This window comes from Triticum dicoccoides, chromosome 3A (genome assembly GCF_002162155.2).
Source record: "Triticum dicoccoides isolate Atlit2015 ecotype Zavitan chromosome 3A, WEW_v2.0, whole genome shotgun sequence".
Classification (NCBI taxonomy): domain Eukaryota; kingdom Viridiplantae; phylum Streptophyta; class Magnoliopsida; order Poales; family Poaceae; genus Triticum; species Triticum dicoccoides.
The window spans coordinates 569,746,989-569,819,077 of NC_041384.1; positions in this window are offsets into that span (position 1 = coordinate 569,746,989).

The following is a 72,089-nucleotide window of genomic DNA, read 5'->3' on the forward strand; positions in this document are numbered from 1 at the left end:
AGATGGTCTCTCTCAAGCAACCCTGCAACCAAATAATAAAGAGTCTCTTGTGTCCCCAACACACCCAATACAATGGTAAATTGTATAGGTGCACTAGTTCAGCGAAGAGATGGTGATACAAGTGCAATATGGATAGTAGATAATAGTTTTTGTAATCTGAAAATATAAAAACAGCAAGGTAACTAATGATAAAAGTGAGCGTAAACGGTATTGCAATGCTAAGAAACAAGGCCTAGGGTTCATACTTTCGCTAGTGCAAGTTCCCTCAACAATACTAACATAATTGGATCACATAACTATCCATCAACATGCAAATAGTCACTCCAAAGTCACTAATAGCGGAGAAAGAACGAAGAGATTATGGTAGGGTACGAAACCACCTCAAAGTTATTCTTTCCAATCAATCCGTTGGGCTATTCCTATAAGTGTCACAAACAGCCCTAGAGTTCGTACTAGAATAACACCTTAAGATACAAATCAACCAAAACCCTAATGTCACCTAGATACTCCAATGTCACCTCAAGTATCCATGGGTATGATTATACGATATGCATCACACAATCTCAGATTCATCTATTCAACCAAAACATAGAACCTAAAAGAGTGCCCCAAAGTTTCTACCGGAGAATCACGATGAAAACGTGTGCCAACCCCTATGCATAGGTTCATGGGCGGAACCCGCAAGTTGATCACCAAAACATACATCAACTGAATCACGCGATATCCCATTGTCACCACAGATATCCACGGCAAGACATACATCAAGCGTTCTCAAATCTTTAAAGACTCAATCCGATAAGATTACTTCAAAGGGGAAAGTCAATTCATTACAAAAGAGAAGAGGGGGAGGAGAAACATATGATCCAACTATAATAGCAAAGCTCGCGATACATCAAGATCGTATCATCTCAAGAACACGAGAGGGAGAGAGAGAGAGAGAGATCAAACACATAGCTACTGGTACATACCCTCAGCCCCGAGGGAGAACTACTCCCTCCTCGTCATGGAGAGCACCGGGATGATGAAGATGGCCACCGGAGAAGGATTGCCCCCTCCGGCAGGGTGCTGGAACGGGTCTAGATTGGTTTTTGGTGGCTACGGAGGCTTCTGGCGGCGGAACTCCCGATCTAATCTCCGTTCTGGAAGTTTTAGGGTACGTAGGTATATATGGATGCAAGGGGTACGTCGGTGGAGCTTCGGGGGCCCCACGAGGCAGGGGGTGCGCCCCCCACCCTCGTGGCGAGCTCCTGTATCTTCTGACGTAGAGTCCAAGTCTATCTGGTGGCTTTCCTTCCAAAAATAACTTCTCCAGTTGATTTCGTTCCGTTTCGACTCCATTTGATATTCCTTTTCTTCGAAACACTGAAATAGGCATAAAACAACAAATCTGGGCTGGGCCTCTGATTAATAGGTTAGTCCCAAAAATAATATAAAAGTGGATAATAAAGCCCAATATTGCCCAAAACAGTAGATAATATAGCATGGAGCAATCAAAAATTATAGATACGTTGGAGACGTATCTAGCATCCCCAAGCTTAATTCCCGCTCGTCCTCGAGTAGGTAAATGATAAAAAAGAATTTTTCATGCAGAGTGCTACTTGGTATAATTTCAATGTAATTCTTCTTAATTGTGGTATGAATATTCAGATCCATAAGATTCAATACAAAAGTTCATATTGACATAAAAATAATAATACTTCAAGCATACTAACTAAGCAATTATGTCTTCTCAAAATAACATGGCCAAAGAAAGTTCATCCCTACAAAATCATATAGTTTAGTCATGCTCCATTTTCGTCACACAAGAATGCTCTCATCATGCACAACCCTGACGACAAGCCAAGCAATTGTTTCATACCTTAATAACTTCAAACTCATAAACTTTCATGCAATACATGAGCGTGAGCCATGGATATAGCACTATGGGTGGAATAGAATATAATGATGGGGGTTATGTGGAGAAGACAAAAAAGGAGAAAGTCTCACATCAATGAGGCTAATCAATGGGCTATGGAGATGCCCACCGATTGATGTTAATGCAAGGAGTAGGGATTTCCATGCAACGGATACACTAGAGCTATAAATGTATGAAAGCTCAACAAAAGAAACTAGTGGGTGTGCATCCAACTTGCTTGCTCACGAAGACCTAGGGCACTTGAGGAGGCCCCTTGTTGGAATATACAAGCCAAGTTCTATAATGAAAAATTCCCACTAGTATGTGAAAGTGACAAAACAAGAGACTCTCTATCATGAAGATCATGGTGCTACTTTGAAGCACAAGCGTGGAAAAAGGATAGTAGCATTGTCCCTCTTTTTTTTATTTTTTTATTTTTATTTGGCCTTTCTCTTTTTTTGGCCTTTCTTTTTTTATTTGGCCTTCCCTTTTTTTATTTGGCCTTTCTCTCTCTCTTTTTTTTGGGACAATGCTCTATTAATGATGATCATCACACTTCTATTTATTTACAACTCAATGATTACAACTCGATACTAGAACAAAATATGACTCTATATGAATGCCTCCAGCGGTGTACCGAGATATGCAATGAATCAAGAGTGACATGTAAGAAAGAATTATGAACGGTGGCTTTGCCACAAATACGATGTCAACTACATGATCATGCAAAGCAATATGACAATGATGATGCGTGTCATAATAAACGGAACGGTGGAAAGTTGCATGGCAATATATCTCGGAATGGCTATGGAAATGTCATAGTAGGTAGGTATGGTGGCTGTTTTGAGGAAGATATAAGTAGGCTTATGTGTGACAGAGCGTATTATATCACGGGGTTTGGATGCACCGGCGAAGTTTGCGCCAACTCTCAATGTGAGAAAGGGCAATGCACGGTACCGAAGAGGCTAGCAAGGATGGAAGGGTGAGAGTGCGTATAATCCATGGACTCAACATTAGTCATAAAGAACTCACATACTTATTGCAAAAATCTACAAGTCATCAAAAACCTCGGCACTATGCGCATGCTCCTAAGGGGATAGGTTGGTAGGAAAAGACCATCGCTCGTCCCCGACCGCCACTCATAAGGAGGACAATCAAATAACACCTCATGTTTCAAATTTAATACACAACGTTTACCATACATGCATGCTACGTGACTTGCAAACTTCAACACAAGAATTTCTCAATTTCACAACTACTCAACTAGCACGACTTTGATATTATTACCTCCATATCTCAAAACAATCATCAAGCATCAAACTTCCCTTAGTATTCAACACACTCATAAGAGAATTTTGTTATTCTTGAATACCTAGCATATTAGGATTTTAAGCAAATTAGCTTGCTATTTAAGACTCTCAATATAATATAAGTGAAGCATGAGAGTTCATCTATTTCTTCAAAATAAAACTACCACCATGCTCTAAAAGGTATAAGTGAAGTACTAGAGCAAACAACAAACTACTCCGAAAGATATAAGTGAAGATCAATGAGTAGTCGAATAATTATGCAACTATGTGAAGACTCTCTAACATTTAATAATTTCAGATCTTGGTATTTTATTCAAACATCAAGCAAAACTAAATAAAATAAAATGACACTCCAAGAAAAACACATATCATGTGGCAAATAAAAATATAGCTCCAAGTAAAGTTACCGATGAACGAGGACGAAAGAGGGGATGCCTTCCGGGGCATCCCCAAGCTTATGCTCTTGGCTATCCTTGAATATTACCTTGGGGTGCCTTGGGAATCCCCAAGCTTAGGCTCTTGCCACTCCTTATTCCATAGTCCATCGAATCCTTACCCAAAACATGAAAACTTCACAACACAAAACTTAACAGAAAACTCCTAAGCTCCGTTAGTATAAGAAAATAAATCACCACTTCAAGGTACTGTAATTAACTCATTATTTATTTATATTGGTGTTAAACCTACTGTATTCCAACTTCTCTATGGTTTATAAACTATTTTACTAGCCAGAGATTCATCAAAATAAGTAAACAACACATGAAAAACAGAATCTGTCAAAAACAGAACAGTCTGTAGTAATCTGGATCAAACGTATACTTATGGAACTCATAAAATTCTCAAATAAATTGCTGGACCTGAGGAAATTATCTATTAATCATCTGAAAAAATAATTAACTAAATAGAACTCTCCAATAAAAAATGGCAGCAATTCTCGTGAGCGCTAAAGTTTCTGTTTTTTTTCAGCATGATAAACAAGACTTTCCCAAAGTCTTCCCAAAGGTTCTACTTGGCACAAACACTAATTAAAATCATAAAACCACATCTAAACAGAGGCTAGATGAATTATTCATTACTAAACAGGAACAAAAAGCAAGGAATAAAAATAAAGTTGGGTTGCCTCCCAACAAGCGCTATCGTTTAACGCCCCTAGCTAGGCATGATGATTTCAACGATGCTCACATAAATTATAAGAATTGAAACATAAAGAGAGCATCATGAAGAATATGACTAGCACATTTAAGTCTAACCCACTTCCTATGCATAGGAATTTTGTGAACAAACAACTTATGGGAGCAATAATCAACTTGCATAGGAAGGTAAAACAAGCATAACTTCAAAACTTTAAGCACATAGAGAGGAAACTTGATATTATTGCAATTCCTACAAGCATATGTTCCTCCCTCATAATAATTTTCAGTAGCATCATGAATGAATTCAACAATATAACCAGCACCTAAAGCATTCTTTTCATGATCTACAATCATAGAAATTTTATTACTCTCCACATAAGAAAAATTCTTCTCATTCGGGATAGTGGGAGTATCATAAGAGACTTGGATACTATAAATATAATCCTCACTACTTTTTATAGCATATGTATCATCACAATAATTATCATAAGTAGGAGGCATGTTATTATCATTATAAATTTGCATATCAAAACTTAGGATACTAAAAATATCATCTTCATTAAACGTAGCATCCCCAAGCTTGGGACAAACATTAATTGCAGCAAATATATTCTCAAATATGTCATCCTCATCAAACATAGCTTCCCAAGCTTAGGCCTTTTCATATCATAAGCATAATCACTCTCATCATTAATAGTATGGATAGAACCAATAGTATAGCAATTATTATATCCTTCCAAGAAAGTGCCAAAGAGATTTTCAAGATCATAAGAAGTATCATTATCTTCCACAGTTATATTTTCATGAGGCACAATAGTAATAGGAGCAGCATTATTTGGGAGAGATATCTTTTTACCTCTCTTCCTTTTTCTTTTCTTCTTCTTCACCACACCATGTGTGGGTTCAATCCTCTTTTTGGAGCTCCTTATTAATGAGATTGGTTGAATAGGAGGCTCCTCCTCGTTACCTGATTCATCATAAGAAATAATAGGAGGATATTGGGAAGTCTCTTCCCTTTCGTTAGTATTCTCTTCATCTTCTATTTGTTTTATTTTCTTTATGTAGTTGGCAATATAAGGATTTTCAATACAATTCACCGCACAATACATATAAATATTCTCTAAATCAAAATGAAGAACTTTATCAAGATTAAACTTTGGAATACCCTCAGTTATACGTTTCATTTCCTCATACCCCAAAAGAAGACTAAGCTCTTTATGATGCTCAAGGGAATCAAATTATCACAATTTTTTGATACGATTCGGTCATGAAACAATTTGCATTGGAGATTTAAATGACCATGTTCATTGCAAAGTTCACAAGGAGCGCGAAAAATATTGAATTTTTCAGCACATTCATCTAGATCTTCTTGCAACAATTTGGTTACTAAGTACTTATGCCTCTTGCAATATCTATCTTCCCTATTTGGTGTGTACTTGCAAACATGTACTCCACATAAATTGACATGTTTATAGGAGGCATTTTCATCATAACTAGTGCAGTCATCATTAGCATCATGGGTATTCAAAGAATTCATACTAACAACATTGCAATCATGCTCATCATTCAAATATTTAGTGCCAAACATTTTATAGATTTCTTCTTATAGCACTTGAGCACAATTTTCCTTTCCATCATACTTACGAAAGATAATAAAAAGGTGAAGCACAGGAGTTTCACTCAATTTAATTTTTTTATAGTTTTCTTTTATAGACTAAACTAGTGATAAAACAAGAAACTAAAAGACTCAATTGCAAGATCTAAAGATATACCTTCAAGCGCTAACCTCTCCGGCAACGACGCCAGAAAAGAGCTTGAAGTCTACTACACAACCTTCTTCTTGTAGACGTTGTTGGGCCTCCAAGTGCAGAGGTTTGTAGGAGAGTAGCAAATTTCCCTCAAGTGGATGACCTAAGGTTTATCAATCCGTAGGAGGCGTAGGATGAAGATGGTCTCTCTCAAGCAACCCTGCAACCAAATAACAAAGAGTCTCTTGTGTCCCCAACACGCCCAATACAATGGTAAATTGTATAGGTGCACTAGTTCAGCGAAGAGATGGTGATACAAGTACAATATGGATAGTAGATAATAGTTTTTTTAATCTGAAAATATAAAAAACAGCAAGGTAACTAATGATAAAAGTGAGCGTAAACGGTATTGCAATGCTAAGAAACAAGGCCTAGGGTTCATACTTTCGCTAGTGTAAGTTCCCTCAACAATACTAACATAATTGGATCACATAACTATCCCTCAACATGCAACAAAGAGTCACTCCAAAGTCACTAATAGCGGAGAACGAACGAAGAGACTATGGTAGGGTATGAAACCACCTCAAAGTTATTCTTTCCAATCAATCCGTTGGGCTATTCCTATAAGTGTCACAAATAGCCCTAGAGTTCGTACTAGAATAACACCTTAAGATACAAATCAACCAAAACCCTAATGTCACCTAGATACTCCAATGTCACCTCAAGTATCCATGGGTATGATTATACGATATGCATCACACAATCTCAGATTCATCTATTCAACCAAACATAGAACCTCAAAGAGTGCCCCAAAGTTTCTACCGGAGAATCACGATGAAAACGTGTGCCAACCCCTATGCATAGGTTCATGGGAGGAACCCGCAAGTTGATCACCAAAACATACATCAACTGAATCACGTGATATCCCATTGTCACCACAGATATCCACGGCAAGACATACATCAAGTGTTCTCAAATCTTTAAAGACTCAATCCGATAAGATTACTTCAAAGGGGAAACTCAATTCATTACAAGAGAGAAGAGGGGGAGGAGAAACATAGGATCCAACTATAATATCAAAGCTCGCGATACATCCAGATCGTACCATCTCAAGAACATGAGAGAGAGATCAAACACATAGCTACTGGTACATACCCTCAGCCCCGAGGGAGAACTACTCCCTCCTCGTCATGGAGAGCACCGGGATGATGAAGATGGCCACCGGAGAAGGATTGCCCCCTCCGGCAGGGTGCCGGAACGGGTCTAGATTGGTTTTTGGTGGCTACGGAGGCTTCTGGCGGCGGAACTCCCGATCTAATCTCTGTTTTGGAAGTTTGAGGGTACGTAGGTATATATGGGTGCAAGGGGTACGTCGGTGGAGCTTCGGGGGCCCCACAAGGCAGGGGGCGCGCCCTAGGGGGGTGGGCGCGCCCCCACCCTCATGGCCAGCTCTCGTATCTTCTGACGTAGAGTCCAAGTCTATCTGGTGGCTTTCCTTCCAAAAATAACTTCTCCAGTTGATTTCATTCCATTTTGACTCCGTTTGATATTCCTTTTCTTCAAAACACTGAAATAGGCATAAAACAGCAAATCTGGGCTGGGCCTTCGGTTAATAGGTTAGTCCCAAAAATAATATAAAAGTGGATAATAAAGCCCAATATTGCCCAAAACAGTAGATAATATAGCATGGAGCAATAAAAAATTATAGATACATTGGAGACGTATCAATGTGCCACAACAGTTTCAGATTCATAGCCATAAAAAGGATCAGATTCAACTAAAGTAATTAACTCAGGATTGACAGAGAAATCATAATCCTTATCAGTAATAAAGATAGGTGAAGTAGTGAAAGCAGGGTCATATTTCATTCTAGCATTCAAAGACTTTTCTTTAAGCTTAGCTAATAATTTCTTAAGATCAGATCTATCATTGCAAGCTAAGAAGTCTCTAGCAGTTTCTTCATCCATAACATAACCCTCAGGAACAACAGGCAATTCATATCTAGGGGGAGAATCTTCATCATCACTTTCATCAATATTATCAGTTTCAATGACTTCATTCTCTCTAGCCGTAGCAAGTTGTTCATCAAGAAATTCACCTAGTGGCACGGTAGTATCAAGCATAGAAGTAGTTTCATCATAAGTATCATGCAAAGCAGAAGTGGCATCATCAATAACATGCGACCTATCAGAATCAATAGCATGTGTAGGTGTCGCAAGTTTACTCAAAACAGAAGGTGAATCAAGTGCCGAGCTAGATGGCAGTTCCTTACCTCCCCTCGTAGTTGAGGGAAAAATCTTGGTTCTTTTATCTTTCAAGTTCTTAATAATGATAAGCAGATATAAATCCCAAGTGAATCAAAGAATAGAGCTATGCTCCCCTTCAACGGCGCCAGCAAATAGTCTTGATAACCCACAAGTATAGGGGATTGCAACAATTTTCGAGGGTAGAGTATCCAACCCAAATTTATTGATTCGACACAAGGGGAGCCAAAGAATATTCTCAAGTATTAGCAGCTGAGTTGTCAATTCAACCACACTTGGAAACTTAATATCTGCCGCAAAGTGTTTAGTAGCAAAGTAATATGATAGTAGTGGTAACGGTAGCAAAAGTATTTTTTTGGTTTTATAGTGATTGTAATAGTAGCAACGGAAAAGTAAATAAGCAAAGAACAATATATGAAAAGCTCGTAGGCATTGGATCGGTGATGGAGATATATGTCGGATGCGATCAATCATGCTACAATTATAACATAGGGTGACACAGAAGTAGCTCCAGTTCATCAATGTAATGTAGGCATGTATTACGAATATAGCCATACGTGCTTATGGAAAAGAACTTGCATGACATATTTTGTCCTACCCTCCCATGATAGCGGGGCCCTATTGGAAACTAAGGGATATTAAGGCCTCCTTTGAATTGAGTACCAGACCAAAGCATTAACACATAGTGAATACATGAACTCCTCAAACTGCGGTCATCACCGGTAATGGTCCCGATTATTGTCACTTCGGGGTTAACGGATCATAACACATAATAGGTGACTATAGACTTGCAAGATAGGATCAAGAACTCACATATATTCATGAAAACATAATAAATTCAGATCTGAAATCATGGCACTCGGTCCCTAGTGACAAGCATTAAGCATAGCAAAGTCATAGCAACATCAATCTCAGAACATAGTGGATACTAGGGAACAAACCCTAACAAAACTAACTCGATTACATGATAAATCTTATCCAAGCCATCACCGTCCAGCAAGCCTATGAAGGAATTACTCATGCACGGCGGTGAGCATCATGAAATTGGTGATGGAGGAAGGTTGATGATGACGATGGTGCCGGATTCCCCTCTCCGGAGCCCCGAACGGACTCCAGATCAGCCCTCCCGAGAGAGTTTAGGGCTTGGTGGCGGCTCCGTATCGTAAAACACGATGAATCCTTCTCCTTGATTTTTTTTCTCCCCGAAAGTGAATATATGGAGTCAAGGTGGACGTGGTGGAGCGTCAGGGGGCCCACGAGGCAGGGGGCACGCCCAGGGGGGTAGGCGCGCCCCCACCCTCATGGACAGGGTGTGGCCCCCGTGACGTGGATTCTTCTTCTAGTATTTTTTATATATTCCAAAAATAATCTCCGTTGATTTTCAGGTCATTCCGAGAACTTTTATTTTTGCACAAAAATAACACCATGGCAATTCTGCTGAAAACATCGTCAGTCCGGGTTAGTTCCATTCAAATCATGCAAGTTAGAGTCCAAAACAAGGGAAAAGGTGTTTGGAAAAGTATATACGACGGAGACGTATCAGTCGTCGCCTCCTCCGCGGCCGCTGTCCCTGCTGCTCCCCTTCCCAGGGTCGCCGATGCGGGGCGGGTTGGACGATCCGAGGGCTTCCTCGTCCTCATTGCTGTCGAGGATCACCACACCGTGCTCGTCCTCGCGCCCATGTTGGCGGGCGGCTATCTCCTGCAGGGCTCTGCGCTGCCGGACCATCTCGTCGCGGAGGTAGTCGTCCCGTGCCCACTTTAGGGGGGCCTCGTCGGAGAATCCGGACCGGGCGATGGCCTCATACAACATGGGGAGGTTGGGCTCCACCTTTGGCCCATCGAGGCAGGTGGAGGTGGGGGAGGACTCGGCGATGCGGACGCCACAACAGCGGGTGCGCCGGCTGATCGGCGCGTCCTGGGGCTCCGGCTTGACGGGGAGGAGGGAAGATGAGCCGGACAAGCGGCCAGATGAGGAGGAGGACGCCAGGTCCATGCGCCTCGGCATCCAGGAGCTCCCGCGTGTGCGGGAGATGGTGGGGGGAGCGGGATATTCCAGCCTCGGCGTGTTGCCGCCCTCGATGTACTCGAGGACGGCCTCCAACATGCGGCCGGGCATGCCCCACCATCGGTGACGCCTGTCGGTGTTGAGCCTCCCGGAGGGGACGATGCCGTTGGTGGCCTCGAGCTGCTCGCGTGGCGGTGATGGAAGTACGACTACCACAGCGATCTGTCGGGGGTGTACCTCGGCCCTTCTCTTGCCGCCTGCGGTAGAGAGGCACGGATACGGGTGATCTCCGCACGACGCGCCACCCCGATGGGCGACGGCGGCACCGGGACCCTGTCGGCGCTTATCCTCCACGCCCCGGGCAGCCACATGTCCGGCAGGACCAGGTACTCGGCCTCATAGAGAAGCCGGGCTTCGTTCTCGTGAAGGTGGCGGCGGCCGAAGCCGTTCACCTTCGCGCCATCGCCTCGGTAGCGCTCGGCCATTGGATGAACCGGAAATGGCGAGAAGAGAGGGAGTAACGGGGGCGTCGGCAGTGGAGAGCGAGGTCTGTGTGTGGCGGCGTGGGAGGGGGCGACTTATATAGGCGGCACCCGCATGGACGTCGTGTGTACGCGTTGTGGGCGAGGGACGTGCGGCGCCACCACCTTCATTGTGCCGCCCATGAGGGATCAATGGAGGCGGACCGGCTCAGCAGCGCGCGACAGCTTTGGCATTGCTCCCCCCGCGGGACTGAGGCGATGAGGACGACAAAGCGACGAGAATAGTTGAGTCGCTGCCAAGGAGGGCCCGCTATTTTTGCGGCAAAAACGATTCAGCCGGCGTCCCCAAGCGCCCCCCAGCGCGCCAGCTTTGGCCTAGGTCCGTCGGCACCAATTTTGGCCCGAGCCGGCGAAAAAGGGGCCTTTGAGGGCGCGACTAGGCCGATTTTTCGGCGCCAGCGGCCAAAAAATCGCCTGGGGGGCCTTGTTGGGGGCGCGGCTGGAGATGCTCTCAGAAGATTCCAGACTACTAGTCATCACACGCGGTTCATAACCTTGCGAATCCCGGTTAATTCTGAACCACATGCATAAACCGCCAAACCATCAATGCGCGTCGAGGGGTCATACACAATCGGAGAAGATATGTATGATGGTGTGGTCTGCCGCGCGCACAGTCTCTTTGAAAAGAAGGGTTGGCAAAGGGATACCACACAATTGGCGCCGATTAAACATGTGTGACAGGGGATCCATCCCACATGATTAGTGACAACGAAACAAAATGGGTCATACACCATCGGAGAAGACATGTACGATGGTGTGGTCCGCCGCACAGTCTCTTTGAAAAGAAGGGTATGCAAAGGGATGCCATCGCACACAATTGACGCCGATTAAACGCGTGTGATGGGAAATCTATCTCACACGATTAGTAACAATGAAACAATGGAGCCGGAGGACACATTTCATACTTTTTGCAGGTGTCCGCGGCTGGTCCTGAGAATTTGAGGGCCGGGACGAAATTGGAACATATATAGGGGCCCTTAAGCGTAGACTATAATACACACACACACAAACACATATATATATAAAGGTAGTATATTGAATTATGAAATATCTACACGGATGGAGTCGAGTTCATATTGGTTATTTTCCTAAAAAAACTCGAGTCTGCTCGTAAAAGGTTAAATGCGCTTTTCTCGACTAATAATTATTGTGCTATTCTAGAGAGGAAGAAGATTTTCAAAGAGATGGATGAATTACTGTTAAAGGAAGAGATTATGTGGAAGCAAAAGATCGTGCCTTGATAAAATGAGATGGGGGGGATCTGAATACAATTTTTTCATCGGAAGGCTTCTTGGAGAGCCAAAAACAATAATATTTCTGCTATCAGGAAGGATGATGGTTCTCTTACTGAAAATGTGGAAGAAATTCAAGGTATTGCTAATTCCTTCTTTAAGCAATTGTATACTTGTGATGCCATGGTTGACCTGACTATTATTATACCGCTTGTGAGACCTCTTGTTGATGATGATATAAATGATGATTTATGCAAAGCTTTCACTGAGCAAGAAATTAGTGACAACCTTTTCCAAATTGGGCCTTTAAAAGCTCCAGGCCCGAATGGCTTTCCCGCTAGGTTCTTCCAACGAAATTGGGGATTGATCAAGAATGATATTGTCCGAGCAGTGCAACAATTTTTTATTTCTAGAAGCATGCCAGATGGGGTTAATGACACATCTATTATTCTTATTCCTAAAGTGATGAATCCCCGGTCAATGAAATATTTTCGCTAATCAGTCTATGCAGTGATATTTACAAGATTATTTCCAAATGTCTTGTTAACAGACTAAGACCCCTATTGGATGGTATGATCTCCCCCGCTTAAAGTGTGTTTATTCCAGGCAGGTTAATTTCTGATAATGCTCTTATAGCTTTTGAATGTGTGCATTATTTGAGTACGTTAAAAGATCAAAGGGTGGAGTTTTGTACTTACAAGCTTGATCTTGCTAAGGGATATGGTCGGGTGGATTGGCACTTTTTCAGGAGTATCACTACTAGGGAAAAGCTTATAGACAGACGCTTACTAGTAGCGCTCTATATTGCCGTGTGCTACTGCTACTTAGTAGTAGCGTGCTATATTGAACCGCGCTACTAGTAATATTTACTGGTAGCGCGTGGTCCAAAAACACGTTACTAGTAAATATCTCCAACCATGCCCCATGAACAGATCATAGTAGTAGCGCGGGTTCTAAAACTTGCACTACTACTATGTGGATAGCTGTAGCGCAGGTGAGGCAGCCGCGCTACTAGTATACTCTCACCCCACCAACCGTCCCACTCCACCATCAACCCACCCCCGTTTATCTCAAAAAAAAATCCAACAAGGCCCCGATCCAAATCCCCTCCACCGTGGCCTCCTTCCACCTCCTCTCCTCTCCAAACGCCATGGCCGGCTTCCCGGGGGCCGGCGGCTACGACGCCATGGCCGGATTCGGCGATGACGAGGACGAGGAGGCCATGAAGAGCCTCTACACCGGCGCGGCCCCACCCCCGCGGAGGAGGAGGAGGTCGACGAGGGGTACGTCATCGCGGCGATGAAGGCGGCGGAGGAGAGGGGGATCAGGAAGGAGGGGCTGTGGAAGAGGCTGGCCAGGGAGGGGGACGGGCCGTAGCTCCCCGGCTCCGGCAACGAGGTCGAAGGTAACGCGCCCTCCTCGCTCGCTGCTTCTCCGCAATGGATGGGTTTGATTGGGTTGACTTGGGCGTTGACTTGGTTCTTCATTTGTCCTGTAGTGCACTACACGGGGACGCTGGCGGACGGCACCAAGTTCGACTCGAACCGGGATCGCGACGCCCCGTTCAAGTTCACCCTCGACCGAGGTACCACCGCACTCTGAGTCTGACTAACAGTCAACTCCTCCTCTGCTTCTTTTGAACTGATTCTTTTTCAGCTAGTTAGGATCAGAACTTTGTAGATTAGGCGTACACGTTTACGACTAGCAACCAGGAAGATTGGCAACAAATCTGGCATTTACAACGCTCACGCTTACAAGGTCTCATTAGGATCCAGTTTAGTGTGATTCTGCTCTAATGGGTACTAATTTGAATTTTGTTTCCTGGGTCAACCACCTTCATGCTCCAACGTGCCTACTGAACCACCAGAACTGTTGAATTTTAAATCAAATGTGCTCGTTTGCATTTCAATGGATCAAGCCATTATAGCTTCTATAGTTGCGTTTATAATGACAATCGATCGGTGCCTTTTTCTTTTATATCTGCATTGCTGTTTGTAGCTAACTGTTAATCTTGTGCATTGGTCACTCAAGTGAGGATGAGAATTTGTTGCTCATGCATGACTCTTTCAAGTGACACAGCTAAACTCAACCCTTGTCTTGTTACATGGGCTCAAACTAGTGACTAGTGAGTGTTTCTTGTACTGAACTTGGATTTTCGGTGTTTTTGTAACATCCATGTAAGGTGCATAGCAGCCCTATTTTATGCTAGATTCTTTGTTTAACCTAATTAGTTAGGGATTATAGCCCATTCATGAGAAATATTGCGAGATGTTGGTTGCCTTTTAGAGACAATCTGGATCGTGGGGTGACTCTGGCTGTAAACTGAACTTGGTTCGGTTAAAAACTGCACTACCAAATCTGGATAGCAAGCTTATATCTGAAAAATGAGTTAGCTAGGCTCAGAATTTTGAGTTGCCCCCTTTACATAAGTTTTATATAAAGTTCCAAGGTTTCTTTAGAGTATTTATTTGTGTCGTTTGGATGTACGGTTTGAGAGCAACCATCAGTTTAGTTTGCTGTCCTGAAATGTATGTTCCTGGGTACAGTATTTTGATATGGGAGATTAAGCCCTGTTAGAGGTGGTATTAAAATAAAGTTACAACATGGAAATTTTAGAGGCTGTTCTGTAGATACTTAAACACATATCACTTGTCAGGTTTCGTTCGGTATATTAAATCCTATGAAATTATCAAAGTGGGTTGTACTATGTTGGACAGAATTTTATGTTTGGACTTGGGTGAATGTAACCAGACTTATACTCTCAGATTTCTTCATAGTTGATGGTGTGAGGAGTTATAATGTGATAAAGTATATACGTTGTTGCAACACCAAAATCAGTGAAATATATTTCCTTTTTTTTGCTGCCGATGACATCTCCTGGAATCTTGACTCCATAAAGTAAGGATTTAGATAACATCATATGTTCAGAGTTCAGTTCCTTTCTTATCTGAAACTAACATATTTTACAATGGGCATGATGGATGTTGTGGGTTCACTGATGACAGCCAAGTGTTCATGTTCGGAAATGACTACATCTTGCTCCATGTTGTCGGCTCAGCTAAAGTCCTTAATCGTGAGGAGATGGGACACGTCGATTGTTAGAGTACACTTGACAGGTGCATTTTGTGAAATTCTAGCCAAAAGATTGATAGCATGCTTGCCTAGTTGTTCTTTTTAGTTCAAATAAATGTTCATTTTCTTATTGAATCCAAAGTAGCTAGCGGAGATCAAGTGAAAGGATGTTGATTGTCCCAAAGTTATTTCCTCTACAAAAGAGTGTAATCTTAACCAATGATTGTTTCCAACATGCAAGGATGTTACCACACAAATTTATATATCTTAATCTCATATGATATCAAGCTTTTCAAGTGCAGTTACCAAGCACCGCTTTTATTTAAGGAAGAAGTTGCTGATTTTTTTATTTAAATAGTTGATACCTAACTAGGTGAGCGAGAAAATTTCTTTTCCCTATTCGTGCATGTTTGCTAGTACCATTTGGTTGAACTGATGCAATTTGCGTACTAACAAGTTTTCACTTTCCCGACGTGGGCGCAAAGGTGATCGACGCTGACTAGCACGGCCGGTGGCGCTGTGCTTTTCAACCACTCGGAGATGGACTTCGTCGTGAAGCCTGGTTGCCACGTCGCATCGATGATCGTCCAGGTGATTTCGACACTGCAGGTCGCCGAGGTGGAGGACCTTGACGGCACCGTCCGGGGGAGGGAGAATTAGAGTCCACCGATTTCTCAACTCCAAGCCTAGGTAGATACATCTAGATAAGTGGTCTGTTTAGGTTGGTGGTAGACCACTAGGGAAGGTACCCACCTTACGATGATGGTTGTGTGTGTCTGATGTTAAATGAAATCTTGAGATGGTTTTGTGACATGTTAAATGGAATCTTGAGATGGTTCAGTGACATTCATTTGTTTTGCATTGGACGTATTACTATTCACGAATACTGCATCTAATTTTTATTTTTTTTAATTCCTAAATTGTTAGTAGTAGCGTGGGGAGGAAACTGAGTGCTACTAGTATATAGGATATAGGATACTAGTAGCGTTGGTTGTTTACCCATGCTACTACTATTCATTAGTAGTAGCATGTGTACGTAATAGCAGTAGTGTGGGTGGCACACGCTACTACTAACAAAGGTTAGTAGTAGCGCGGGTTTAACCCACGCAACTGCTAACTATTAGCTGTAGCGCGATACTAGCAGCGCAGGTACCCATGCTGCTAGTAGCCTTTTTCCTAGTAGTGTGTGCTTGGTGCATTGGGCTTTGCACCTATGTGGATTAATTAGATTATGACATGTGTTACGACGGTGAAGTTTGTTGTGCATTTGAATGGGCAGTTGTTGGAGACCTTCTCCCCGTCTTGTGGACTAAGGCAAGGTGATCCATTATCCGCATCGTTATGACAAAACCCCATCGTTTTATCCTTAGTAGCAACAATACAACGCGTGCCTTGGACCTTTTTGTCACTAGGCTAGATCACCGCAAGATTGAACCAAACTACAGAGCACTACTCCCTCTGAATAAAAATCCTAGTTGCCTAGAGGAACTTAGTTGAAAGGTGAATAAGATTATGCCAAAAATCGGTGTTGTGTTTTTGCATGGCACTTGAGCTTCTCGCTGGTGTTATGGCCTTGTCACTCTATGCACATATATGTGTATAAATGTGGCTTCATCACCTTTTTTGATGCTATGTTGAGAATGTTGGAAATATTTTTTCAAGGATACGTCAAAGGTTGACGTATCAGAATCAAAGATTAAGAGAGCCTAGAAAGGCATATAGTGTTACAACTTATCCACGGATATCATAGCCAACCCTCAACATGCGGATTACTCACTACTAGCCCACCCATCTAGACTATCTGGAAGCGACCTCTCTTCATGCAATAGCCCAGCTGCCCACCAGTCTTGCCCTTCTAAGACGATCCTCTGGAGAAGCTCACTCGCGGAAGGGATCCCTCCGTTGAACACCACATCATTCCTGCGCACCGTTGGAAATATACCCAGACAATAATAAAGTTGTTATTATCATATTTCCTTGTTCTTGATAAGTGTTTGTTCTCCATGCTATAATTGTATTAACTAGAAACTCAAATGCATGTGTGCATACATAAACAAACACCATGTCCCTAGTGAGCCTCTACTAAACTAGCTCATTGATTATAGATGGTTAAGGTTTCCTCTGAAGGAAATATGCCCTAGAGACAATAATAAAATTGTTATTTATATTTCCTTATATCATGATAAGTGGTTATTATTCATGCTAGAATTGTATTAACCGAAAACTTAGTACATGTGTGAATACATAGACAAACAGAGTATCACTAGTTTGCCTCTACTTGACTAGCTCATTCAATTAATGATGGTTATGTTTCCTAACCATAGACATGAGTTGTTATTTGATTAATGGGATCACATCATTAGACAATGATGTGATTGACTTGACCCATCTGTTAGCTTAGCACGATGATCGTTTAGTTTGTTGCTATTGCTTTCTCCATAATTATACATGTTCCTATGACTATGAGATCATGCAACTCCCGAATACTGGAGGAACACTTTATGTGATACCAAACTTCACAACGTAACTGGGTGATTATAAAGGTGCTCTCTAGGTGTCTCCGATAGTGTTTGTTGAGTTGGCATGGATCAAGATTAGGATTTGTCACTCCGATTGTCAGAGAGGTAACTGGGCCCTCAAGGTAATGTACATCACTATAAGCCTTGCAAGCAATGTAGCTAATGAGTTAGTTACGGGATGTAGCACTACGGAACGAGTAAATAGACTTACCGGTAACGAGATTGAACTAGGTATTGAGATACCGACGATCGAATCTCGGGCAAGTAACATACCGATGACAAAGGGAACAACGTATATCATTATGTGGTTTAACGATAAAGATCTTCGTAGAATATTTAGGAACCAAAATGAGCATCCAGGTTCCGCTATTGGTTATTGACCGGAGACATGTCTCGGTCATGTCTACATAGTTCCTGAACCCGTAGGGTCCGCACGCTTAACGTTCGGTGACGATTGGTATTATGAGTTTATGTGTTTTGATGTACCGAAGGTAGTTCGGAGTCCCGGATATGATCACAGACATGACAAGGAGTCTCAAAATGGTCGAGACATAAAGATCGATATATTGGATGGCTATATTCGGACACTGGAAGTGTTCCGGGTGATTTCGGAGAAAACTAGAGTGTCGGAGGGGTTACCGGAACCCCTAGGGAAGTATTGGGCCTTAGTGGGCCTTAGGGGAGAGAGAGGGCAGCAGCCCAGGAGCTGGCGCCCCCCCTCCCCAAGGGGAGTCCGAATAGGACTAGGGGAAGGGGGCGCGGCCCCTCTTTCCCTCTCCCTCTCCCTCTCTTTCCTTCCCCCTTCCTCCTTCCTAGTAGGACTAGGAAATGATGAATCCTACTCCTACTAGGAGGAGGATTCCTCCTCTCCTTAGGCGCCACTAGGGCCAGCCGGCCTCCCCCCTTGCTCCTTTATATATGGGGGAAGTGGGCATCCTAGGACACACAAGTTGATTGTTCCAAGCCATGTGCGGTGCCCCTCCACCATAATCCACCTCGGTCATATCGTAGCGGTGCTTATGAAAAGCCTTGTTCCAGTAGCATCATCATCACCGTCATCACGACGCCATGCTGACGAAGCTCTCCCTCGAAGCTCTACTGGATCGTGAGTTCGCAGGACGTCACTGAGCCGAACGTGTGCAGATCGTGGAGGTGTCGTAACTTCGGTGCTAGGATCGGTCGATCATGAAGACGTACGACTACATCAACCGCTCTGTCATAACGCTTCTGCTTACGGTCTACGAGGGTAGGTAGACAATACTCTCCCCTCTTGTTGCTATGCATCACCATGATCTCGCGTGTGCGTAGGAAGTGTTTTGAAATTACTATGTTCCCCAACAGTGATATCAGAGCCAGGTTTATGCATAGATGTTATATGCACAAGTAGAACACAAAGGAGTTGTGGGTGTGGGTATATACATATTGCTTGCCGTCACTAGTTGATTCTTGATTCGGCGGTATTGTTGGATGAAGCGGCCCAGACCGGCATTACGCGTACGCTTACGCGAGACTGGTTCTACCGATGTGCTTTGCACACAGGTGGCTGGTGGGTGTCAGTTTCCCCAACTTTAGTTCAATCAGATTCAATGAACATGGTTCTTTCTAAATACCAAAAAGCCATCACTATACCATGTTGTGCTTTTTGTTGCGTAGGTAAGAACGGTTCTTGCTCAGCCCGTAGCAGCCATGTAAAACTTGCAACAACAAAGTAGAGGACGTCTAACTTGTTTTTGCAAGGCATGTTGTGATGTGATATGGTCAAGACATGATGCTAAATTTTATTCTATGAGACGATTATGTTTTGTAACATAGTTATCGGCAACTGGCAGGAGCCATAAGGTTGTCGCTTTATTGTATGAAATGCAATCGCCATGTAATTGCTTTATTTTATCACTAAGCAGTAGCGATACTCATAGAAGCAATAGTTGGCGTGATGACAATGATACTTCGATGGAGATCAAGGTGTCAAGCCGATGACAATGGTGATCATGATGGTGCTTTGGAGATGGAGATCAAAGGCACAAGATGATGATGGCCATATCATATCACTTATATTGATTGCATGTGATGTTTATCCTTTATGCATCTTATTTTGCTTAGTTCGGCGGTAGCACTATAAGATGATCTCTCACTAAATTTCAAGGTATAAGTGTTCTCCCTGAGTATACACAGTTGCTATAGCTCATCATGCCGAGACACCACGTGATGATCGGGTGTGATAAGCTCTACGTTCACATACAACGGGTGCAAGCCATTTTTGCACACGCAGAATACTCGGGTTAAACTTGACGAGCCTAGCTTATGCAGATATGGCCTCGGAATACTGAGACCGAAAGGTCGAGCGTGAATCATATAGTAGAGATGATCAACATTGTGATGTTCACCATTGAAAACTACCCCTTCTCACATGATGATCGGACATGGTTTAGTTGATATGGATCACGTGATCACTTAGATGATTAGAGAGATGTCTATCTAAGTGGGAGTTCTTAAGTAATTTGATTAATTGAACTTTAATTTATCATGAACTTAGTACCTGATAGTATTTTGCATGTCTATGTTATTGTAGATTGATGCCCCGTGTTGTTGTTCCGTTGAATTTTAATGCATTCCTAGAGAAAGCTAAAGTTGAAAGATGATGGTAGCAACCACACGGACTGGGTCCGTAACTTGAGGATTATCCTCATTGCTGCACAGAAGAATTACGTCCTGGAAGCACCACTAGGTGACAAACCCGCTACAGGAGCAACGCCAGATGTTATGAACACCTGGCAGAGCAAAGCTGATGACTACTTGATAGTTCAGTGTGACATGCTTTACGGCTTATAACCGGGACTTCAACGATGTTTTGAACGTCATGGAGCATATGAGATGTTCCAGGAGTTGAAGTTAATATTTCAAGAAAATGCCCGGATTGAGAGATATGAAGTCTCCAATAAGTTCTACAACTGCAAGATGGAGGAGAATAGTTCTGTCAATGAACATATACTCAGAATGTCTGGGTACCACAATGACTTAACTCAGCTGGGAGTTAATCTTCCTGATGATAGTGTCATTGATAGAGTTCTTCAATCACTACCACCAAGCTACAAGAGCTTCATGATGAACTATAATATGCAAGGGATGGATAAAATGATTCCTGAGCTCTTCGCAATGCTAAAGGCTGTGGAGGTAGATATCAAGAAGGAGCATCAAGTGTTGATGGTCAACAAGACCACCAGTTTCAAGAAAAAGGGTAAAGGGAAGAAGGGGAACTTCAAGAAGAACAACAAGCTAGTTGCTGCTCAAGTGAAGAAACCCAAGTATGGACCTAAGTCTGAGACTGAGTGCTTCTACTGCAAAGGCGCTGATCACTGGAAGTGGAACTGCCCCAAGTATTTGGCGGAGAAGAAGGATGGCAAAGTGCAAGGTATATTTGATATACATGTTATTGATGTGCACCTTACTAATGCTCGCAGTAGTGCCTGGGTATTTGATACTGGTTCAGTTGCTAACATTCACAACTCAAAATAGGGGCTACGGATTAAGCGAAGATTGGCTAAGGACGAGGTGACGATGCGCGTGGGAAATGGTTCCAAAGTCGATGTGATCGCTGTCGGCACGCTACCTCTACATCTACCTTCGAGATTAGTGTTAGACCTAAATAATTGTTATTTGGTGCCAGCATTGAGCATAAACATTATATCTGGATCTTGTTTGATGCGAGACGGTTATTCATTTAAATCAGAGAATAATGGTTGTTCTATTTATATGAGTAATATCTTTTATGGTCATGCACCCCTGATGAGTGGTCTATTTTTACTAAATCTTGATAGTAGTGATACACATGTTCATAGTATGGAAGCCAAAAGATGTAGAGTTGATAATGATAGTGTAACTTATTTGTGGCACTGCCGTTTAGGTCATATTGGTGCAAAGCGCATGAAGAAACTCCATTCTAATGGACTTCTAGAATCACTTGATTATGAATCACTTGGTACTTGCAAACCATGCCTCATGGGCAAGATGACTAAAACTCCGTTCTCCGAAACAATGGAGCGAGCAATAGAGTTATTGGAAATCATACATACTGATGTATGTGGTCCAATGAACATTGAAGCTCGCGGCGGATATCGTTATTTTCTCACCTTCACAGATGATTTGAGCAGATATGGGTATATCTACTTAATGAAACATAAGTCTGAAACATTTAAAAAGTTTAAAGAATTGCAGAGTGAAGTGGAAAATCATCGTAACAAGAAAATCATGTTTTTACGATCTGATCGTGGAGGCGAATATTTGAGTTATGAGTTTGGACTTCATTTGAAACAATGCGGAATAGTTTCGCAACTCACGCCACCTGGAACACCACAGCGTAATGGTGTGTCCAAACGTCATAATCGTACTTTACTAGATATGGTGCGATCTATGATGTCTCCCAGTGATTTACCGCTATCGTTTTGGGGTTACGCTTTTGAGACAGTTGCATTCACATTAAATAGGGCACATCTAAATCCGTTGAGACGACACCTTATGAACTGTGGTTTGGCAAGAAACCCAAGTTGTCATTTCTTAAAGTTTGGGGATGCGATGCTTATGTGAAAAAGTTTCAACCTGATAAGCTCGAATTCAAATCGGAGAAATGTGTCTTCATAGGATACCCAAAGGAGACTGTTGGGTACACCTTCTATCATAGATCCGAAGGCAAGATATTCGTTGCTAAGAATGGATACTTTCTAGAGAAGGAGTTTCTCTTGAAAGAAGTGAATGTGAGGAAAGTAGAACTTGACGAGGTAATTGTACCTTCTCCCTTATTGGAAAGTAGTTCATCACTGAAATCAGTTCTAGTGATTCCTACACCAATAAGTGAGGAAGCTAATGATGATGATCATGAAACTTATGATCAAGTTACTACCAAACCTCATAGCTCAACCAGAGTAAGATCCGCACCAGAGTGGTAAGGTAATCTTGTTCTCGAAGTCATGTTACTTGACCATGATGAACCTACGAACTATGAGGAAGCGATGATGAGCCTAGATTTCGCACAATGGCTTGAGGCCATGAAATCTGAGATGGGATCCATGTATGAGAACAAAGTATGGACTTTGGTTGACTTGCCCGATGATCGGCAGGCCATAGAGAATAAATGGATCTTCAAGAAGAAGACTGATGCTGACGGTAATGTTACTGTCTACAAAGCCCGACTTGTTGCAAAAGGTTTTTCGAGAAGTTCAAGGAGTTGAATACGATGAGACCTTCTCACCCGTAGTGATGCTTAAGTTCGTCTGAATCATGTTAGCAATTGCCGCATTTTATGATTATGAAATTTGGCAAATGGATGTCAAAACTGCATTCCTTAATGGATACCTTAAAGAAGAGTTATATATGATGCAACCAGAAGGTTTTTTCGATCCAAAAGGTGCAAACAAAGTGCGCAAGCTCGAGCGATCCATTTATGGACTGGTGCAAGCCTCTCGGAGTTGGAGTATATGCTTTGATAGTGTGATCAAAGCATATGATTTTGTACAGACTTTTGGAGAAGCCTGTATTTACAAGAAAGTGAGCGGAAGCTCTGTAGCATTTCTGATATTATATGTAGATGACATATTGTTGATTGGAATGAAGGAAATATGCACTGGACGCAATAATAAAGTTATTATTTATTTCCTTATTTCATGATAAATATTTATTATTCATGCTAGAATTGTATTAACCGGAAACTTAGTACATGTGTGAATACATAGACAAACAGAATGCCCCTAGTATGCCTCTACTTGACTAGCTCGTTAATCAAAGATGGTTAAGTTTCCTAGCCATAGACATGTGTTGTCATTTGATGAACGAGATCACATCATTAGAGAATGATGTGATGGACAAGACCCATCTGTTAGCTTAGCATAATGATCGTTCAGTTATATTGCTACTGCTTTCTTCATGACTTATACATGTTCCTCTGACTATGAGATTATGCAACTCCCGAATATCGGAGGAACACCTTATGTGATATCAAACGTAACAACATAACTGGGTGATTATAAGGATGCTCTACAGGTGTCTCCAATGGTGTTTGTTGAGTTGGCATAGATCGAGATTAGGATTTGTCATTACATCTATCGGAGAGGTATCCCTGGGCCCTCTCGGTAATGCACATCACTATAAGACTTTCAAGCAATGTAGATAATGAGTTAGTTACGGGATGTAGCATTAACGAGTAAAGAGACTTGCCGGTAACGATATTGAACTAGGTATTGAGATACCAATGATCGAATCTCGGGCAAGTAACATACCGATGACAAAGGGAACAACGTATGTTCTTATGCGGTTTGACCGATAAAGATCTTCGTAGAAGATGTAGGAACCAATATGAGCATCCAGGTTCCGCTATTGGTTATTGACCAGAGATGAGTCTCGGTCATGTCTACATAGTTCTCGAACCCGTAGGGTCCGCACGCTTAACGTTCGGTGACGATTTGTATTATGAGTTATGTGATTTCATGACCGAAGTTTGTTCAGAGTTCCGGATGAGATCGGGGACATGACGAGGAGTCTTGAAATGGTCGAGACATAAAGATCGATATATTGGAAGGCTATATTCGGATATCGGAAAGGTTCCGAGTGATTCGGGTATTTTTCAGAGTACTGGAGAGTTACGGGAATTCGTATTGGGCCTTAATGGGCCATATGGGAAAGGAGAGAAAGGCCTCAAGGGTGGCCGCGCCACTTCCCCATGGACTGGTCCGAATTGGACTAGGGAAAGGGGGCGCCCCCTTCCTTCCTTCTCCTTCTCCCTTCCCTTTTTCCTATTCCATGTGGGAGGTGGAATCCTACTAGGACTAGGGAGTCCTAGTAGGACTCCACACTTTTGGTGCGCCCTATGAGGGCCGGCCTCCTCCTCCCTCCATCCTTTATATACGTGGCCAGGGGGCACCCCATTGATCTCTTAGCCGTGTGTGGTTCCCCTTCCAACAAAATACACTTCGGTCATATCGTACGGTGCTTAGGCGAAGCCCTATTCCGGTAGCATCATCATCACCATCATCACATCGCCGTGCCGACGAAGCTCTCCCTCAACACTCTGCTAGATCGTGAGTTCGTGGGACATCACCGAGCCGAACGTGTGCAGATCGCAGAGGTGCCGTACTATCGGTACTAGGATCGATCGATCGTGAAGACGTACGACTACATCAACCGCGTTGTCATAACACTTCTGCTTACGGCTACGAGGGTACGTGGACAACACTCTCCTCTCTCGTTGCTATGCATCACCATGATCTTGCATGTGCGTAGGAATTCTTTTGAAATTACTGCGTTCCCCAACAATGGCATCCGAGCCAGGTTTATACGTAGATGTTATATGCACGAGTAGAACACAAAGGAGTTGTGGGCGTGGTTATATACATATTGCTTGCCATCGCTAGTTGATTCTTGATCCGGGGGTATTGTTGGATGAAGCGGCCCAGACCGACATTACGCATACGCTTACGTGAGACTGGTTCTACCGACGTGTTTTGCACACAGGTGGCTGGTGGGTGTCAGTTTCTCCAACTTTAGTTGAATCGGATTCAATGAACTGGGTTCTTTCTGAAGATCAAAAAACAATCACTATACCGCGTTGTGGTTTTTGATGCGTAGGTAAGAACGGTTCTTGCTCAGCCCATAACAGCCACGTAAAACTTGCAACAACCAAGTGAGGACGTCTAACTTCTTTTTGCAGGGCATGTTGTGATGTGATATGGTCAAGACATGATGCTAAATTTTATTATATGAGATGATCATGTTTTGTAACACAGTTATCGGCAACTGGCAGGAGCCGTATGATTGTCGCTTTATTGTATGAAATGCAATCGCCATGTAATTGCTTTACTTTATCACTATGCGGTAGCGATAGTCGTAGAAGCAATAGTTGGCGAGACGACAATGATGCTTCGATGGAGATAAAGGTGTCAAGCCGGTGATGATGGTGATCATGACAGTGCTTTGTAGTTGGAGATCAAAGGCACAAGATGATGATGGCCATATCATATCACTTATATAGATTGCATGTGATATTCAACCTTTATGCATCTTATTTTGCTTAATTCGGCGGTAGCATTATAAGATGATCTCTCACTAAATTTCAAGGTATAAGTGTTCTACCTGAGTATGCACCATTGCTACAGTTCGTCGTGCCGAGACACCACGTGATGATTGGGTGTGATAAGCTCTACGTGCACATACAACGGGTGCAAGCCAGTTTTGCACACACGGAATACTCGGGGTTAAACTTGACGAGCCTAGCATATGGAGATATGGCGTCGAAACACTAAGACCGAAAGGTCGAGTGTGAATCATATAGCAGATATGATCAACATAGTGATGTTCACCATTGAAAACTACTCCATCTCACGTGATGATCGGACATTGTTTAGTTGATATGGATCACGTGATCACATAGATAATTAGAGAGATGTCTATCTAAGTGGGAGTTCTTAAGTAATTTGATTAATTGAACTTTAATTTATCATGAACATAGTCCTGATAGTTTTTGCATATCTATGTTGTAGATCAATAGCTTGCGTATAGCTCCCCTATTTTATTTTTGATATGTTCCTAGAGAAAACTATGTTGAAAGATGTTAGTAGCAATTATGCGGACTGGCTCCGTGATCTGAGGATTATCCTCATTGCTGCACACAAGAATTATGTCCTTGATGCACCGCTAGGTGATGGACCTATTCCAGGAGCAGATGCAGACATTATGAACATTTGGCAAAGCTCGGTATGATGACTACTTGATAGTTTAGTGTGCCATGCTTTACGGCTTAGAACCGGGACTTCAAAAACGTTTTGAACGCCATGGAGCATATGAGATGTTCCAAGAACTGAAATTGGTATTTCAGACTCATGCCCGAGTCGAGAGGTATGAGACCTCTGACAAGTACTTGCCTACAAGATGGAGGTGAATAGCTCAATCAGTGAGCATGTGGTCAGAATGTCTGAGTACTACAATTGGTTGAATCAAGTGGGAGTTAATCTTCCAGATAAAATAGTGATTGACAGAGTTCTCTAGTCACTATCACCAAGTTACTGGAACTTCATGATGAACTATAATATGCAAGGGATGACGAAAATAATTCCCAAGCTCTTCGCGATGCTGAAATCATCGAAGGTAGAAATCAACAAAAGCATCAAGTGTTGATAGTTGACAAGACCACTAGTTTCAAGTAAAAGGACAAGGGAAAGAAAGGGAACTTCAAGAAGAATGGCAAGCAAGTTTCCATTCCCATGAAGAAGCCAAAGTTAGACCCAAGCCTAAAACTGAGTGCTACTACTGCAAAGGAAATGGTCACTGGAAGTGGAACTGCCCTAGATACTTGGCGGATAAGAAGGATGGCATACTGAACAAAGGTATATTGGATATACATGTTATTGATGTGTACTTTACTAGTGTTTATAGCAACCCCTCGGTATTTGATGCTAGTTCAGTTGCTAAGAGTAGTAACTCGAAACGGAAGTTGCAAAATAAACAGACACTAGTTAAGGGTGAGGTGATGATGTGTGTTGGAAGTGATTCCAAGGTTGATAATATCACCATCGGACACTCCCTTTACCTTTGGGATTAGTGTTGAACCTAAAATAAACGTTATTTGGTGTTTGCGTTGAGCATGAATATGATTGGATCATGTTTATTGCAATACGATTATTCATTTAAGTCAAAGAATAATTGTTGTTCTATTTACATTATTAAAATCTTCTATGGTCATACACTCAATATAAATGGTTTGTTGAATCTCGATCGTAGTGATACACATATTCATAATATTGAAGCCAAAAGATGCAAAGTTAATAATGATAGTGCAACTTATTTGTGGCACTGCCGTTTAGGTCATATTGGTGTAAAGTGCATGAAGAAACTCCATGCTGATGGGCTTTTGGAATCACTTGATGCTTGTGAACCATTCCTCATGGGCAAGATGACTAAGACTCCGTTCTCCAGAACAATGGAGCGAGCAACTGACTTATTGGAAATAATACATACTGATGTATGTGGTCCGATGAGTGTTGAGGCTCGCGACGGGTATAATTATTTTCTGACCTTCATAGATGATTTGAGCAGATATGGGTATATCTACTTAATGAAACATAAGTCTGAAACATTTGAAAAGTTCAAAGAATTTCAGAGCGAAGTGTAAAATCATCATAAACAGAAAAATAAAGTTTCTACGATCTGATCGTGGAGATGAATATTTGAGTTATGAGTTTGGTCTTCAACTAAAACAATGTGGAATAGTTTCACAAATTCATGCCACCTGGAACACCACAACATAATGGATTGGTGTGTCCGAACGTCATAACTGTACTTTATTGGATATAGTGCAATCTATGATGTCTCTTACCGATTTACCACTATCGTTTTGGAGTTATGCATTAGAGACAGCTACATTCATGTTAAATAGGGCACCGCCTAATCCATTGAGAAGACACCGTATGAACTATGGTTTGGCTAGAAACCTAAGCTGTCGTTTCTTAAAGTTTGGGGTTGTGATGCTTATGTGAAAAAGTTTCAGCCTAATAAGCTCAAACCCAAATTGAAAAAGTGCATCTTCATAGGATACCCAAAGTAAACTGTTGGGTACACCTTATATCACAGATCCGAAAGGTAAGATCTTTGTTGCTAAGCGTGGATCCTTTCTAGAGAAGAAGTTTCTCTCGAAAGAAGTGAGTAGGAGGAATGTACAACTTGATGAGGTAATTGTACCTTCTCCCAAATTGGAAAGTAGTTCATCACAGAAATCAGTTCTACTGATTTGTACACCAATTAGTGAGGAAGTTAATGATGATGATCATGAAACTTCAGATCAATTTACTACCAAACCTCGTAGGACAACCAGAGTATGGTACGCACCAAAGTGGTACGGTAATCCTCTCTGGAAGTCATGTTACTAGACCATGAGGAAGCGATGATGAGCCCAGATTCCGTGAAATGGCTTAAGGCCATGAAATCTGAGATGGGATCCATGTATGAAGAACAAAGTATGGACTTTGATTGACTTTCCCAATGATTGGCATGCCATTGAGAATAAATGGATCTTCAAGAGGAAGACAGGCGCTGGTAGTAGTGTTACTATCTACAAAGCTCAAATTGTCACAAAAAGGTTTTCAACTAGTTCAAGGTGTTGACTACGATGAGATTTTCTCAGTCGTAGCGATGCTTAAGTCTGTCCAAATCATGTTAGCAATTGCCACATTTATAAAATCTGGCAAACGGATGTCAAAACTGCATTCCTTAATGGATTTCTTAAAGAAGAGTTGTATATGATACAACAAGAAAGTTTTGTCAATCTTAAAGGTTCGAACAAAGTGTGCAAGCTCCAGTGATCCATCTATGGAGTGGTGCAAGTATCTCGAAGTTGGACTATACGCTTTGATGAGTTGATCAAAGCATATGGTTTTATACAGACTTTTGGAGAAGCCTGTATTTACAAGAAAGTGAGTGGGAGCTCTGTAGCATTTGTGATATTATATGTAGATGGCATATTGTTGATCGGAAATGATACTGAATTTCTGAATAGCATAAAAGGATACTCGAATAAGATTTTTTCAAAGAAAGACCTCGGTGAAGCTGCTTACACATTGAGCATCAAGATCTATAGAGATAGATCAAGACGCTTGATAAGATTTTTCAATGAGTACATACCTTGACTAGATTTTGAAGTAGTTCAAAATGGAATAGTCAAATAAGGAGTTCTTGCCTGTGTTACAAGGTGTGAAGTTGAGTCAAGACTCAAAACACGACCACGGCAGAAAATAGAAAGAGAATGAAAAGTCATTCCCTATGCCTCAGTCATAGGTTCTATAAAGTATGTTATGCTGTGTACCAGTCCTATTGTATACCTAAGCATGATTTTGGCAAGGGAGTATGATGACCCACAAGTGTAGGGGATCTATCGTAGCCTTTTTGATAAGTAAGAGTGTCGAACCCAACGAGGAGCAGAAGGAAATGATAAGCAGTTTTCAGCAAGGTATTCTCTGCAAGCACTAAAATTATCGGTAACAGTTAGTTTTGTGATAAGGTAATTTGTAACGAGTAACAAGCCATGAAAGTAAATAAGGTGCAGCAAGATGGCCCAATCCTTTTTGTAGCAAAGGACAAGCCTGGACAAACTCTTATATGAAGGAAAGCGCTCCCGAGGACACATGGGAATTATCTTCAAGCTAGTTTTCATCACGTTCATATGATTCGCGTTCGGTACTTTGATAATTTGATATGTGGGTGGACCAGTGCTTGGATACTGTCCTTACTTGGACAAGCATCCCACTTATGATTAACCCCTATTGCAAGCATCCGCAACTACAACACAAGTATTAAGGTAAACCTAACCATAGCATGGAACATATGGATCCAAATCAGCCCCTTACGAAGCAACACATAAACTAGGGTTTAAGCTTCTATCACTCTAGCAACCCATCATCTACTTATTACTTCCCAATGCCTCCCTCTAGGCCCAAACAATGGTGAAGTGTCATGTAGTCGATGTTCACATGACACCACTAGAGGGATGACAACAAACATCTCATCAAAATATCGAACGAATACCAAATTCACATGACTACTTATAGCAATACTTCTCCCATGTCTTCTGGAACAAACGTAACTACTCACAAAGCATATTCATGCTCATAATCAGAGGGGTATTAATATGCATAATGGATCTGAACATATGATCTTCCACCAAATAAACCAACTAGCATCAGTTACAAGGAGTAATCAACACTACTAGCAACCCACATGTACCAATCTGAGGTTTGGATACAAAGATTGGATACAAGAGATGAACTAGGGTTTGAGATGAGATGCTGTTGGTGAAGATGTTGATGGAGATTAACCCCCTCCTGATGAGAGGATCATTGGTGATGATGATGGTGATGATTTCCCCCTCCTGGAGGGAAGTTTCCCTGGCAGAACAGCTCAGCCGGAGCCCTAGATTGGTTCCGCCAAGGTTCCACCTCATGGCGGCGGAGTTTCGTCCCGTGAGCTTGCTTATGATTTTTTCCTCGATGAAATACTCCATATAGCCAAAGATGGGAATTGGAGGGCAACCAAGGTGGCCATGAGGCAGGGGGGGGGGCGCCCCCACCCTCGTGGACGGTGGGTGGCCCCCCTCTGGTACTTCTTTCGCCCAATATTTTTTATATATTCTGAAACATGTTCTCGTGAAGTTTCAGGACTTTTGGAGATGTGCAGAATAGGTCTCTAATATTTGCTCCTTTTCCAGCTCAGAATTCCAGCTGCCGGCATTCCCCCTCTTCATGTAAACCTTGTAAAATAAGAGAGAAAAGGCATAAGTATTGTGAAATAATGTGTAATAACAGCCCATAATGCAATAAATATCGATATAAAAGCATGATGCAAAATTGACGTATCAACTCCCCCAAGCTTAGACCTCGCTTGTCCTCAAGCGAAAGCCGATATCGAAAAATATGCCCACATGTTTAGAGATAGAGGTGTCGATAAAATAAAATACGAACATGAAGGCATCATGATCATTCTTGGAACATCAACATATATATATATATATATATATATATTGTCATATGATCTCTTATGCTAAAGTAACAATTCATTCACATACTCAAGTATGAATCAGAAACTTCATTGAAAACTAACAAACTATAATCTCAGTCATTGAAGCAGTTGCAATTTATCATAACATTGGAAAGAGTCAATATAAGAGCTTCTCAGCAAGTCCACATACTCAACCATCTTTTAGTCTTTCACAATTGCTAACACTCACGCGATATTTATGGTTATGAAGTTTTAATCGGACACAGAGAAAGATAGGGGCTTATAGTTTTGCCTCCCAACTTTTTACCTCAAGGGTAATGTCAACAATAATAGTTCATGCAAACCCACATCCAATTAGCCATATATATCAGGATCTTTCCAACACATTGTGCTTGCCAAAGGATAAAATGTTAAAAGGAAAGGTGAAGATCACCGTGACTCTTGCATAAAGTAATAGACAAGAATAAAAGAGGGAAGCAGAGGTTGTCATGTGCTTTTGTGGTTGGATGCATGAAATCTTAATGCAAAAGAACGTCACTTTATATTGCCACATGTGGTATGGACCTTTATTATGAAGTCCGTCGCTTTTATTTCTTCCACATCACAAGATCGTATAAAGCTTATTTTATCCACACTAATAAGTCATACATATTCAGGGAGCAATTATTATTGCTTGCAACGATGAAAACTTACTTGAAGGATCTTACTCAATCCCTAGGTAGATATGGTGGACTCTCATGGCAAGACTGGTTTTAGGATATTTGGAAGCAAAGTAGTATCTCTACTTGGTGCAAAGAAATTGGCTAGCATGAGAGGGAAAGGCAAGCTCAACAAATTGGATGATCCATGACAATATAATTTATCTTAGATGTAAGTAAACATAACCCATTACGTTGTCTTCCTTGTCCAACATCAACTCTTTAGCAAGTCATATTTTAATGAGTGCTCACAATCATAAAAGATGTCCAAGATAGTATATTTATATGTGAAAACCTCTCTTTCTTTATTACTTCCTATTAATTGCAACGATGACCAAAACTATGTTTGTCAACTCTCAACCATTTTTATTCATCATACTCTTTATATGTGAAGTCATTACTCTCCATAAGATCCATATGATCCCTTTATTTTTTTTATTCTTTCTCTTTTATTTTATTCCCTCAAGATCATAGAAAAATAATCATGCCCCTGACTCAACACTAATCTTTATTATATATAGCTCATAGACTCGATTACATAGAAGGATCATAAAGCTAAACTCACAACTAGATCATACTAAAACTTTATTATACTAGATCAATATATTATCAAAAGGATCGAACTAAGAAAAGCGGTAAACATAAAAGTGTGATGGTGATACGATACCGGGGCACTCCCCCAAGCTTGGCAGTTGCCAAGGGGAGTGCCATACCCATGTGTTTATGTTTCCTTCCTCGTAGGTAGTGGTGAAGGAGTTGTTGATGATGTAGGCTTGTCATCCATCTTCCAAGTCATAGGCTCACCATCATAGAAGGATGATCGAGTCTCCGGGATCCTCAAATCTGCAGCCAAACTCATCCTCTTGAATCTATATTATTACTCACAGTTTTGGTTTTCTAGGTCATAGATCTGGGCTTGGAGGCGCTCGATTTTCTCGTGAAACTTGAAGATGGCCTCCCCAATGTTCTTGTCATCCAGCTTGTGGTTGTTGGTGAACTCCGTGATCATTATATGATTGGAGTCGAGTCCATGTTCCACCATCTCCTGGCACTTGAAAACTTGTTGCTCCAACGCCTCGAGCCTTGTCTCCACGCTTCCGGTCCTCCTTGGTCCCTCCACATCACGGATGTGCAGCAAACCCTCATGCATCTCAATGGTTTGAGGGTGTTGCAGCACCTCCGCAAGGTAGGGGTTGATGACCTTCTCGAAGAACTTGTCCTTGGGGGCACTTGAAGAAGCCATGGCGATCTAGATCTGTCAGAAAAATAGCTTGAAACAAAGATAGAGGATATTTGCGTGATACGGTGGTCAAAACCTTCCACGGATTATATAATGAATTTTTACTGACCAAAAGAAGTATCGTGCAAGAAAACGGAGTCTGTAGAGCACATGAGGTGCCCACGAGGCAAGGGGAGCGCCCTCCACCCTCGTGGAAGCCCCGTGTCCTTTCTGGTCTGCTTCTTATTTTCCCATTTTCTTAAATATTCCAAAACGGAGAAAAATTGCCATTAGAACTGTTTTGGAGTCGGTTTACTTACTATACCACGTACCTATTCCTTTTCGGGGTCTGAAACATTCTGGAAAGTGTCCCTTATGTATTCCTCTGGGGTTACAGTTTCAATAACATTAGTTTCAACATTTATAGGATTACCTGAGATATAATGTTTGATTCTTTGACCGTTCATCACCCTCGGATTTGTGCCTTCGAAATTGTTATTTTTTATGGCACCGGAACAGTAGACATCCTCGATGATGTAGGGACCTTCCCATTTATAGAGGAGTTTGCCTGCAAAAAATCTTAAACGGGAGTTGTATAGCAATACATAATCACCTACATTAAACTCACGTTTTTGTATCTTTTGTCATGCCATCTTTTAACTTTTTCTTTAAACAGTTTGGCATTCTCATAAGCCTGGGTTCTCCATTCATCAAGTGAGCTAATGTCAAAAAGCCTCTTCTCACCAGCAAGTTTGAAGTCATAGTTGAGATCTTTAATAGCCCAATATGCCTTATGTTCTAATTCAAGAGGTAAGTGACATGCTTTACCATAAACCATTTTATACGGAGACATACCCATAGGATTTTTGTATGCAGTTCTATAAGACCATAATGCATCATTAAGTTTCTTGGACCAATTCTTTCTAGAGATATTAACAGTCTTTTGCAAAATTAATTTAAGCTCTCTATTGCTAAGTTCTACTTGACCACTAGACTGTGGATGATATGGAGATGCAATTCTATGATTAACATCGTACTTAGCAAGCATTTTACGAAAGGCACCATGAATAAAATGTGAACGACCATCAGTCATTAAATATCTAGGGACCCGAAACCTCGGAAAAATAACTTCTTTAAGCATCTTAATAGAGGTGTTATGATCCGCACTACTAGTTGGAATAGCTTCTACCCACTTAGTAATGTAATCAACAGCAACTAAAATATGTGTATACCCATTAGAGGAAGGAAACGGTCCCATATAATCAAAGCCCCAGACATCAAATGGTTCAATAACAAGTGAATAATTCATAGGCATTTCTTGACGTCTACTAATATTACCAATTCTTTGACATTCATCACAAGACAAGACAAACTTACGGGCATCCTTGAAGAGAGTAGGCCAATAAAAACTGGATTGCAATACCTTCTGTGCAGTTCTATCTCTAGCATTGTGTCCTCCATAAGCCTCGGAGTGACACTTGCGTAGGACCTGTTCATGTTCATGCTCAGGTACACAAAGTCTAATAACACCATCTACTCCTTCTTTATAAAGATGTGGGTCACCCCAGAAGTAATGTCTTAAATCATAGAAGAACTTTTTCTTTTGCTGGTATGTGAAACTAGGTGGTATAAATTTAGCAACAATATAATTAGCATAATCAGCATACCATGGAGCAGTATGAGAAGCATTTATGACCGCTAATTGTTCATCAGGAAAGCTATCATCAATAGGTAGTGGGTCATCGAGAACATTTTCTAACCTAGACAAGTTGTCTGCAACGGGGTTCTCAGCTCCCTTTCTATCAATAATATGCAAATCAAATTCTTGTAGCAAGAGAACCCATCTAATAAGTCTAGGTTTAGCATCTTTTTTTCCATAAGATATTTGATAGCAGCATGATCAGTGTGAACAATGACTTTAGAATCAACAATATAAGGTCTGAACTTATCACAAGCAAATACAACTGCTAAAAATTCTTTTTTAGTTGTAGCATAATTTCTTTGGGCACTGTCTAGAGTTTTATTAGCATATTGAATAACATTTAATTTCTTATCAACTCTTTGTCCTAGAACAGCCCCTACAGCATAATCACTAGCATGACACATAATTTCAAATGGTAAATTCCAATCAGGAGGTTGAACAATAGGTGCAGAAACCAAAGATTTCTTAAGTATTTCAAATGCTTCTACATAGTCATCATCAAAGACAAAAGGAACATCTTTTTGTAAGAGATTGGTCAGAGGCTGAGAGATTTTAGAGAAGTCCTTAATGAACCTCCTATAAAAATCGGCATGCCCAAGGAAACTTCTTGTACCTTTAATGTCCTTAGGACACAACATCTTTTCAATTGCATCAACTTTAGCTTTATCAACTTCAATATCTCTTTCAAAAATTTTATGACCCAAGACAATACCTTCATTAACCATAAATTGGCACTTCTGCCAATTCAAGACAAGATTAGTTTCTTCACATCTCTGCAAAACTCGATCAAGGTTGCTTAAGCAATCATCAAAAGAAGTCCCATAAACGGAGAAATCATCCATGAAAACCTCAACAATCTTTTCACAAAAGTTATAGAATATAGCAGTCATACATCTTTGAAAGGTAGCAGGTGCATTACATAAACCAAAAGGCATACGTCTATAAGCAAAGGTACCAAAAGGGCAAGTAAAAGTTGTCATTTCTTGATCCTCTTTTGATACAGGTATTGGAGAGAAACCAGAATAACCATCTAGAAAGCAAAAATGTGTATGTTTGGATAATCTTTCTAGCATTTGATCAATAAAAGGTAAAAGGTAATGATTCTTATTAGTAGCTTTATTTAATTTGCGGAAATCAATTACCATTCTATAACATGTAACAATTCTTTGTGGGATCAATTCATCTTTATCATTAGGAACAACAGTAATACCTCCCTTCTTAGGGACACAATGGACATGACTTACCCACCGACTATCAGCAACGGGATAAATTATACCTGCCTCCAGAAGATTTAGTGTTTCTTTTCTTACCACTTCTTTCATCTTAGGATTTAACCGTCGTTGGTGATCAACAAACGGTTTAGCATCCTTCTCCAATTTTATTTTGTGCTGGCAGAGAGTGGGACTAATGCCCTTAAGATCATCAAGAGTATATCACTACAAGAAATCTGTTAATCCATGACAGCTTCGGTCCGTCACAGACTAGTGAAAAACTATCATGGATGGTTGTCCATGACGGATTTGAAATCCGTCACGTATATCGCATCATAATTTGACACCGTGCCCTCCATGACGGATGTTTGACCGTCATCGATCTACCCTAGGCCCGTCCGGCCCTAAACAGGCCCAAACCTTTATGACAGACCTATCCGTCATGGATGTACATGACATGGCAGCTGATGTGGCATCATGGTGGATCTGATGTGGCAGCCCAACAATACAACCCATTTATATTTGTACAATCATTAATTTAGGCCCATATAGTCCATTTGTTTATTGGGCCTTCACCCATTTTTTAATATTTTAATATTCTTTATAGTATGCCTTATGTCCACATTAATTTTACTGGATTATTATTGGCCTTGGCCTGCTCCATCCCATCTTCGGCCCAGGATGCGAAATACTTATCCACACAAAATAAGTAAAGAATCTCTATTAAACTAGAAACAATACTGTAGTGAACAATTACAAATTCACAACTACAAAATAATGATCACAATAACATTAAAATTACAAATCAGTCACACTGGACATTTAGATAAACATAATATGTAATCGTGTTCGCAGTAGTATCATTGTTCATATCCAAGTGGAGTAACCCATCTAAACCAAACCCAACTGTCTTCTGTTCTATCTCAGTTACCTACAAAAGAATAGCTAAAAAAATGTGAGAACTATCCACATGAGGAATAAATTATGGGAAAGATTCATACAAACACTTATTTAAAATGACACTAATTAGCTCACCCGCAATAAATGAAAAGTACAAGGAACAATATACAGCAACATTGCATTTGTCAGTCAACATGGACATTTTATCGCCAGGCAGAAAAGGATTTGGCATGCAGAAAGAACACATAGGCGCATCTTAGTATCACAAAGAAATAAATCAAATATAAATATTAATAGTGAGATGGTTGGTGGAATATCTATCCTGGAAAATTAGAGCATCATTCAGTTACTATATGTGGCTAGAACAAATCTTTACTAAGATCGTTGAAATAAATGTCCTATTAAAATAAAGAAAAATGAAATATTATTAAACATGTATACTTCGGAAAGAGAAATATATACTTTGGTGCTCTAAATTTATTAGTTCTATGGTAATTGTTGAATTACAGAACAAGGGCAGAAATGTACACAGATGAGTGCAAGATTAGGATCTGTTTAGTTTGTGCCGGAGTCGGCCTCGCCAAAGGAGGACACGCCAAATAATTGGCGAGCGATTTGGCCGCCGGCGCCTCGCCAAATAGTTGGTGCAAATATAGACTATAAGAGCTATGGTGGGCAGGGCGAGCCAAAACATCAGCGCTCATCCTAACGAACTCGCCAGCCTGGTCAACTACCAATATTTTGGAGAGGCGGCTGCGAGCAGCGATCCAAACAGCCCTTTAAAGCTTTCACATGCTTAGCTCCATTCACATGGATAATAGAAAAGGTTTGCAGAGAAATGCACTTCTAAAGGGCAGGCAATTTTTTTTGATAATATTGCAAAATACATGAAGATAAGTAGCTGAATATATACTTCTTGCATATATAAGAGAAACTGAATGCCATGGTAACACAGGCTAAACCTCAGGACATGCAAGAATGTTAATGCATTGTAAGGAGATGCTAGGGTGTTAACCTCAATCCACAATTGTAGTGGATGATTGTAGGAGTTTCATCTATTCAATACTGATTTGAAAGCTGAGATCAAGTTACACAGAACAAAACTCTACGAAAATAAGGCAAGAAAAGGAAAGAAAATTGAGACTTAATTAAGTACACTCATATTAAACTAAATAAACATACACTGCTATAACCAATTATCAGTTACATAAGTAGACGGTTGGCATTAAATATGTAACAGATATTATTCGTTGCAATATATTATAGTAATTAAACAGTTGATGTGCATACTTGTGAAAGAGACATGTGAAAACATTCAGATTTGTTGTAGTGCTCAAACCATAAGGTCCAGTATAGCATTTATCCATTCAATTCACATTACCCAGTGGTGACAGCATGATCAAGTCTCACAACCCTATGTGTACTTTAATTTAGGCAGGAAATCACACAGTGGCGAAGCCACACTATAGCTGGGTAGTCAAGCGACTACACAACAATTTGACATGCCAGAGACTACCACGTCTGCCTCCCCCATCGGTAAAAAACAAGTTCTATAAACTGACTACAACATACCCATTTGTTATCTGCTTTGCCTATGATTTGGCTAGCCCAATATAGCAAAGGAAATTACGCAGCCATCCTAATTATATAGCTTCCCTAATAAGCCAATCCTCAAATCCTGTGATTACTCTTACTACTACTACTTCTCTCCTTTTCACCTTCCCATGTAATCCCTAAAGGCCAACGGGGGCACAATACCGGCAGGTTGGAGCACATCATGCATGGATGCGCATGTTGCACACCAAGCAGCGTTGATGCTGCCGGCCGCCAACCGCCCGCTGTCCGGAAACACCTCCGTGAGCATGGCCACGTCCTCAGCCAGTCTCCGACTCTCTACAGTACTATACTTCTGGTGGTCGGCGAGTGCACAAGGAGTCTAGCACAAGGTCCTTTTTCTTCTATTTGTACGCTACATCTTCTTCCTCTTCCAATTTTTTCTCTTATTAAGAAATCAAGATCTTGTTTTTCATAGTAAAACGCTTGTTTTTGACTTGTTAGGTCTTGTATTTGGTAATGACACCAATGATAAATGGATAAATTTGGCAAAAAGCTGCAACCAAAAATATGTGTGGTCTTTTCTGTTCCCGTTTATTTTGTCTATAATTTTTTCATTTAAAAACCTTGACAAAGCAATGTTCGGATCCTACCACCACCACTGAAATCACATACGTCAGAGCAGACATACATTGCCAACAAGAACAACCATCCAAAAAAGAAGAGCAGGAGCAGAGCTGGTTACCTATGGTGGCTGGTGTTTGGTGGAGTTCGAGGTAGATGCACGGCCGCCGTTCCTGCTGTGCTGCTCTATGTTGGCTGCTTGCCACCGACAGCCAAAGGGACGCGCGCATCCGTACATCAGAGAGAGGGACGCGAGCAACCTTTCCTCTACAGGGATCCACGACCACAGCATTAGTCAGAGCCGGCAAAAGAACCTGGACGGGGGTCGCGGAGGAGTACGAGGCCACGACGTCGAGGAAGCCAGCAGGACAGGTGGGAGCCGCGTTGGTAACCAGTGGCGACTAGGGTTTGCTGCTGCTTCCAGCCGTCGCAGTAGATCGTCGACCACCGCACGGCCGCTCCGGTTCGACAAGGCCAACGTCGGGGTTCTGTTCCGTGCCAGATCTACGCGCCCCTAGGATGTCGTTGCCACTGCACCTAGTACGAGGGATGGGGGATGTGTGCCATTGGAGTGGAGGAAGCTTAGGAAATTCTGGGGAAGAGAGAAGGTGCATGTGGGGAGGTGGAGGAAGGAGGCATCGCAGGGACGGTGAGGGTGCGGAGGAGGGATAGTGGAGGGGATCGAGGATGAGGGATAAGATGAGGGGGCGGCGGCGAGGAGGAGAAAGAGATTGGGGAAGGGAGTGTTAGCCTGTTAGGGTTAGGTTTTATACAGGAATCGTTTGGGCGGGCTCAAGTGGGCTTTGGGCGGGCTCGTGTGGGTTTGCGTGGCTGAATTAGAACATCGATGACGGTTTCCGAAAATGTCATGAGAAATCTGTCATGGATTAACAGGTTTCTTGTAGTGTATCCAATAGTAGCATGGTGCTTCTTCAGAGTTCTCAATAATTTCTTTTCTTCATGCTCTGAAAGGTTAGCATATTTAAGAGTATCATGTAACGGTTTAATCTCAAACACAAGATCACCCTTAGCTGGAGGGTGATCCCCTAAGATTTCAACAGGCAAGTTGTGCTTCAAAATAGGTCCCTGTTTAAAGAATACTTCATCTATTTCCCTTCTTTCATTCATAAACATATCATTTTCATTGTCTAGCCAATATTGTTCTAAAGGATCACTAGGAGGCACGACAATAGAAGCAAGACAATTAATTTCATCTTTGCTAGGCAATTCTTTATCATGGGGTTGTCTACAAAATTTAGAAAATTAAAATCATGAGACATATCCCCTAAACCAACAGAAACAATATCCTTATTACAGTCTATCTTAGCATTAACAGTATTCAAGAAGGGTCTACCAAATATAATGGGACAAAAGTCATCTTATGGGGAACCGGGAACAAGAAAATCAGCGGGGTATTTAACTTTCCCACACAAGACTTCAACATATCTAACAATCCCAACTAGGGAAATAATATCTCTATTGGCAAGCTTAATTGTAACATCTATCTCTTCTATCTCAGCAGGTCCAATATCATGCATAATTTCTTGGTATAAGGAATGAGGTATTGCACTTGCACTAGCACCCATATCACATAAGCCATGATAGCAATGATCTCCTATTTTAACAAAAATAACAGGCATGCCTACAATAGGTATATGTTTATTTTTAGTATCTGGTCTAGCAATTCTAGTAGATTCATTGCAGAAGTAAATAACATGCCCATCAATATTATCGGCCAAGAGATCTTTGACCATATCAACACTATGTTCAACTTTAATTTGTTCAGGAGGTTTGGGTCTCTTAATATTACTTTTGTTGACCACAGTTGAGGCTTTAGCATGATCCTTTATTCTAACAGGGAAAGGTGGTTTCTCAATATAAGCAGTAGGAATAACAGGATCATTATAAGTGATAGTCTTTTCTTCAACTTTAATAGGTGCAACTACTTTTACTTCAATGGGAGGATTATATTTAAACCACTTCTCCTTTGGGAGATCAACATGAGTAGCAAATAATTCACAGAAGGAAGCTACTATCTCAGAGTCAAGTCCATATTTAGTGCTAAATTCACGGAAAAGCATCGGTATCCATAAAAGATTTAACACAATCAAACTTAGGTGTTATACCTGACTCCTTACCTTCGTCGAGGTCCCCATCTTCAGGGTTGCGTTTAATTATTTCCAATAAATCCCATTTGAATTCAATAGTCTTCATCATAAAAGATCCAATACAAGAAGTATCGAGCATGGAGCGATTACTGAGAGAAAGCTGAGCATAATTTTTTTGAATAATCATTTATTTTGAGAGCTCACGATTGGGGCATGAATATAACATTGACTTAAGCCTCCCCCAAGCTTGAGTGATACTTTCTCCTTCGCGAGGCCAAAAATTATATACATAATTACCACCACGACGAACCAGATGCATAGGATAAAACTTCTGATGAAATTCCAATTTCAATAGTTGGTAGTTCCATGATCCAATATCATCACATAGCCTCAACCATGTCAATGCATCTCCCTTCAAAGATAACGGGAAGACCTTCTTCTTGATAACATCCTCGGGAATACCTGCAAGCTTAAATAATCCACAAACTTCATCCAGATAGATTAGGTGCAAATCGGGATGTAATGTTCCATCACCTGTGAAAGGATTAGCTAGCAGATTGTCTATCATACCCGAAGGAATTACAAAGTAAACATTTTCAATAAGTTCAGTAGGTTGAGGAGCAACTCTTTGCTATACTGGTCGGGGTGAAGATACCCCGAACAAGCCCCTCAAAGGATTATGTTCGATAATAACAAGTGACAGTAAATTTCAGCACACTATATAAATTTTTCCTTACCAAATTCCACCTACCAAAGGCGCTTCACTCCCCGGCAATGGCGCCAGAAAAGCGTATTGATGACCCACAAGTGTAGGGGATCTACCGTAGCCTTTTCAATAAGTAAGAGTGTCAAACCCAACAAGGAGCAGAAGGAAATGATAAGCAGTTTTCAGCAAGGTATTCTCTGCAAGCACTGAAATTATCGGTAACAGATAGTTTTGTGATAAGGTAATTTGTAACGAGTAACGAGCAATGAAAGTAAATAAGGTGCAGAAAGATGGCCCCATCATTTTTGTAGCAAAGGACAAGCCTGGACAAACTCTTATATGAAGGAAAGCGCTCCCAAGAACACATGGGAATTATCGTCAAGATAGTTTTCATCATGTTCATATGATTCGCGTTTAGTACTTTGATAATTTGATATGTGGGTGGACCGGTGCTTGGGTATTGTCCTTACTTGTACAAGCATCCCACTTATGATTAACCCCTATTTCAAGCATCCGCAACTACAACAAAAGTATTAAGGTAAACCTAACCATAGCATGAAACATATGGATCCAAATCAGCCCCTTACGAAGCAACGCATAAACTAGGGTTTAAGCTTCTGTCACTCTAGCAACCCATCATCTACTTATTACTTCCCAATGCCTCCCTCTAGGCCCAACAAATGGTGAAGTGTCATGTAGTTGACGTTCACATGACACCACTAGAGGTATGACAACATACATCTCATCAAAATATCGAACGAATACCAAATTCACATGACTACTTATAGCAAGACTTCTCCCATGTCCTCAGGAACAAACGTACGTACTCACAAAGCATATTAATGTTCATAACCAGAGGGGTATTAATATGCATAATGGATCTTAACATATGATCTTCCACCAAATAAACCAACTAGCATCAACTACAAGGAGTAATCAACACTACTAGCAACCCACATGTACCAATCTAAGGTTTGGATACAAAGATTGGATGCAAGAGATGAACTAGGGTTTGAGATGAGATGGTGCTGGTGAAGATGTTGATGGATATTGGACCCCTCCCGATGAGAGGATCGTTGGTGATGATGATGGTGATGATTTCCCCCTCCCGGAGGGAAGTTTCCCCGGCAGAATAGCTTTGCCGGAGCCCTAGATTGGTTCCGCCAAGGTTCCGCCTCGTGGCGGTGGAGTTTCGTCCCGTGAGCTTGCTTATGATTTTTTCCTCGATGAAAGACTCCATATAGCCAAAGATGGGCATCGGAGGGCCACCAGGGGGCCCACGAGGCAGGGGGCGCGCCTAGGGGGTAGGGCGCGCCCCCACCCTCGTGGATGGTGGGTGGCCCCCCTCTGGTACTTCTTTCGCCCAATATTTTTTATGTTGTTATGTGGTTTGACCGATAAAGATCTTCGTAGAAAATGTAGGCACCAATATGAGCATCCAGGTTCCGCTATTTGTTATTGACCAGAGATGAGTCACGATCATGTCTAAATAGTTCTCGAACCCGTAGGGTGTAACATCCCAAATTTTCAATTTGGAATGTTATACATTAGATCATCATTGCATATCATATTTTATTGCTTTTGGGCCTGATCCAGAAATTCTACGCAACTCAAGGACCCACGGGGAGAGTTGGGGATTTCGTTATTTTCATATTTGGGTTTTTCTCAAATTTTGAAAATAGGATCATTTGATTTTATTTATTTTATCTTCAATTATTTCAATTATAAAAAGAAGTGAGAGGGAATAAAATGACTTTCCCAAAATAAAGAAATATTGAGGATTTAATAAAAAATCAAATAAGATTTTTATGTTGGAGTATTTTTTGCTGTTTTATTTGAATTTAGGAAAAATGCGCATTTTTCAAAATTGCATTTAGGCCCCAAATAAATGTTCACTTTCTCCGGCTTGATTTTATAAGTCGGGGAAAATTTATTTTGGGATTTTTGGAGTCCGTTTAGTATTTTTTTTCTTTCTTTTTCTGCACGTCAAATTATTTAAAAAAACGAACCGACCTAACCGGACCGTGTCCGACTAGGACACTTGGCCCGGCTGGCCTTTATAAGCCACACCCCGAGGCCCGCTACAGCCAGCCCACATGAAACCCTAACCCTAGCCCGCCGCCGCCGCCGCCCGCGCCGCCTCGCCGGAGTTCGCCGCCGCCCCGCTGGACCCACCCGCCGTCGCCGACTCGCCGAAATCGAGATAGCCGCCGGTTTTTCTTAGAAAACCGATCCGTTTTTTTGAAAACCTATATCCGTTTTTTTTCTGATCCGGTTAGGTTTATTCTCGTCGGTTTAGTTATTTAGCGAACGACTGCTTTTTCATTCGTTTTTACGAACGGTTTTCATCGTTTAGCCGCAGACAGCGAATATTCTTTCGTTGGCCTATTCATCGTTTTTCTTTTTCTTGGATTTTCCGCGATTATTTTTGATCGTGATTTCTTATCCGATTTTCATTTTAGTTTAACTTTTCGCTCATTTATCGGAATCAGGCGATTCAAGCACCTGGAGTTTCGTCTCGAAACCCTCTTTCCGTTTAACCAACTCAAACAAGTTTTTGCCTCTGTGAAATTTGACTTAGATCCAGATTAGTAAACGAAGTTTGTTTTTTTCGCCATTTGACTTTCGTTGCTTCGCTCGGTTTGATTCTTTTTGCAAACCAGAGTTCTTAAGTTGAACTTTATGGTTGTATTTCTTATTTGACTTTTACCTGTGCATTAGATGAGTACTTATTGTATGCTTGTTTGTTTGTGATAGAGTACCCGGAGTGCGCCGCTTCCTACTTTGAATCTCTAGGTTACGTGGATCATCAGCAAGGCAAGTAACACTTTGATCATACCTCTTACTACCCAGTTTTATTGCATTAGATCAATCCTCAAACATTGCATGATTAGGATCTAATTAAATTGTGGGTTCTGGGAAAGTAGATGAGGTAGTACCTATTACCTGTTTTATTATCAAACCCTTGGGAGTTACTTCTACGTTTGCTTATTTTGACATGCTATGTTAGTAGACGTGGATTGGGTGAGTGTATCCATGACAGATGTGAGATTGTTTATTAATGGTTTATTTAAGGTGGCAACTTTAATACACATCTGGGTGGATTGAGGCACCTGGGTATTCCAGCGATTGCCTGTGTTTTTCTTTATGGACCGCCACCCAGGCTCAAAGGGATCATGAGATTATTCATACTAGAAACTTCCGTGTGCAGCCACAAGCTACTATGGGCTCTAGCATAGTTCACTAAGTTGTGTGAACTCTTACAGTGGTAGACTAGCAGATGTAGGGGAAAGTAGGTGTAATGGTCTACCCGATCGTAAGGTGCTAGCGCTTCTGAAAGACTATGTCTCGGTCATCCGTTTCTCAAACACCATGTAGTGCGAGAATCCCAACGGAGGAGATCGAGTCTTGTGGGGAAAAGTGTGCAAACCTCTGCAGAGTGACTAAGCATGGTTAGCCGTGTCCCCGGTTATGGACATCCTGAGTATCTAATACTTGGATTATCATGTGAATCTCATCATGTTACTCTAATTAATTTTGTTGGGTTATTATGTTGATGCTTAATTGGGATTGAGAGGGTGTCTACACTCTCAATGTTTAACAACCACCATGATAGTTAAATAAAATTTATTCCTTTGCAGTAGGGAAAAACTGACTTTACGTAAAACTGTAACCATAGAGCTTTCCACCAGCCATATATGCATATAGAATAGCCTATTCTGTTCATTATTCTCTATGTGTTACTTTGCCAGCATATTCCACGTCCTGACCCGTTTTAGGGCTGCAACGTTCATGTTGCAGACTTTTTAGACGACGAGTAAGGTGCCGTTAGGTCGTGGTTCTATACTCAGTGATGCCGTTGGAGTTGATGGACTCACTTATCTTCCAAGCCTTCCGTTGTTATCATTGTTAGATGGCCTTAAGCCATATTTTACTGTAATAAGTTCTCTTTTGAGACATTCGATGTAATAAGTGTGTGATTGCTACTCTGTTATAAGTCCTTCAAGTACTGTGCGTGTCAGCATTACTGATCCAGGGATGACACTAAAGCACAGAGATCGGACCGTTTGAGGTCTGGTTGCTACAAGATGGTATCAGAGCACACACTGACTGTAGGACACGACCACTAAGATAAAGACCTAGATCACTACTCACTCTTCTCATTTCTGAATCCTCATCTTTTCTACTCTTTTTGGATGGCGGATGCAAGGAACAAGTTCACACAACCGGATGAGGATATACCCTTTGGACGCCACCTAAAGGAAGTTACTAAGTACCTGGACATTGGAGTACCAAGCTTCACCGAGACCTACAACGCCACTTTACCCGAAGCGGAGCGTTGGATGATTCAAGTTCAAGTTCTAGGAAGGACATTCATGCCAGTCACCATGCCCATAGAGTTTTCCTTTAATGCACCAACCTGGAGTCTAGGAAAGAGCATGGCAGCCCACATCGCCATGGGACGTATTGGAGAAGTTTACCGCAATGATCTCAAGGATACTATCTACCAGATTTGTGGGCGCCGAGATGAGCATTGGGAAATGATCAGCACCAAGAAGGACAGATCAATCGCAACTTATATCCAGGAGTTAAACCAGCACATTCGACATCAGGAGAACTAGATGTGCGCATGCATGATAGATCTAAAGAAGGCGATGAGAAGAATCATGGAACTGGAGGAAGAACTCAAGGCTACACGTGAAGATTATGAGGAGGAAATCGTCGTACTAGTGGAGAAGAATGACGACCTGATTAAGAAGATCGGAATATTTATGGGAGACCCTACACCAGTAGAAGAAGACGAAGAACCCAAGGAGATTCGCCCGGAAGATTACATCATCATCGATGATACCGACTCTGACCTGAGCGATGATGACTATGTTGACAAAGCTGGAGCAGATATCATGGAGTCTGCAACCGAAGGATATTTCTAGTAGACCACCTCATCAGTAGTAGTATTCCACCACGTAAATAGAGTAGTCCAAGAACTTTTGTGATAGTTAGACCGATTGTATGCCCTTGTTTGATTGAATGAAGTGATTTTGTTTGCATTTGCCTCATGTGCATATGGGTAGTGTTTTCTCTCTAGACCTCTCTCTATTCTTAATTCTCATCTTTTCTGAACCCATCAGATGCCTTCGAGACGTGACAATGGATTCACATTTCCACCGGAGCTCACTCAATTGATCCAGCAGCAGAATACATTGATGCAGTTACTAGTCCAGAATCAGAATCAGGGGAACAACAACAACAACAACAACAACCCACCACCACCACCACCACCTATTGATCACTTAACCCGTTTTCTTAGGCTAAATCCGCCGGTGTTCTGTAGTAGCACCAAGCCTATAGTAGCATATGATTGGCTCTGCAAGATTGGAAGGGAGTTAACCACTATAGGATGTACTGATGCTGAGAAGGTGCACTTTGCCGCACATTAGTTGGATGGACCAGCAGCATCATGGTGGGAGAATTACACTGTCACCTATCATATAACCACAGTGACATGGGACCAATTTCAGCAGGCTTTCCGTACTACCCATGTTTCAGCAGGAGCTATGGCCATGAAGAAGCGTGAGTTTCACAACTTGCGCCAAGGAGGACAGACAGTTGGCCAATATGTGGATGACTTTAGTAAACTAGCATGTTATGCCCCAGATGACGTAGCTACGGATGCAACTAAGCAAGAGAAGTTTCTGGAAGGACTGAATGATGAGCTGAGCATGCAGTTGATGGTAGCAACTTTCAACAACTACCAGGAGTTGGTAGATAGAGCTCTCATGATTGAAGGGAAGCAGCAGCAGATTGAGAACCGCAAGAGGAAGTATGGACAAGGGAAGTACAATTCTGGAGCTCAGCAGAAGCCATGTTTTACCCCGAAAATGGGAGGACATTTCCAGCATACCCATGGATGGGGTACCTCGCACAATCATAATGGCCCTAAGAATGGTAATTGGAATGGAGGAAGCAACGACCAGAACCGTACCAACCCATCAGCCCCAACCAAGAGAGACCTAAGCCAAGTCACTTGCTATAAGTGTTAGAAGACTGTACATTACGCCAATGAATGTCCTGAAGCCCAGAATGGAAATGGCAGTGGAAGCTTAAGGAAGAAGCCGAACCCTTTCAATAGGGGACAGGTGAATCACGTTAACGTGGAGGAGGTTGAAGCCCAGCCAGATGGAGTAATAGGTAAGTTTTTGGTTAAGTCATTTACTGCAGTCGTTCTTTTCGATACTGGTGCATCGCATTCATACATATCACGGGGATTTGTGGATAAGTATAACCTGCCCACCAAGGTTCTTAGAACACCTATGTTAGTAAGCTCACCAGGAGGGGAGTATATGGCCAGTCAAGGATGTTTTCAAGTGCCATTGAGTATAGGTAGGCATGTTTTCCCCATAGATTTAATCATTTTGGAAACACAAGGTTTGGATGTAATTCTGGGTATGGATTGGCTATCGATGTATGGAGGAAACATCGATTGCGCCAGTAAGTCGATTATGCTTACCACCCCAGAAGGAAGAAGGATCAAGTATGTATCGCGGCATGTGCCGAATAGGACTCAAGTAAATTCCCTAACAGGAGTTGTACATGAGGAAGTACCGGTGGTAAAGGATTTTCTGGATGTATTTCCAGAAGAGTTACCAGGCATGCCACCGGATAGGGACATTGAGTTTTTAATTGAGCTTTTGCCAGGCACAGGACCAATATCTAAGAGACCGTATAGAATGCCTGCAAAGGGTTTGGAGGATATTAAGAAGAAGATTAAGGAGTTACTGGATAAGGGATATATTCGCCCAAGTTCGTCACCTTGGGGATCGCTAGTACTTCTAGTGGAAAAGAAGGATGGATCGTTAAGGATGGTTGTTGATTATCGAGGATTGAACGAAGTAACAATCAAGAATAAGTACCCACTGCCCATGATCAATGATCTGTTTGACCAGTTGCAAGGAGCAAAGGTATTTTCCAAGATCGATTTGCGATCAGGATACCACCAGTTGAAGATTCGAGAGCAGGACATACCTAAGACAGCTTTTACCAGAAGGTATGGGCTGTATGAGTATACCGTTATGTCATTTGGTCTGACTAACGCACCTGCCTATTTTATGAACATGATGAAAAAAGTGTTTATGGAGTTTTTGGATAAGTTCGTCGTAGTGTTCATTGATGATATTCTGGTTTACTCGAAGAATGAAGAAGAACATAAGGAACATTTGTGTTTGGTACTTGGTAAGCTCAGAGAACATCAGTTTTACGCCAAGTTCAGTAAATGTGAGTTTTGGTTGAAAGAAGTTGGATTCCTCGGACATGTTATATCCGGAGAAGGAATAGCAGTAGATCCTACCAAGGTTGTCACTGTGACAAACTGGGAAGCCCCAACAACAGTTGGAGAGATCCGGAGTTTTCTTGGACTTGCAGGATACTACCAGAGATTCATAAAGAATTTCTCAAAAATTGCAAAACCTATGACGGAGTTGTTGAAGAAGGATACCAAATTCAAATGGACTGTGGAATGTGAGGCCAGTTTCCAGGAGTTGAAGAAACATTTGGTTTCCTCACCAGTGTTGATTCTGCCAGGTCAGCGCAAGGATTACAAGGTGTATTGTGATGTTTCACGTCGAGGACTTGGAGCAGTACTTATGCAGGAGGGAAGAGTTGTTTCGTATGCTTCACGAGAGCTTAAGCCCCATGAGTTGAATTATTCTACACATGATTTGGAGTTAGCAGCCGTAGTGAGGTGTACACGGGTCATTTGAAACCATTGAAGACTTGGAGACATTTTCTCATTTGAAACCATTGTGAGGTGTACACGGGTCACAAGAGTTCACTACAAAAAAATACACTTCCATGATGATACGTGTTTGTCACAGTAGGTCGCTTTTTTGTCATGCATGTACATCCATGACAAAGTTATGACAGAATCAAGATAGTCATACATGTGCTGTCGTACAAGTGTTCCATGACATTACCAAAATTATCATCACGGAAGTGTCCACTTCCATGACGATAAATCGTGCATCACAGAAGTGCTTTCGTCAAGGGTGACCGACACATGGCATCCACCGTAACGGAACGCCGTTAAGCTATCGGGTCGGGTTTTGGATCCGATAACCCGTTAACAGCCCCGACCAATGGGGATTTTCCACGTGTAAAATCATCATTGGCTGGAGGAAACACGTGTCGGCTCATCGTTGGGACAGATGTCAACCACTCATTGGACGGAAGGCGCCTATGATACGTCGACACGTGGCACGGCCCAACAGAGGCCCATTCCTATGAAAAGGCCGGCCCGTTTGACTTGGTCAAAAGCTGGCGGGCCAGCCCATGGAAAGCCTGTTAATGGCATGTTCGAATATAGCCCATTTATAGCCCGCTAACCCAAGGCCCATTACACCCTATCTGAATTAGGCCCAGTAGCGTCATCTGGGCCATCCAATATGATTCCAGCCCATTTTCACTTCTGGCCCATGTATGGCCCATGACGTCTTTCAGCCCATATGAGGCCCTATGTAACTCTTGGCCTACTAATGGCCCATGGAGAAACTGGGCCATAATGAACAGTGTATCACTTTACACCCATTAACGGCCCGTGGTGAAATTGGCCCGTAATGAACAGTGTATCACTTTATACCCATTAATGGCCCGTTATTCCGTTGGGCCGTTTACACCCCATGTTATCTTTCGGCCTTCTCAGAGCCTATTTATTCTTGGGCTCATTTCCAGCATTCATTTACTTACGGCCCGTTACTGTCATTTTCTGCTTGTGGGCCAAATTCAGCCTGTGGTTATAGTCGGCCTGTTTGTGGTCCGTTAATACGTTGGGCCGATTTCATAGCGTCATCAAATACGGCCTATTAATGATGGCCCTTATGGTCGGCCCGTTTACGACCATAATGCGGTCTGTTTGTCCCATGTTTGGCCAATCGATTATACGGCCCATATAAGGCCCATTGATAATACGGCCCACAGAAGGCCCATTGTTTCTACGGCCCGTAGAAGGCCCATTGTTTCTACGGCCCGTAGATGGCCCACTGTTTCTACGGCCAGTAGTAGGCCCAGTGTCACTACAGTAAATATTAGCCCATGGTTATTGTGGCCTAGTTTTAAAAAATTGGTTATTGCAGCGACTAGCTAACCGCGGAAAAAGAACTTCAATGACTACAAGCACACAAAATAAAAAAGACAACAAGGAAATAGATAAGCAAGCAACTAATGCTAGGCTATCACCGTTATTACACATATTACATCCACTGGCATCAAAGTTTGCCACCAGTGCAAATATAGGGAACAAAGCAGCATATCATATACATTGGTTGTCAAAGTTGGCGACCAACGCAAATAAACGCCGCAGCAAAACAAATCCAGAACTGAAACCACTTCGGAAGATCTCAAGAAACAATATCCTAGGTACCCATAATGCTGGCAAGATGCTTAGCAAGCTTATTAACTTTCTCTTGTTTGGCGCTTAAATCCTCCAGCGCTTGCTGTTGCACCAGAAAATATGCATCTGAATTCTGCAGGGACTTCCTCAGTCCTTCAGCTTCCTGTCGCAGCACATCTGATCGATGTCTTTCAACTGGAAGTTGAGACTCAAGAAGATGAACTGATTCAGCCAGCGAGTTCGCAGAGCTTTTGCCAGCAGTAGTGGCCCGTAACTTGAACACTACATCAAGACAGGACTTTTGGGTTCCCTCACTGTCGTCAAGATAGTTTTTATCAGCTTTCTTGGAGACCAACAGGGATGTCTCACTATCTTGAACCTTATCTGCATTACTTCCTTTACCATTGGATAACGCGGTACTGTTCTCCAATATTTTGTCCGCATTCTAAAAGAGAAACAAGAAGACACATCACATGTTTACCATGTTGTATATGAAACTCATTTTGGTAAATGAGTTTAGTAGTAAAGTGGACAGGATAACAACATGAAACAAACATATATCTATGTACCATGGTCACTTTATGGTCTATACCATTCTAGTTTTTGTTGCCAAATCAAGATAGAGACACAGTTCAAATAATATTTGTTCAAGACAAAGCAGAATAGACAGAATATAAGTGTGGGTAACTATAGAGCAATAACAAAACTTGTAATGTGCATGACATGAGAACATAACTGTTTATTCAATTGAAACTGAAATCAACATAGAGCAGGTAACAACAGCAAACCAGTTAAAGAAACAGGTTTAAAACATACCTGTTGTGCCATTGGAGTTTCATTTCCATCCTTCAAATTTGAAAATAGTTGGTATGAGTAAATACAGTCATGCAAGAGCAAAGGAGTATGAACCATAGCTATAGAACCTGACCTGAGAACAAATCTTCTTCTCCTTTAAGCGTTGAGTTGGGATTCGGAGTGGTCGTCCTCATGCTTTGGGCACTGCAGTTCCCTTACTAACTGCTCGTGTTTGGGTGCTCTGTGGTGGAGACGATGTTGTGTCAACTGGAACTGGGTTACTATCTGCCGGGGTTGGGGTTAGAAGGGGTGTAGCTGGTTCTCTGTCCAACTGGGTAGGGGTACAATCTGCGAGAGTCTGGGTTATGTGTGGTGGAACTGGTCCTTGGGCAAGTACAACCGTGATTCTATCTGCATCAACTGGTAGCACTATCTTTTCTGAAGACCGTGTTGTTACTCCCTTAGATACTGCCATCACGCTCTCCAATTCAAATGGCTGATAAACAAGAAAAGTAATTGAAAGTATAGACATTGTATGATAGACAGGTGCAATGGATAGTGGGGAATAAAAGAGGGCATGAAATAATTCATATTTATGTTGTCTAACCAAACAAGATAGCATGACACAATTTCACATATATGATGGCTAACTAAATAGGATAGCATGACACAATTTCACATTATGATGGCTAACTAAAAAAGATGGAAAGACATAGTTCAAAATATGAGACTATGTAAACAGGATGACATGACATAACTATATAATGTGTTTATTAAATAGGTTGGCATGCCATAATTCACATACATTCACGGATAGAATGCCATAATTCAAAATATGATGACTTTAAACACTAAACAGGATGAGATGATATAACTATATGATGTCTTTATTAAATGGGTTGCCATGCCATAATTCAGATAGATGATGTGTATGTACTATGTAAACATGATGGCATGATATAATTCAAATATATGATTTATATAGTAAGGAAGTAAGCAGATGGCAATCCATATATGATGTAAAAACTAAGCAATGCAAGACAACATGCATGACATGGGTAATATAACCCTGCCAAGTTTGAGCATAGACCTTAGGGGGAAAATAGGACTGGTCATCAGTCTCTGAATCCTCCTCTGAGGAGCTCTCTGTAACCAGCAAGATGTCTGCTTCAGCTGGTAGCATTGTCTGCTCTGAATACCTTGTTTTCACTCCAGATACTTCCATCACCGCTTCAAATGGCTGATGCACAGGAAGAGTAGTTGAATATACAAACGTTGTCGCCAAATGGAACACGTAATACAAAAAATGATAGCATGATATAATTCACATACATGATGATTGGCTAAACAACATGGCATTGCATAATTCACATATATAATGCCTTTGCAACAAGATAGCATTGTATAATTCACATATATAATGTCTTGCAACAAGATGGCAATGCATAATTCACATATATGGTAATTAGACACTGAACATGTGGCATTCACACAAAACATGTCTAAACTAATCAAATGACATAGCAATGCGAGACACCATACGCACGATATGAGCAACATAACCCTGCCAAGTTAGAGCATACACCTCGGGGGGGGGGGATAGGACTGGTCATCTGTCTCTGAATCCTCCTTTGAGGAGCTATCCGTAACCAGCGAGATATGCGCTTCGTGAGATAGCATAGTCTACTCTGAAGACCTTGTTTTCACTCCAGAATTTGCCATCACCGTGTCAAATGGCTGATGCACACGAAGAGCAGTTGAATGTAATAACATTGTTGACAAATGTAATATGTAACGAAAAAAAGGATGGCCTGGTATAATTTACATATAAGATGACTGGCTAAGCAGGATGGCATTGCAAAATTCACATATATGATGCTTGGCTAAACAAGATGGCGTTGCATAATTCACATAAACGATGAATAAACTAAACAGATGGCATTCACACAAAGGATGTCTAAACTAAGCAGATGACATATTTGATGTATAAAGTAAGCAATGCAAGACACCATATGCATGATATAACCAACATCAGCATGCCAGTTAGAGCGAAGACCTCAGGGGGTAAATAGGAGTTGTCTTCTCCTTCTGAATCCCCCTCGGAACAGATATCTTCCTCTCGATTACAATCCGAAATGCATGGAGGGGGGGGGGTTGCCTTTGCGCCTACCATGGAGCGACGTCTGCATGAAATTTTATTGCCACACAAGGCTCGTCTCTTTTTCTCTACATGTTCAGTTCCATTGTTTACAATAACTGTCATGCATAGGAATAAAACATAGTGAGATTATGTAAGGAGTGCATGCAGAAATCCAGAGTGATGGTAGCAACCTGTGGATAGACCCAAAACCAATAATAGCAGGTAGATAATGGCTTCAGTTAAAAAATAAAGATAATGGCTTCTTTACTGTTTGTTTCCCACCCAACATGAAACTCATAGTAGATACCGGAGATTAACCAGATAGTAGATAGATACTATTGATAGCAGCCCCGATATGTACCCCACAACCATTTAAAAACTCAAGTTTGACCATTAGTTTTGAGCTGACTCAGAGTCTAATCGGTGAACAGGATGAGTAGCATGTAATATCAAGTGATGCATAACGTAAGCAGACACGAAAGAGTGCGACCTCTCTTGTGGACCCGTGTAGTCCTCGAGGTCATCTGCTCGGTTGATGATGGTAGTGCAGTTTTCATGGCTGCCAGCGGCAGGGAAGAAGATCTGAGGCGGCGACAGACAGTCTGGAGGCCGGATCCCTGCCGTGCTGGACCCTTTTGTCGTTGGAGCAGCTGAGCTGGGGTGGATGACGGCGCAGCAGGAGCGGGACAAACGACGCAAGGTTTTCTTTGACAACTATCTGTAAGAGAAGTAATTCTGTAAGGGCTCGTTTGAATTGGAGGATTACAACAATGCAGTGATAGGAACTAGACAAGAATAGGATAGGAATGCACGTGCGAAACAGAGAATTTAAAAACACAGGATTTCTGCCAATCTGGGTGTTTGATTCACAACAATTGGAAGATCACAGGATGCAAAGAAGCATGGTGAGATTAAGTCAAACCACAAGAAAATGTATGGTTATAATGCTATTATGCTACTATCTCTTAGTCTTGTGCTTCATGAATAGGAATTTGAAAAGGAGGACAAGTGAAAATTAAAATTCCTACGTTTTTTATTTCAAGGAGACACTAAAGGAACAAATCCGTGTGCTCAGTGGACAATATATATAACATGTAGAGTAAAAAAGAGATGAAACAAGTGTACAACCTCTTTGGCGAAGCCATGTCGATCTCAGCGTGATTGGGTTGGCCGGTGAGGATGCTCCGGCTGACTTGGTTGTCGGAGGAGCAGAAGAAAATCTTAGGCGTCTGGATATGGAGCCCGAGGTACTTCTCCGCTGTGATGGAGGGTTTCTTCGTTGGAGCAGCTCCGGTGAGTTGTACGATGCCGTGGTTGAAGTAGGACAAGAGAGACAACGAACGACGTTAACCTGAGTGGAATTCTAATAGCATATCCAATACATGACGTAAAATACATAACCACAAAGTGCTAGATGTAAAATACATCAGCCGCTCATCTCTGAACTTAACTGTCAAAACTGAACTTAACTGTCGAAACTGAACTTAACTGTCAAAACTGAATTTTGCTGTCGAAACTGAATTTTGCTGTCGAAACTGGACGCACTAGCAAGGTGAGGCTACACGTCGGTCGACTGACTTCTTCATCTCTGGTCAGTCGATTTTGCAGCCGTTGGATACGAAATCAAGGGCCTACGGTTCATCTTCAACCTCCACCCCCCTGAGCCGGCCAAACAGCAGCCCCCCGCCGCCTGCGGTGCGCCGCCCCGCCCACCCCGAAAACACTCCCCACCGTCGGTCCACCGCCGCCCCGGACATCCCTCTAGGCCCCCCCGTGCCGAGCTTTTTCTCTGGTGATCCCCACGCCATCGCCCCGCCAACGCCCCGCCACCGCCGGCGACCACCGCCCCCATCCTGAACCCTAAGATAGATAGTGGGGTACCTCTTCGGCGAGCCCCCCTCCCCGCTGCGGTTGGTTCTTCCTTCACCCCAGCGGCATCGGAGTGAAGTGTAGCTAAATCGAAGCAGCATCGCAAGCAAGAGCAAGAGCGAGAGCAACAGCGCGAGCAAGAGAAATAGCAAGAGCAGACTAGGCAGGGGACCGAGAGCAAGAGCAGAGCAGCAGCGCGAGAGAGAGCTAAAGCAGCAGCAGGTCCTACTGATGTGGAGGTCGCCGCCGAGGGAGCGACGCCGTGGAGGAAGTGGCTGGTGACGTCGCCGTGGATGGAGCTGCGCCGTGTCGGCTCGAGACCGAGCGCCGGCAGCACCATGAGATCGAATCAAGAAGAAAATGCGGCGATTAGTGTATAACCTATTTGGTGGCGCCGATTAGGCCGCAGCTTCATCCGAGGAAATGGTGATGATGATGCTCTTACGGTGGTACAGGTGAAGACGATGGTGTGGGAATGGAGGTGGCGCGAAAGACGAGGGGAACGTCTGGGCAGCTCCTTGGAGGTGGAGGACGGGGTGGCTGAACCGGCGGGACAATGAGATCGACAACGGATCCTCATCAGGTACAGTGGATAAGGGATGCCGAGGTGTTGCTGTGGACGACGGCGTCGGGGAAGAGGCTCCGGCTGGGTGGCGGACGGAGCAGGGTGTGGGGTTTCGTAGCGGGTTTTCGCGACCTCGGTGTATGAATGGGTGGGCGGATGGGATGGCAGTGGGGAACCATGGCTTAGATATGCGCTTGTCCAAAATGTGGGGTAAGTTACGAAAGTACCCCCACTGATTTGAGGCGATTCTTTTAGTTCAGGGGTACCACGGGCATTTCGCGTGTCGGGATTTCACAGGAGGTGGGAGTTTCCGCGCGTGTTGTAGTTTCGGAATAGCAAGGCGCGGGTTGAGATGGAGGGAGTTGTCGGAGCACAACGAGACAAAGATATATCTTAAATATTTTGGGCTAACAAGGCGCGGGTTGAAATTTCCGGACAAGCCTAATGTGTACTGTACCAAATCAATGTGCCCTACAAATGTCATTCAAAACTTTGAATTCATGTTATGTTCAATTAAAATATTTCGCTACGTGTATAATGCATGCAACCTACTACTCAAATGAACGTTTTAGTGCATTCCAAACGTATATACTACCGCTTCAATATGAACTAAATTTGAATTCGTTTCTCTATTTGAATAAGATCTACAGTAATGATTGTTGTGAAGTCAAAGCATTTGAATTCGTTTACCTATTTTAATAAGATCTACAATCATCATTATTGTCAAGTTAAACCATCGTTTGTGTATTATCTTCACAGCACACCACATGATTAGTCTCGAGTTACATATGAACTATGTGTACTATATGAACTCGAACTAGATTTTTTGAATCCACTTTATTTTGATTTCAAATCACATTACATTTCTAGCTCTAGCTAGATCTTCATAATCTAAACCATGTCTCTTATGTATAATGTGTTTATCACATTATGTAGGGTACCCCACCCCCTACGCCTACAAGTATTTAGATGTGAGTTGCAAACACCACACATTACCACAAATTCAAATAAAATGTCAGAATGTTCGATATATAGTATTGTTTAGATTGTTCGATATTTAGTTGTAAGCTGAAAACGCCACACATTATCACAAATTCAAATAAAATGTGAGATTGTTTGATGTATAGTATGGTTTAGATTGTTCAGCATTTAGCTGTGAGTTGCAAACACCATGCATTATCACATTATGGTATAACATGTGCATAGCATGTGTATCACCGCTATATTCATGCATGCAATGTTTAAAACACTATGATCTCCTATTCAAATATATGAATCCACTTTCATATCAAATTATGATCTTTGTTAGTCTCTTACACCCACACAATCCTCTAACCTTTGTAGCTACCACTAACTTTCTCTCGTGCATGCACACGCCCTCCTCGCCCTCCCCCTACCTCGGCATTCTATCCACCGGGCACATTCATTTTTTTCTTTAGGTCGTTCTCCCAGAGTCTCCACAACTCCTTTCCGACACACACCGATCTATAAACCTCTCCAGCGATGCCTGCCTACAACATACAAGCACACCTTCAATTTCCTCCTTTATGTGTCCTTGCCTCGTGTCTCTCATACGGTCAGACACACATGTAAACTCTCGCCCCTCTTTTCATCGCTCTCTCACAACCGCACACTCCTCCCCCTATCTAGCTAGTAGTTGGGCCTCTCGCACCACCTCCTAGCTCCATTCTCTCTGTCTATCCGTCTCGCTGGGTCTTATTAGCCTCTAACAAATGGACGTACACCGACCGATCTCTCACTATACATATAGCTAGCTAGGTCCTTAAAACTCGTTTTTACCCACACGTCAATCGATCTACCACATTAGTTGTGTCTCTCCCTTCCTCCGACAAACTACAATTGATCTACCGATCTAGTTAGGTTTGCTTACCAAACACATGGTTCCCCTTCATCATCCATGGATGCGTCCCGACAGATCTATCATGCACAGGCACACACAGAAACACATCCCCACTCTTATTGATAACATTGAAGTTCCACCCTCAGTTTGTCTAGTAGGCTTCTCCCACAATCTTCGAGAAGTAACTCCATCACCCATCCAGCACTCTACCCCTCTCCCTCCCTCTCCCTCCCTCCCTCTCTCTCTCTCTCCTCTATCTCTCTTCCGTCATATTTCCCGTCCTTCAGTTATGTATGTATGTCGACTGATCTCCCTCAAGACATAGCTGGGTCTCTCCTTCTCAACACATATACGAGTCATTCTACCTCTATAGTTAGGCCTCTGCCTACCCCTCCCACCACCCCCTCCCCCCCACACACACCGATACATCAAGCGCTCTAGTCATGTCTCCCTGCCACACACAAAATTGACGTGTGCCCTCTAATGTTCCGGTAGGCCAGTCGCCCTATATCTTTGACTTGTACACACACACAATTTCGATGGCTCTCTTCATCGATCTCGCACCCATCCACTTGATCCTCTCTTCAACTCTATCGATAGCTATGACCCCTCCCTCTCTTCTCGTGGATTGCCCGACCCTCTATGTATGATATGGATAGGCCTCCATTTCACACACATTGCATGCAAAATTTTGTTTGAGATGTCATCGACACATATTCCCACAAATAATTCAGGAAATCAACCCCCCACCCCACCCCCACCCCAAAACAAAAAACACTCACGAACGCGCTTTGTATCTCTCACACACACCCACGTAGGTGGGGAACGTGCATGAATAGAAGAGGTGCATGCACGATGCACGTACTCCCGTCTCTTTCCCAACCACACCCGCGCGGGTACACGGTGGAGCTCATTTCTATATGAAAAAGGCAGCCCATGTGGTAATTTGGCACGTGTACTGGTTGTCCACTTAGTGGAGGGAGTATCGTCTACCATGGGTGAACAAACAAATTGTGACTTGACGTGTTATGTTTAAAAAAAGAGGCAAACCATGTGGGGCCTACCTTAGAGGCAAGGCTCTATACACTGGAGTACTTTTGATGTGTCCCGTCAACTCGCAGAACGAGGAGAAGCTTGCTTAGTACGCCGTCTCCCCCGCCCACGGGCGCAGTGGCTCGCAGGATGAGGTGAAACTTGCTTACTACGCCTTACGCCCGCTCCCTCGCCCATGCGCGCGGTGGCTCGCAGGACGAGGAGAAAAATTTACCACTCCCTCCGTTTACTCCTCGTCCCTACTACCTTGGTTATAGAGATTATATCATATTGTTTGGAATATATATGTCCTTTAGTAGATTTCAATATGAACTACTAGTACATACTCCAAACACTGATGTATATAGACGTATTTTAGAGTGTAGATTCGCTCATTTTGCTCCGTATGTAGCACTCTCCCTTGCCCCTCGACCCTCGCCCACGTGGTGGACGTGCAACAATTCATTTGGTCTCATATAGCCAGAATGATATATACTTCACTACCATTATTGCTCGACTTCTCGAAGAGGCGAAGAGCCAATCGCAAGGTCAATATTTTGGAGATGCCAAGCGCAAGGTTATACGAGAACGAGTAGTAGGTGCCACATCATTTATAAATAAAGTTTTTTTTCTTGAGTGGCACGTACGCAATATGATAGGTTCATATGGAGAGAAAAGGAGTACATAGTCAGGACGGGCCATCCTACATGGTTGCTTGCTGGGGTTGCTCTCTTCACTCTCTCGCGCAAAATGACTACGGCCACATATCTAACATCCCGGTGGATCACATCCGCTTGGGGAGGGGGTGGATGCTTAGTGTAGATGCGGTGGCCGTCGCCGACGACGAAAACCCACTGTCGGCACGTCCCGATCAGGGGTCCCCGCCGTTCTCTCTCACAAAGCCGGTGAGGTTGCCTTCGTCCCTTGCTCACTGCCACGACGTGGGTAGTTGCTGCCACCCGCCGCCCTCCTCAAGGTTGAGCTACGTCCCTCAGGTATAACTCCCTTTACAGCCGGCTTGCACCACTGCTCCAGCTGCCCACATCACTCCCTGTGGATATTTCTCTACTTCTTTGCCCCGCACATACCTCTACTGGCTTCTACGTACTGTATTTGTGATGAGTTTATGTCTCATCAACTAGTCCTAGAAATCTTATTCTAATCACGCTTGTTCAATTTGTTCGCCACAGGGATGCTCATCTCGATTTTGGTGAAACTGGACAAAATGATCCGATGGTCAAAAGGTTGCAAACTTCATTTATTAGGAAGCTCAAACGTTGCGAGCAAATTGAAGCCTGGTCAGGGTTCACGGTTCAAGGGCTAGGGACTGCATGGATCGTTTTTTTCTTTAGCTGCCTCTGTTCCAAAATAAGTGTCAACTTTAGTAGTAGTACAACTTTGTACTAAAGTTTGCACAAAGTTGAGAAACTTATTTTGGAACGAAGGGAGTACATATTTGCTATGATCTGTCAATCATTGAGATGCAATAGCATGCATGTTAGTCTCCTTTGTATTTGATGAAATGTTGCAACGGGCAACCTTGGACGCAAGATACATGTAACAGAAGCTGGAAGCTTCATAGCATTGTACAAATTTATCTCGCTGATAAATTACAGTACGTACTATACTAGTACTTCCTCAGTTCCTAAATATAAGGCTTTGTAGACATTTCACCATGAACCACATGCGGATGTATATAAATGCATTTTAAGTGTAGATTCATTCATTTTGTTCCGTATGTAGTGGAATCTCTACAAAGACTTATATCTACTAGTAATAGCTAGCCCCCACTACTAGGAATTCTCTATCCTCTCCTTGAGCCATGTCATCAAAATTTATGTAGCCGTTAGATGAAGTAAATCAGTCCATAATAGCCGTCTGATCTTGACGTTGAGAGGCTCCGCACTAAGCCACATGCAAGCATGCAGAAATACCATGCCACATGCATGTGAGTGGGTTTTAAATCACATCAACATGTCTGCATGCAAGCATGCACCGATAGCATCCATGTAAGTGAGCTTTTATGTCCCATTAACATGTCAAAAATAAAAATATAATCCCATTATGCAGTAGGAGTTCAGGAGTTGGCTGATCTTTTTTCCTTACGTGGGATGATCTAAATGATGATGGGAGTTTATTTAGTTTGGCTACCACATTTGTCATGCGGTTATAGAGTTTTTTTTGTTCTATGAAATCGATAATTTTGCGCAGAGAGATATACCGCTGTTCCGCGCCAACGCGCGGGGACTCATCTAGTAATATTTAGGAACTAAGTGAGTACTATGTAAAGAGTTAGGTGTCGCACGGTGATAGTAGTGTGAGGTGGGCCATGTAATCACCGAGCCTGCGTGTTTTCACTGCTCTTGCACGCCTCCACTGTAAGAATGGAGAAAATTGTAATCTAGTAGTAGTATACCTCCTTTCGCCGAAAGCGTGGGACATCCAGCAGTCCTACCACCTCAGTAATAAAGACCAATGAGCCGTCAAATCACATAGACCCAATAGTAAGTTGGACGGACGAAGCAACCATCACTCTTGCGCCAGTGAGTGGTCGCGTCCTCTCTGCCCGGGCATGAATGCGGCACCGATTATTTGGAGCGGTGCTGACGGTTTCGGGCGGGAAGCGCGCGGGAGATGGAGGGGCTTTGGGTGGGCCAGGCTGGTCAGGAGCGGGCGTGGCAGCTGTCCGCATGTCCCTACCAGACACGCCCGGAAACGAGAGGATGCACCGACTCTCGTGGCTAAAATCGTACACTACAGAACATCTCTTTGTAGGAGTAGGTCGACCTGTCGCTCTCTCTAACACACACATGGTGTTAAACACACACACACACACACACACACACACACACCTTGGTCCCGTTGCACCTTCTAACATGACTTATTACACCTAGACGGAGGGAGTAGTAACTATACGAGATACGGTGGCACACTGACTTAAGTCGAATACAAGTGGCCAAAATTTGTGTGCATGTTATAATAAGGATTCACTTAAAATAGTACGTGAGCGAACAGAGGGATCAATAGGATAGTGTTCCCGAGCAGTAGCGAGATGTGTGAGGTAAGATAGACCGCTGGCGCTTTTAATTTTTCCTATTAATTTGTTTGTTTCACACTCTGACTGGTGGGACCCAACGTACTACATGGAGAGAGGTAAGGTGACTAAGGCTGCATTATTTCTGCACCGCTGTGGATAGTCTTACCACCAAAGCCACATGACACGATTATGATTGAAATCCCAATGACTCCCACACACACAAAAAAACACGGCATGCTTGTCACATGAACGCAGGAATGCATAAAAGGTTATTTCCCTCTCGTTGAACATAACAGGAGGGTTGTGTAGTTGGTTAGCCTGTTCGCTCACTCTCTCACCCTCTCCCGCTGGAGCCTCAGCGCTTGTAGTTGCTCTCTTCACACTCTCTCGCCCTCTCCAGATCTAAACAAGACTTTGTTGGCTCTCTCTCCCCTCACTGCTGCTCAAAGAGCCGGCAGGATCCGTCCGCCGGGAAGGGAAGGAGGCTTAACGCTGTCGCCGTCGGCGAGGGACTACCGGTGCAGCTGTTCACTTTCCACCCAGCGGCGGCGCGGGAGGGCCTCCGACCCCTTCTTCTTCGACGTCGTCCTGTCGCCCACCGAACCACGCCCCAAGAACCTTAAGGTATAATTTACTTACTCCACATGCATTGCTCTAGCTGCATGTATACCATGAATCTAGGACGTGGTTCAAAGAGGAAAGGAGTGGGGGAAAGTAGTGGGAAAAGTTGTATATTGCATGAATCTAGGACGTGGTTCAAAGAGGAAATGAAGGGGGAAAGTTGTATAGCATTAATCTAGGACGTGGTTCAAAGAGGAAAGGAATGGGGGGAAGTAGTGGGGAAAGTTGTATCGCATAAATCTAGGACGTGGTTCAAAGAGGAAAGGAAGGGGCGAAAGTACTAGTTCAAAAAGGAAAGGAAGGGACAAGGCTGTAGAGTTTGAGCAGGACTAGATTTGCTGCGCTCACATAGGGAAAGGCATCTAAAGATAACAAAAGTGGGACCAACACAAATATGCTCCTTGGTTGCTTGTTCTTTGTTGCAACAGGCTGTGCATGACCACAGTACATCAGTAGATGCACATGGTGCTGGTGCGTCCACTGTCCCGTGCAACTCATTAGCTGTTGTTAATCTAAGGCCCTGTTTGGTTAAAAACTCCCTCGTCCCTACCTGCTGGGTTCCAGGGACTAAACATGGACTAGAGGTTATTAAATGACATGCTAAAAGACCATGTTACCCCTAGTAATGAACTAATAGAGACAAGGTGCGATGCGTGGCAGGGGCAACTGTTGGAAAAAGTCCCAAAAAGACTCCCTCGGGGTCTTCTTTCTTTAGTCCCAAATGCCCACTTTTAGTCCCTAAAAGTCCCTCCTCTTTGGTTTAGATGGGACTGACCCGGAGTTTTTTTAGTCCCTACACCAAAATGTCCCTGTAAACAAACACCCTCTAATAATGCCGCAAGAAAATTGATGCAATGCCACAGTTAAAAGCAAATTACATGTTTAACGAATTTTATTGTTAATATAATCTCTATGTTAATATTAATCAATGCCATCGTTTGAGAAATGCTACTATCTTGCTTTCTTTCCCATTTAGATAAGGTAGATGCTTCTTTTTGTTGGCTTCTGTGTCATCCACCGTTATTGATCACTAATTGTTTCCTTTGCACCTTTGTGTAAACAGGGTTATCTGCTTCACCTCGTTGCCATTGTGACCTTTTGTTGCACTGCACAAAACACTTTTGTTTTAAGAGTGTTTTGTGCAGCTCAACCAAAATGTCACACCGACAACGTTGCTTGATTGCTTGATCTTAGTGGAACTGCACAAGAGGAGATCTTACTTCCTATCCGTTAAGGCGAATTTGGTTCAGATCTTCTTCTTGTGAGTTGTTTGAATTCCGCATCATGAGAGGTCAGTACTAGCCTTCTTTCACATGATTCTGCAGTGTGCATTCATATGTTGTGCTACTTGGACGATAATGTTGCTTGATTTTAGTGAACTACAAATGGAGACAAGACTTCCAATCTGTATGTGCACCGTAATATCCCATTGAGGTAAGATAAGGATATTTCACAACTGCTGGCCTGTATTTTTCCACTTTCATCAGAAAATTAAGTTTAGTACTATACTTGTGCTCCCTAATTGACATGCCAAATCTTACATTGAAGGCGAAGCTTGTTTGTTATTGAACGAAGTGATGAAGGGGAAGAAGTAGGGGAAGAAAAACAAAAATCAAGTCCCAGTGCTTTCATGAAAAAGTGGTATTGTCCTTGAGAAGTGCTTCATCTATGCTGTTTTAAATATTTCCTTTCCTTTTTTCAAGCAAATAGTGATGCTAGCATTTAGTAGTCCTCTTGTCTTTGCACAACAGGATCATCTTCCTCTAAAGAAGAATATGGAGTACGTGAAGTGACTAGTTCCGATTATGCCAGGATGAAGAAGCCCTGTCTATCTTATCATTAGAAGGAGCAGTTGAAGGATGGTTACATTACTCTCCACAAGACCAAACTAACTTCAGCTCAGAAGGACTGACAAAATCTCCATTTTTTGATGTGATGTGCGAGTACAATGTTGTTCTAGGATTCTTTCTGGTGAGTTCCATTTTTCTAAAAGTGTGCTCTACATGGACCATGTATCACTACTAGGAAAAAGGCTACTAGCAGCGCGGGTAAAATGGCTACTAGCAGCGCGGGTACCCGCGCTACTAGTATCGCGCTACAGCTAATAGTTAGTAGTAGCGTGGGTGAGACCCGCGCTACTACTAACTTTGTTAGTAGTAGCGTGTGCCACACACGCTACTACTATTACAGACTCGCGCTACTACTAATGAAGTAGTAGTAGCATGCCTATAAAACCAGCGCTACTAGTATCCTAAATACTAGTAGGGCACTTTTTTCCCAACACTACTAGTAACAAATTAGGAATTAAAAAAATAAAAATAGATGCAGTATTCATGAATGGAGATCAGAGACACGTCCAGTGCAAAATAAATTTCACAGAACCATCTTAACACTAGCAGTGTTCATGGATGCAACATTGAACATCTCAACTCGAAGAGATCATGAGGACGCAGACAACCATCATCAAAAGGTTGTACCTTCCCTAGCGTTTCACCACCAACCTAACCAGACCACTTCTCTAGATGTATGTACAAAGTGTCGAGGTCCTCCACCTTGAGGAACTCCGGACGGTGGCGTCGTCCTCCACCTCGGTGACCGGACGGTGGCGTCGAGGTCCTCCACCCCGGGGACCTCCTGCGTCACAATCACCTGGACGATAATCTGTATGATGCGGTTGCGGGGCTTCACGGTGAAGTCTACCTCCGAGTAGTTGAAGAGCACGACTCCCATTGGTCCCTAGTAGTCCTTGTCGATCACCCTGCACCCAGTCGAGAAAGTGAAAACTTGTTAGTTCGCGCCCTCGTGCAGATCCAGTAGGTTATTTTCTTCAATTTCTGTCTCTTTTAGTCTATTATGAATCTTCAAAACGGAAAAACACCTACTAAATGCATACCCTAGCTGTAGGTGTTCATGATATCTTCTGGTTTTGGTGCATTCAAGAAATACTAGTGTATTTGAGCTATATATGCTTGAAATATTTGATAGTTAACATCTGTTCAAAATTTATCATTTCATGGATAGGGAAATTGCCAATAGAGGACATCACAAAATTGATTCCCACTGCTCTTCAAAATAGGGAATATGCGAAGTCTATTTTTAATGTTATTTGTCCAGGTCTGCTACCATCTACTTATATACTAATCAAAAGGCAAACCAAGCCACTTACGCCCAGTCTGTCAGGACTTAACTTGTACTCCTAACAATGGGGCTGTAATATTTCCACAAGCGTTCATCTGGGCCTTATCCTACGCCATCTCCAAAGATTTAAAAATGCAAGTGTGGTTCAGATGAAGGTAAGGATAATGAGATACTTGCTTGCAGGAAAAACTCCCATGCTCGCTTGATGATGATGATGTCTCATTTGATACTCCCTTATCCGCTGAGACGGCACTCTGTCGCCGCTAGGCACCAGCGGCATTCTGCTCAATGGCGGCCAAGGCATGCCTTGTGGCTGTCCAGGAAGCTCGAATCAGGCTGGACCTAAGAAGAAATAGAGCACGGTCGTGTGATGTCCTGGCTGAATCAGAGTACATTGCCTAAGGAAATAAAATGGGCAAAAGAAGGAGCGTACAATAAGCAAAAGTGAAGAACATCATTCACTTGTATAACAACTCCACGTCCATGTGCAGCTCTGCTACAATGGAGCATTCATTTGCGTAGTGATTTACTGAACCAATTTGAACTTAGTTCAAGCCGAGACTATTTTACAACATCGTATCTTATCTAGAAGAAAAATAACCTATACCAGTATAGTATAACCTATACCAGTATAACAACATCTTATCTTATCCAGAAGAAAAATAACCTATATCCAGAAGATAAAACTACTCTGTATAAAGTCTCTCATTAGCCTCTTGTTAGGTACTCTAATATATTTGGCAAACACAAATCTCAGAGCCAATTAACACATCGCCGGCGTTTATTTCAGGATACAGAGCAGATAGGGTAATAAAAAAATGTATCCCCATGTTCATCAATTTACTAGCAAAGAAACTAGAGCAGAAGGTTCAGAGCAGAGCACCTGCATGAAGGAGTTAGAAGGGAGGATTCCCGAAGTGAGATTCACCCCATGATGAAGGGGCCAATCTCCCCGGCCCGCATGCCGCGGGCGATCTCGTTGGCGACCAGCAGGCATGCCGACACCCACCAGGCGAGCACCGCCCACACCATGTCCACCATGTACGCCACCAGCCCCCACGGCATGGTCATCCTTCCCCTTCCTTGCTCTGCCTAGCCTTAGCGTTCCTTACTTTGCTGGCATTGCCGTTGCAGTTGCATGCAAAGCAATTTTCAAATGGGATTCACATCAACAGCAATACAACAAGTAGAATCAGCTAGCAATTACTAAAGGAAGAATAAGAAAAAACAAACAAGAAGTTTAATTAGCTAGTCGTACAAAATAAACCTTTGAGATGGATGGATGCCCTGTTCATTCATATGTGAAGATTGATCAGCTCAATCATGGTGAAGACGTTGGGTTGCCCGATGCAGATGCACCCACTGAAGAAATATACAGCAATTTGACTTTTAGTAAAAATTTACCCTGGCGCTTTAATCTTACTATCTATTGAAACTGACCCTCATGTTTTAATCTTAATGCTCCCCTAAGTTCCCCATCTACGCATCTGCATATAGCTTTAGGATTCAGACGAAGAAAAAGGCTTCTGTGATGCCACATTTTATTTTCATCAGTTAGCTACAAAACTCTCTACATATAGGCATACCAATTTTACTCAAAAACAACAATACAACAAGCAGAATCAGATAGCGGTGATTAATCCCCTTTGCAATTAATGAAGGAGGAAAAAGAAATCAGAAGCGTACTTAGCTAGAGAATGAACCTTTGAGATGCCCTGTTCATTCAGATCTGGCGAGAGAACAACTGAATGATGGGGACGACGCCGACGGCGGAGAAGAAGCGGGGGTGTCAGGAGGACGGCAACGGGGCGTTCCCTCCCATGCGTCTCCTCTGGCTCAGCTGCTACTTCCTGTGTGTTGCCTCCCGAAGCAGGATTTGAGCTCCTTGTCCGGCGCGCACAACAGCTCAGCTCCTCCTCTGTCGCGCTGTCACCGAGAATGGCAGATCCTCCCCCGGCGCCCTCGCTCTGTTCCCCCCCCCCCGGCGTCCCCCATGGCCATGGCGCCAGCAGCGCCGACACGGCGCGCAGCGGGCCACAGTTAAAGGAGGCGACAGAGGAGCGGGATGAAGTGGTGCGAGAGCGCGGTGGAGAAGAGGGTGGCCATGTAGGAACTGCAACCATGTCGGATCTGGATGGAGGGGAGGAAGGGCGGAGCTTGGGGGAGTATTGCGCGCGACCGATGCTCGCCGGAACCGGCCGGTGTGAGTGGTGGAGGCGGCGAGGAGATCATGGGGAGAGGAGCCGGGGTGGGGTGGACCGAGGAACATTGTTTTTTAGTCATGTGTTCGTGGTGGGGTGGGAGTGTGGATCGGGCCGGGGTGGACATGCTTAGTAGTAGCATGGGGGTCTTACCTGCGCTACTACTACTTACTTAGTAGTAGCGCCGGTTTTATACCCCTCGCTACTACTATGGCCTATCCGTGGGGCATTGTTGGACACCACTTAGTAGCAGCGCGGGTTTATACCCCTCGCTACTACTATCAACTTAGTAGTAGCGCGGTTTTTATACCCCTCGCTACTACTAATTAGCAGTAGCGCCCATTTTTAAACCGCGCTACTGATAAACTTCTGTGTATAAGGTTTTCCCTAGTAGTGTATGTGCCTGTTGAAACTATAAATTCATAGTACAGTTTGCTCTATACTAATCACTTTTTTGTATTTGTGTAAATAGGGGTGCTCAGCTTGATTTCAATGGGAACTGCACAAAATGTTCATGAATACATCGAACCATTCATTTCCACCACAAGAAAGGAGGTGCCGATAAGTTCAAGGCGTTGCAACATATAAGGGTGAAATCATACAAGCTACGCGCGAATTTGGTTGATTTTGGTGGAACTACACAAAAAGAACAGCTGGTTTATTTAGCACGAGGTGCCATGTCAATGTCCGAACTGATGGCAAACCCTGCCCATTCCACAATCGTAGGCATTTGATATTTTGGAATGGGACAACCTTGTCAAATTTTGCTCATTGATTTTAGCAAGACATGCGTTTGATATTTTTGAATGGAACGCCCTTGCTGTCAGCAGCGTCAATCAATTTTTTCTTTATTCTTTAGTTGTGAAGTAAATATTGCCTCTGACATGTGAGTCGCTGAGATGCATAATCATCGATTGTTTTGAATGTTCTCTATGAATTGCCAGGCCTGTGTGTTTGATTGCAATGTACAGAAACGCTAAAAACCTGCTCAAACTCTTTGTACTCCTTATGTTCCTTTTTACTTCGCACATTGTGAAAGTGCATACTTTTTTGTATAAGATTGGTCAAAGTAGAGATACTTTGACTGCAGACAAAACTTGTATGCAGACTGGAAAGTACCGGAGGGAGTACATGTGAAACTGCTACAAACGAGGTGATCACCCTGGGAATAATGCTAGTACATATTGTTTTGCAAGTTCATCCAATGCCAGTGATACAGGAATTTGAACTAATCGAAATAAATTCATTCATACACAGTCGGATTTCATATAAACATGCCAGATTTCATTACATTTCATACATTCTTCAACTAAAAAGGGGTGCGCTGGAGGTATAATTAATTAACCGAAGCTACGCACCTGTGTCCCGCTGAGCCGAACAGAAGCTTCAGTGACTTAACTGCAGGTGCAGTTGCGTAACTGACATGTGGCCTGTTGGGCCCACGTGTCAGTCAGCCAACTGCACCAGCAGTTAAGTAGAAGCAGTGTTATTCTCCAGCGGAACTCCCCGACTCCACGTCGCCGCCAAGAAGCTAACCAGCCGTCAATGGTCAACCCACCTAGTTTGGCTTCAACAGGAGGGTTGCAGCGGTGGCCTTACTTGGACCCGAGCGGCGGCGACCTACCGTGTTCTACTCTTCCTCGTTTTCTGTGTGGTGCGGCCTCATTGGCAGCGGGGCGGGGCCTCGGTGGAGCCGGCGATGTCCTCTATCTCGTTGCCGGCGGGCGGCGCCTCAGCGGAGCGGTGGAAATCCTCCCCCGTGTTGCCCGTAGGGTGGGGCCTTGGCTGAGCCAGTGATGTCCTCTGCCTTGTTGTTGGCGGGGCGGGGCCTCGGCGGAGCCGGCGGTGTCCTCTGCCTCATTGTTGGCGCCGCGGGGCCTCGGCGGAGCAGGGCCTCATCAACGCCAGCGGAGCGGGGACTCGTCGGAGCCGACATTGTCCTCTGCCTCATCCTCGGTCTCGCCAAACAGCGCCTCACCCGCTTCATCGCCCACTTTGCTAGCCTCTTTGTAGGCGGCCGCAGCCTCCGCCACCCGCATGCGCTCCTGCTAGCGCTCGAGGCGGCCCTTGCGGGTGGAGCAGTACGAGTCGAGCAGCGCCTCCTGCTCCGCCCACTCCGTGGCGATCTGCTCCTCCGCCTGTAGATGCTCCTGGAGGAGATGGTGGTTGTAGGCGACGTCGGCCTGCGCCTCCCGGAACTGCTCCTGATGCATCTGCCTCACACTGTCCATATATTGGGCACGGGCCTCGCCGATGGTCATGGTGCAATGCACCAACGAGGATGGTGCAGAGGAGGGGGTTGGCGCCGGATCATCGACTACCATGTTCTCGATTGGGACATCGTCGTCCTCCGGCTGCCTGCCGGCCAGCCGGTCGGTAGCAATGGTTGCCATCTCCTTGTGGTCCGTCGTTCGCCCGTCCCGAAGAGCGCTGGAGCGTGAGGATGCCATGGTGGGTAGTAGTGGTGTGGACAGGAGAAAGGGAACGGATGCGGATGACTGCGGCTATGGCCGACGCAGCAGTTTATATAGCAATGGTGGGCGGGCGGAGGGACGGACGTGTGGCGCCATAGTAGCCGCCTCGGCAACCGCGTATCATTAATGTGGGCGGCAGATGGACGGACGGAGGACACTTGTGTCATTTGAAGGCGGAGCAATCTCCTGCGCCGGGAAGCGGGGCGGGCGGCGCTGACTGTTTTGGGGGGAAAGCGTGCGTGGGCGATGAGATGACTTTACTTGGAGAGGATGACAACGGGGACCCACCAGGTCCATAGCATCACATACGCAACTGCCTCCTTATTATATATATATATATATATGTATAAAACTATACTCCCTCCGTCTAGGTGAATAAGTCGTATTAGAAGGTGCATCACGACCTAGGTGCAAGCAGATTGGTGGAAAAGAAGAATATTTCTCTCTTCTAAACACAACATTTAATCACAACAATTAAGAGGATGCCTTATTAGCTACCCATGCAGGCCATCGTAATTCATAGCATGCAAAGCGCTTTTATTTCTTGCCTAATAACTGCATGGACGTGCTGCATGCATTGGTCCTTGCCCGAGCAAAAAAAGGAGGAAAGGGGTTTCCACGGGAGACAATGAGGCAGAGGTGGAAGCGCTCGCTGGAGTTATTTATTTTGCTTCCCCCTGGTTTCCTGACATCACGGTCCCACACCATTGCACAAGAAGCGGCCGACAGCTGGGACCAAGCAGCTCGAGCAGTATTTGTGTTTTTGAGGTGTGAGCACTGCAGAGTTTTCCGATGTTTAGCCCAGATAATAATTTTTCTCCTCTGAACAACAACGAAAACATTGCTGCAGGTATTAACTGGGTGGGCTGTGGCCCGTCTAGCCCAGGCCAGATATCCAGCCCAGATATTAAATTTTTTCGAGCTGAAAATGGCTAGCCCAGCTATACTTTTTTTAAGAATACCCAGGCAAGGTCAAGTTGTTATTCTCCGCCCCGCTGGGCTGC